Here is a 72089-nt window from a genome sequence, read left to right as displayed (position 1 = left end):
TGGTAGCTGAGGTAGACAGGGTGTCGCCTTTAAGACCCACGTACTTCAGAAGCTGAAGCCTGCTGAGCTACCTCAGAACCCGACCAACTTCTGTGTTAGGGTAACAGTGGTAGGTAAGATGGAAACCATGGTAGACCTACCATGGGATAGTGCCAGAGGGCTCAGACCTAGCAGTCACAGAACCAGGAGGCTGCAATGGTGCTTAACCTGGGTTGTCAGTCCACTTAGGGACTATAAACGGAGCTTTATCGGAAATGTCAGTTCTTGATTTTTTTGTTTTTCTGTTTCTTTAGAATGACACAGTCAGAAGCTGGTGTTTGCAAATCCACCAAGGGGGCAAAAAACAAAGACTCCTTTATTGGCAGCTAACACCTTGGCCCTACATTTTAGGAGTTTTGCTCGGAATTTAGCAGAGTCAGGACAATTAGAGACATTGTGCTGAGTTCCCAAGCATAACAGACAAAACGAGTGAAAATCTTTATGTGGTATTTGCTTCCCACACTTCAAAAAATTGACATTTTTAACATTAAATTAACAGAGGAAAATCCCCACCGGGGTACTTAAACAAAAAAAGGAAACACTGGAAACATAAAATGACTGAACTGCAAGCATTTTGAACACAAGTGAAGCTCACTGGACTAAATAGCTAGAAAGAACTTTAAATGGTGCTGGATGGCCTTCTTATACCCTGACGTCCACATGGTCTTTGGAGGTCCGTCAGCCAGGGATGATGCAATGAGTCCGGAAACTGAGCAGGTCATGGGCTTCTGCATGGCAGGAAGACCCAAGAATCAGTACTGCAGCACTGACTATGAAGTACATTCCCTATATTAACTGACAACATGCACAGAGTGCACAAGGTCTTGATTTCAGTCCCTCAAAAGTGAAAGTCTGTTTTAGGGATATTTTCAGAAGCCACCTTGCGAAGAAAGTGTGGATTAATTCTAATGGACAGGAGTGTTTTGAAGGACCAAACATGGCTCCCTGCATACGATGACCTGATGTTCAGACTATACACAGAGGTTACCTCCACCAGGAAGAGTAGTTTCATAGAAATAAATTTTAGTGCCACTGAGCTAGCAGGCTCAAACAGAACATGACCAAACTCGTCTACCCTGGAGTGCAGAGTGCACAGACAGGATATATTCTTCAAAGGAGTGTCTACAGCACTTGTTTAACAAACTGCTTGAAAAATCAGTGATGGGTCATAAATCCCCCCATAAGGTCACAATGGGCAGAAAAAGCTGGCACCTGCACCATGACTGTAGAATATCAGACCCAGATCATGCATGTGTCTGGGAGAAGTCAAGATTACCTGCAAGCTAACCAAATGAGATGGCAGCAAATATTGCTCATCCCTAAAAGAGAGCTTTTTCTGCTTTGAGGTACAGGTCAGCCTTGTGGAGACCTTCCCAGCATCTTCAATGGCCTCAAAGATCTTGGCTGGTAAATCCAGTGGGATCAGAGATGTTACCGCAGCACCTAGGCTCTGAGGTGGATGAGACTGTCACCCTCATCCAAAAAGGATGTCCTCTGTTGAAATGAGAAGACCGTATAAAGTCACATTTTTCACTGTAGGCAATGAAGAATGAAAGTGAGTTTTAGTCTTTCTTTTCTGAGCTTTGTGATAAGACATGGCATCTACACTGACTTCACTTTGAGGACCACATATTCCTCAGTGGCATGTAATCTGACCTCTGCAGTACCCCATATTTGGAGGACTCAAACCAGGAAAGGCCTCTGAATTGCAGCTGTGAGAGAGAAGAATAAGAAGAGTTGCTCAGAAAATTTGCCAGGTCATTCGCTTTCCCTTGAAATGTGGACTGCTGAGGGAGTGATGCTGCTGTCTCTGGCCCACAGATAGACTAGATGTGACTATGTACAGTAGGCACAACTGATTCTCTGACCAGATGGGGAGAGGCTTCTGAAGCAACTTCATTTCCATGGCCTTTAAGGTCAGCAGAACCACTCTCTACCTGATGTGGAGCGCCTATCCAGGAAGGAGACATATTCCCTGCACTACATGGTAGCTAAAAAGTGACCTCCCCATCGTGCAAAGCAATGCATCCATTATTAGAATGTGAGACTAGTTTAAATGCATGAAGAAAAAGGCCAACCAGAGGACTGGTGGTGATTGACCCACAATTGCAGGGCATTAGTAAGAAGCAACTGACACCAGAAGAAAGTCAATGAACTAGCAGTGGTCCTTCAGCTAGTGACACCTCATAGTCCATTACAACACTTGCTTTCTTAGGCATGCAAATGTTACTGTAAAGATCATGACAGCTATTAACAGAGAAAACAGAATCACAGACTGCAATGATCGCCACACCCAGTTAACTAAGGTCATGACTCACTGAGTTCTCTCCAAAAACAGGTATGCCCATCACTGGAAAACATCTAGCACTAACCCAATTACTGCATTCCCCTTGACAGGAATTAAATGGGACGTCTGATTTATGGTAACTTTAGGGACTGCAGTCAAGGAACTCTGCAAAAGTTCTGGCACTGGAGAGTCCCAGGACATGGCTACTAGCTGCTAGTCCAGGAAGAGGTACACAAAAATCCAAAAAATCCTAAATTGCAAATCTTTGTACTAAAAATGTGTAACCACAGCAGACCAGAGAACACTTGTGTACTGACCTCAAAGAATGAAGTATCACTGAGGATTCCCAGAGGAACAGATAAACACACTGAAAGGGGGTGCAAGAGCAAGAGTAAAAATAATGGCTAGGTTTTTGGATAGTATCATGGTATCTATGGGTACAGGGCAGGGCTGTCCCCTGTCATTTGCAATATATATATATATATATATATATATATATATATATATATATATATTTATTTATTTATTTATTTATGTATTTATAGGGCAACTTGCAGAAATTATCTAGAGATCACAGCTTAGGGGATATAAATGCGTACAATCACAGAAAAACGTTGCACAGTATGCATATGTTGTTCTGGTCACATTGAGGCACAAGGAAAACATGAGAAAGTTATGGCAAATCATACAGGAATTTCGGAAAAGGTTGTGGTGTAAAATTAATCAAGACAAAAGAAAGGCTGTAGCTGTAGGGAGGGAAAAAGTGCTTGGAGAAGAAGTGCAAGTAAAGATGTGGGTGAATGAGATAAAATACTTGGGGTAAAACTGAGAGGTACAATGGAAGAGTCATTGAAAAGCACTTATGAGCAAATATATAACAAGGTGAAAGATCAGCTTAGAAAATGGAGAATAATGAGAATGGATCTAGATTACATGGTGCAGATATGTGCACCCAGGTAAAGCTTTTTGGATATTCCAGGGGTAGATCTATTTATAAAAATAAAACAATTTACCAGGAAATTTGTATGGGATCGGGAAACACCTATGGTAGCATGGGACATGGTAACAGCAGTGCTGGAGGATCGGGGGATGGGGACAGCTGATTTACAGATGACCTTACAAGTTTTTGTGCTGGGAAATATGTTAAGAATGGTAGATATGGGCTACAGTGCAGACTGGGAAAAATGATTATTGAAGGTGAAAAGTGATGGAGGGAGGGAAGAGATATTATGGAGCTTCTCCTAAACACTACGAGGGAGCAGCTTCAGTTGCAATGAATGAAGCAAATGCAGGATGCAGTGCAGCAGCTCTAGTGAGGGAAACGGGAGAGGTGTGGATGCAGAGTGAAATCTCACTAGATAGACTTAAGGAGGGTAAGGCGGAAGCAATTTCAAGATGGGGAAGACACAGCAGCAAGTTACATTTTGGGCCCAAATATTGTCAGGAGAGAAACTAAACATGAGAAGAGGTGAAGGAGGAATTTCATGGAGTGGGAGTTTCATGGGATTAGAAGTAAGTGGCAGACATTGGCAAAGGAATGGGATAGTTATACAGGGGCTCCAGAATTGCTCCATGAGATAAAAAATGAGGGGAAAACAATGAAAGATAGAAAATGGAGATAAGGAAGATGGACAAACGGTGTGAAAAATGGGAAGAGGAGATAGCTACAACTATTATGAAGGAAGATTGGGAGGAGATTATATATACAACTACCCAGATATATAACCAAAGCTGGAAGGTTCAGAAATTTTGCTTGGAATTGTTTGCATAAAGAGTTCTACAATCCAACAAGGCTAGCTACAACATCCCTAAAAATAGACATGTGTTGGAGATGCAAGACAGACGTGAGATCTGAAGCCAAATTTCTGAGGACTGTAGAGCATTAAGGAAGTTCAGGTAGGAAATGGAAGATTTAATGAAGGGAAAACAGCAATATGTAGTTAAACTTTTGAAGAAATTGTTCTTAGGCTATGAAGAAGGGATTTCAGAGGATAAGAAAGAGTCAACAGGGACAAAAGTTGGCAAAGAAATGGAAAAGAAACTCTAAAGGTGAAGGCAGTTACAAAATATGTACATTACTAGAGAAGGAAAAAAGAGAATTAGGACTAGCAAAGATTCACAGGAAGATGGGAGGGACAGACAGAGCAGGAAGACACTTACTTCATTAAAGTTCTTGGAAGGATAGGAACAAAACAGAAAGTGCCTTGATACTACAGGAACCTAGCAGGAAGGGTCTGGAAAAGTGCAGTTATTTATTGTAAATAGATGTATACAGTTTAGTTAACAATGGGAATGAATGAAGTCATAGTTGAGATAGAATACAAAAGAACTGGTTAAATGTTGCCAAGTTTAACTGAACTGAGTAGCTGGTACCACACAAAATAATGTGACAACTTATAGAGTTGATATGTTGATAATGAAATATAATACACATAATACAAAATAATGGACTGGAACAGCTGTGTATCTTCTTGTCAAGATAATAATGTAAATCATGTTAAATTTAGATCCAGCTGCCAGGTACAGAGAAAGTTTACTATGTTTGAGGATTGATATGTTAAAGTTGGAGTTTTATTTAAACAAAAAAAGTAAAGTGCCAAAAGGCATCTATCGTGAGCACCGACACCATCCAGACATCCTGCAAGAGAAGGGGAAAGAGACCCTGAGTGTCAATCCAAACATGGATTTACAGGAGGTATTGATTTAAGTTGCTGAGGCCCAGAAGGAGATGTAAAGCGCCTGCCCCATTTCAGGACAAAGAAAAATGGAAGTAAAACTTTCATCTCTCCTCCAAAACTGTGACAGTCTCTCTTGCCCCTTTCAGTACTGCAGCATGATTATGTCTCAGGTGTCCTGCTAAGATGAATTGATGCAGCAGCTGCATTCTTTCTGATTGGCGACTTGACTCTGAACAAGGATGACCATTGCAAGAACCTACTGATCATTGTGATGGTTGTCCAAGACTGGGTGATGTTAGAGAACTGCCCCCATTAGCAGCCCTAGATTAAACTCAGAATTACTACATAACAGCCAATAGGGTCAGTCTCTTGGATGACTTAGATGGTATAGGGATAGACAAGACCATAAAGAGTCAAGCACCTTCCTTGGATAATGAGGCAGCTTCTTCCTTTATGGGTATGTCTGAAAGACCTTCCTGAGTGATGATGGTGCTTCCTCTTAAAAAGGTCAATGACTAGGTTCTAGGTGGACTGACTAAAATAAATAAATAAATAAATAAATAAATAAAAAACCTTCTTAAGGTGGCCATCTAGGATTTTAAGGGAGGACAGTCTCAGCTACATATTTTTGCAAAATTACATGCCTGCCCTTTAGCCCTAACATCTGAACAACCAAAGTTACAGCAGTCTGCAAACAGCATATGGCCTTAGATGTCTGGCACTGTGGTACAGAGGAATGAAATCCTGATCCTACATCGGCTAAAGTTTGCACAATGGGTAGTGAGGTCTGCACCAAGATCAGACCTGCCTTAAAACTGTGCCAAGGTTCCATCATTCTTGTACTGATGACTAACCAACAGACATCAAACATCTGTTTGGTGTCTAGATCCTTATCCATCGACCCTAGCACAGGGAAACTGTGTAGAACATGGTTACCCCACAACTGATCAGCCCAGCTGGTGAGGTATTAGTAGGCATGTCCATGGCACTGAGTTCTTCCAGCTCATAGTTAGATGACTCAGGGTATCAAGCCTATGTACTAATCAGGTCAGCCATCACCTCCAACCAATCAACCAGCTGTTGAGCACTGCTGGCATCCCAGGATGTACCATTCAAGATGGAAGCCATAAGTTCATCTTCCACTATCCCCTTGCCTTTTACTGAGTTAAGGATTGTAACAGGCATAAATCCTTGCTAGCCAATGATAAAATCAACAGATGCAGTTGTCAAGGAGTTAATCTAACATCAGCTTCATCTGCAGAAGGCCTGTGCCAAGGTATATCCTTCAAAGGTCTGTCACTGCAAAGATACTACACAGGCTATCTCAGAAGCTGGGAGGTAGACTTTCCTGCTGGTTTACAAATGAAGACCTCTAAATGACACCACTTTCAGAAACAAGGAAAACCTCATCAAGTTGCTTTCTCCAATGTCATCAAATAACAGGATTAAAATGATTACTAAAATGGAATAAAATAACCCAGCCACTGGGGATGCACAAGCCAGTGCATTTCTTTGTGCCGGTCCCAAGCCCGGATAAATGGGGAGGGTTGCGTCAGGAAGGGCATCCGGCGTAAAATTTCACCAAATCATTTCATGCAGACACCAGTAAATATTTCCATACTGGATCGGTCGAGGCCTGTGTTAACAACGATTGCCACCAGTACTGTTAGCCAACAGGGTGCTGGCGGAAATTGGGCTACTGTTGGCCGAAGGAGAAGACGAGGCGGAAGGCATGGCCAAAGGCAGGAAGAGAGGAGAAAGGCTAGGGACTGTGGTAGTGAGGGTCGGAAATTTGAATGTTGGCAGTATGACTGGTATAAGGAGAGAGCTAGCTGATATGATGGACAGAAGGAAGGTTGGTATATTGTGTGTGCAAGAGACCAGATGGAAGGGGAGTAAGGCTAGGTGTATCGGAGGTGGGTTCAAATTGTTTTATCATGGTGTGGATGGGAGGACAAATGGCGTAGGAGTTATTCTGAAGGAACAGTATGCTAAGAGTGTTTTGGAGGTGAAGAGAGTGTCGGATAGAGTGATGTTTATGAAGCTGGAAATTGATGGTGCAATGATGAATGTTGTTAGAGCATATGCTCCACAAGTTGGGTGTGCAATGGATGAGAAAGAAAAATTTTGGATTGAATTGGATGAAGTGGTGATGACTGTACCCAAGGGTGAGAGAGTGGTGATTGGAGCAGATTTCACTGGGCATGTTGGTGAAGGGAACAGGGGGGATGAGGAAGTGATGGGTAGGTATGGTGTTAAACAAAGGAATGCAGAAGGTCAGATGGTAGTGGATTTTGCGAAAAGGATGGACATGGCTGTGGTGAATACGTATTTTAACAAGAGGGAGGAGCATAGGGTGACATACAAGAGTGGAGGAAGATGCACACAGGTGGATTATATCTTATGTAGGAGGGCCAGATTGAAGACTGTAAAGTGGTGACCATAGAAAGTGTAGTTAGGCAGCATAGGATGGTGGTTTGTAGGATAACGATGATGATCAAGAAGAGGAGGAAGAGTGTGAGGGCAGCACCAAGGATCAAATGATGGAAATTGAAAAAGGGTAATTGTGAGGTGCTGTTCAGGGATGAGTTAAGACAGGCACTGGGTGGCAGTGAAGAGTTACCAAATAGCTGGGTAACTACAGCAGAGCTAGTAAGAGAGACGGCTAGAAAGGTGCTTGATATCACATCTGGACAGAGGAAGGATGACAAGGAGACATGGTGGTGGAATGAGGAAGTACAGGAGAGTATACAGACAAAGAGGATGGCAAAGAAGAAGTGGGATTGTCAGAGAGATGAAGAAAGTAGACAGGAGTATAAGGAGATGAGGTGCATGGCAAAAAGAGAGGTGGTGAAGGCTAAGGATAAGGCATATGAAGAGTTGTATGAAAAGTTGGACACTAAGGAGGGAGAAAAGGACCTGTACCGATTGGCTAGATAGAGGGACCGAGCTAGGAAAGATGTGCAGCAGGTAAAGGTGATAAAGGATAATGAGGGAAACATACTTACAAGCTAGGAGAGTGTGTTGAGGAGATGGAAAGAGTACTTTGAGGGGTTGATGAATGAGAGGGAGAGAAGCTTGGATGATGTAGGGATAGTGAATCATGAAGTACAATGGATTAGCAAGGAGGAAGTCAGGATAGCTATGAAGAGAATGAAGAATGGAAAGGCTATTGGCCCAGATGACATACCTGTGGAAGTTTGGAGGTGTTTAGGTGAAATGGCAGTGGAATTTTTAAACAGATTGTTTAATGAAATCTTAGAAAGTGAGAGGATGCCTGAGGAATGGAGAAAGTGTTTTGGTACCGATTTTTAAGAAGGGTGATGTGCAGAGCTGTAGTAACTACAGAGGGATTAAATTGATCAGTCACAGCATGAAGCTATGGGAAAGAGTAGCGGAAGCTAGGTTAAGAAGGGACGTGATGATTAGTGATCAGCAGTATGGTTTCATGCCAGGAAAGAGCACTACAGATGCAATGTTTGCTCTGAGAGTATTGATGGAGAAGTACAGAGAATGTCAGAAGGAGTTGCATTGTGTTTTTGTAGACTTAGAGAAAGCATATGACAGGGTGCCTAGAGAGGAATTGTGGTATTGTATGAAGAAGTCAGGAGTGTCAGAGAAGTATGTAAGAGTGGTACAGGATATGTCCGAGGGTAGCGTGACAGCGGTGAGGTCTGCGATGGGAGTGACGGATGCGTTTAAGGTGGAGGTGGGGTTGCATCAAGGATCAGCTCTGAGCCCTTTCTTATTTGCAATGGTGATGGACAGGTTGACAGACGAGATCAGACAGGAGTCCCCGTAGACTATGATGCTTGCAGATGACATTGTGATCTGTAGTGAGAGTAGGGAACAGGTGGAGGAGACCCTGTGAGATGGAGATATGCTCTAGAGAGAAGAGAAATGAAGGTCAGCAGGACTAAGACAAAATATGTGTGTGTGAATGAGAGGGAGGATAGAGGAATGGTGAGGATGCAAGGAGTACAGGTGGCGGAGGTGGATGAGTTTAAATACTTGGGGTCAATAGTTCAGAGTAACGGTGAGTGTGGAAGAGAGGTGAAGAAGAGAGTACAGGCAGGATGTAGTGGGTGGAGAAGACTGTCAGGAGTGATTTGTGACAGACGAGTACCTGTAAGAGTGAAAGGGGAGGTCTACAAGAGGGTAGTGAGACCAGCTATGTTATATGGGGTGGAGACAGTGGCATTGACAAAAAGGCAGGAGTTTGAACTGGATGTGGCAGAGTTAAAGATGTTAAGATTTGCACTGGGTGTGATAAGGATGGACAGGATTAGGAATAAGTATATTAGAGGGTCAGCCCAGGTTGGAAGGTTTGGAGACAAAGCCAGAGAGGCATGATTACGTTGGTTTGGACATGTGCTAAGGAGGGATGCTGAGTATATTGGGAAAAAGATGCTAAGGATGAAGCTACCAAGTAACAGGAAAAGAGGAAGGCCTAAGACAAGGTTTATGGATGTGATGAGAGAGGACATGCAGGTGGCTAGTGTGACAGAGCAAGATGCAGAGGACAGGAAGAAATGGAAACAGGTGATCCGCTGTGGCGACCCCTAACAGGAACAGCCGAAAGAAGATGATGATGACTAAAGTGAAATAAAATAAAAGGCTGGTATGGCAAGAAGGTGTAAAAAAATAAAATTATTTTACATTTTTTGTTTTAGAGCTATATCTGCCTAATATTAGAGGAGGGGATGTGAGAACTTGCACGGAGAATCTTGAGACAAAATTAATTTGGATACTTCAGTCCACTTGAGGTAGTGGTTTAAATGAATCTGTACCTTTAAGACCTGTACTACGATCACATGATCTAACGAGATAAGCGAGCTATTTAAATGTTCTTTTATTATTTAATTATTAGATCTGATGAAGCACTGTGGTTTGGTGTGAAAGTGCTCATCTTGTTTTTGTTATAGCACATTAAAGTTTTTTTTTTTTACACCTTCTTGTCATACCAGCCTTTTATTTTATTTAATTTAACTTATTTGTTAATATATTTGGTTGGTTGCGTGTTGCCTCCTTTAGTTTTTACACAGGATTAAAATGATGACACTTATGTCAATGTTTCATGCTACAGTTCTCTGCAAGATAGTACAGGCAATGCTGGCACAGGTCTTGGCTGGTAATTTAAAGCCCATGTGGACATTTGTTTGACTTGTAAGGTAGCAAATGCAAACAAACAACAAAACCTTTCTACAAAAATGGTAGGACTGAGATCCAAAATGTTTAACAGTCAAAAGAGAACTAGAAGTTAAAGATGATGAACACGCTTCTGTGTCGTGTGTGTGATCTCAGGACATGCATGGAATGCAACTGTATGCATCCCTACGTAGCTAGACTTCTTGAAAATTTAGCAGAAAAAATGAACTGAAAAGGGACAAAAAGTTGGAATGTTATTGATGTTATATCGTCTGCATCATATAAAGGTTATGTGTAACATTCCTTCAATTCTACAAGTAACAATCAGTGCAAAAGTAGTTCCAAAGAGAAGGAAAACAACACCCCTCATGTAATGCCACTGTATCAGACAACCACTGTATGGAAAAATAGTAATGTATAACAGGATTGGGTACCCCCATTAGCATCAAAGTTTCTGGTTTTGGTTCACATTGGAAGTTGTCATAAATTATTAACTGCTTGTAAGTGTTTGCTTAAGCCAATATAGCTGCTGAATTCCCTTTAAACATCTCATTATCAGCAGAATACCTTACATGCTTAAGTAAAATGTTCAAATGGCTATCAAATCTGACTGGAAGTGTTAAATTAACTCATCTGACTTAAATATGGCAAAATGCACTTTCCAGATGAGCTTCAAGCACAGATACGTTTCACAGAACCTCTCTTCCTGACCTCCCTTAAGGGTGACTAAAGAATTAAATGTTGATGGTCCAGTGTTGGAAAATCCTTAACTAAATATACTTAAGAAAAAGGATGTAGAAAAACAAAAGAAAAACCTGCTGCAGTTCATTCAACGTCTCAAAAACAAAGTCAGTGCCAAGAGTGCCTATTTCACAGCAGTAAATCTATTTGCCAGCATTCTAAATAAAAGATAAAGAACCAACTTAAAACTTAATCTTCATGTTACAAATATCTTCATCATTAGTATAATAAAAATAAAGTACAGTACACTAAACAATGGCTAAAATGTGCATAATTTGAAATTTAAACTAAAGGCATCCACAGAAGTAAACACTGAGGGGAAGTGAAATACTTCACTATTCACAATGTCAAATAACTGATCTGCAGATTCTTATTAAAGTGATATAAATAAACAAATAAATATGGCCAAATGTACTCTCCAGATGAGCTTCAAGCACAAATACATTTTCACAGAACCTCCTCTTCAGTTTACTACTACTCAGAATGTACACTTGCATAATCCCTTTCATATTCACCTTCAAGATGCCACTGCTTGCATCAGCAAATAGTTTGGCATTTCTAAATAAAGTGCACGTTTGTTCACCCCTTTTAAAAACAGTGTTTCTTTTGATTTTCATAGGTTCACAGGTGTGTACTAGGCTAATGGACCTGGAGCCTTTACAAGCCTAGCCCATAGGATTACCCTGGCATTGTGCCACCCAACCTTAGTTCCTAGTGCCTCTGCCGAGCAGAGCCACTGGAGTGATCCCCAGAGTGAATCTTCTGTTTCCCATCCACTCATCAAGATTTCTCTTGAAGGAGGCCGGTGAGGTGCTCTGCTTGACATGTATAGGATGTCTATTCCATAGCATGGGCAGTCTCTGGGTTATGAACCTGTCCCTCCAGCATGTTCTGTTGATTGTGGTAATGAGGTTGAGGTCTCTGGAGCATGTGGTGTGGAGGGATTGGGATTTCTTTAGATGTAGCATTTCTAACAGAGCTGGGTCAGACATGGCTTTGTAAGTCAAGCAGAGATAGCCTCTAAATAGGCGATATGAGACAGAGAATAGTTTGGAGTTTTTTGAGTCTGTCCATATAGGACAAGTGTTTAAGGCCTAGGATCCTCTTTGTGAGGTACTTTTGCGGCCTCTCCAGTTGTTGTAGGTGTCTAGTGAGGTACATGCCAAATTGGGCAATGTACATGATGATTGGCCTAATGAGGGAAGAGTAGAGGGAGACAATGACCTCTTTCTTCCTGGATGCAAAACCCTTAGTAATGAGATGTGCCACATAGAAGGACTTTCTGACCACAGTGGCAATGTGGTGGTCAAAAGAGAGGTTGCTGTCGACCTATGTTACCAGATCTCTTATAAAGTCTTCTGTGTTCAGTGGACTGCCATCAATGTGGTAATTCATAAAAAAACGGGTTTTTCCCAAAGGGGATGGACACACTTTTTTTTGGCATTGAGCTTAAGACCATGGTTCTGACACCAGTCGTCGGTCTCACTGGGGATTTTCTGTAGGATGTCAACATCCCTTGGGGAGTTAATAATAGCTCCCAACTAGTAATCATCTGCGAACTTTGTCAGCCAGAGTCCCTTTGTGTTGGCCCAGACTTCAGAGAAGTAGATACCAAACAGGAGCGGACCAAGGACCGAACCCTGTGAGACTCCAATCATGACTGGTCGGCAGTCTGACTTGGAGACAGCTACTTTCACACTGTGGATTCTATCTGTGAGTCAGTTTGCAACCCATCTAGTGATATAGGGGTTGATGCCTAGCTTAAGTTTTTCTATGATTCCTGAGTGGGGAATGGTATCAAAGGCCTTAGCCAGATCAAGGTAGGCTGTATGAACCACCTTACCTTCATCCACAGCTCTGGTGACTGACTCAAAGAAGTTGACCAAGTTGAGTAGGTATGATCTACCCTTCAAAAAACCAAACTGTGTAGGATCCAGAGTTTGGTGATTCCCGATATTCTTGTTTTATTAAGTCCATGATGATGCGTTCCATAGCTTTGCATATCAGACACATCAGGCTAATTTATTTTATTTTTATTTATTTATTTTACATTTGTTGACCGGGATAGTCCGACTGGATGCATGTCCATTTTCAGCGGAGGCCCGGGGAGAAAAGCTCCAAGGGTAAGCAGATACAGCATTACATAATACCAGCATTACATATCACAAACAGACTATTTACAGAGATTACATAAGTAAGCAAGTTAAACAAGTTCCACAGGTTACAGTTAGTCCTGAGCACAAGTCAGGATTAAATTAAATTACACAGTAAACTGGTTAACAGATTTTTACACATTCGAGTTAGCCAGGCTTGATACATTGACATAGCCAGTTAAGTGACAAATGTTGTTAGAGTCTAGTTTTAAATTGACCTAAGGTGGAAAGTAAGGTAATATCAGCTGGAAGAGAGTTCCAGGATCTACTTACAGAGTTTGCAAAGAGAGAATCACAGGCTGTGTTATTAATTTTGCTAGTCTGAATTAGTAGCTTGTTAGAGGATCGAAGCGGTCTAGGATTGTTATAGGGGGTGATAATATTTTTAAGTGCAGGAGTATTGTCCGGATTATAGAGGATTTTATAGGCCATAATCAGTTGGTTATACTGGATTAGGCTAGGTAGTTCAAGCCAACCAAGCTGATTTAGATTGATGCAATGATGTGTCCTAAAAGGCAGCCCAGTGGCAAACCTGGCAATGTGGTTGTAGCAAATTGAGAGTTTGTTAAGGACAGTCTTGTTCAAATTCGAGTAGAGGGGATGCATACAGAAGGGTTGAAAGAAGGTGAGAGCGAGCTATGGCAATTTTAGCTGGAGGGGTTAGGAAGGATTTTATTCTGTAAAGTGACCCTAGTTTTTTATTGATGGTTTTGATCGTTTGGTTAACATGTAGGTCAAATTTGAGATTATTGTCTATGATGACACCTAATAGTTTTGTAGATGGGTCAGGGGAGATTATTGTACCATCATTTGATTTTATGGTAAAGGTGAAAGCGGTAGACCTACGTGTTGGTGAAAATAACAGCATTTTAGTTTTTTTGGGATTTAGGATCAGACGATGTTCAGAAAGCCAGTTTTCTATTGTATTAAAGGTGGTTTGGGTAGATGACCATAACTCTACTGGAGATGTGGCTGAGCAAATCAGAGTAGAGTCATCAGCATATTGGATACAGCTGACTTTTGGGATGACAGTATAAAGGTCGTTAATGAAGATGGAGAACAGCAAGGGCCTTAGTATAGAGCCTTGTGGTACTCCGAGGGTGTTAGGTAGAAGGTTAGAGAGTTTGTTCTGCCAGAGGACAGCCTGCTGTCGACCATTCAGGTAGGATTGAAACCATTGGAGGGCTCCAGTATCTAGACAGAATGTTTGCAGGGAGTGGATTAAAAGTTGGTGATCAACCATATCGAATGCCTTGGAAAGATCCAAAAAGAGGGCTGAGGATATATAATTATTGTTGCAATTATGGTTTATGGTGCTAGTAAAGGCTAGGAGGGCTGAAGTAGTGCTGTGATGAGGACAGAAGCCATGCTGAGTGTCTGCCATAAGGCGATTTTGGATTAGGTGGTGCATGAGTTGTCTATGAATACATTTTTCCATAATCTTTGCAAGTGGAGAGAGTATAGCTATTGGCCTATAATTGGAGAATTCAGTAGAGTTGCCTCCTTTGTGAAGTGGGATTACATAGGATATTTTCCAGATGGTGGGAATTTTAGCTTCCACTATGGTTCGATTGATTAGTATTGAGACGGGGTAAGCAATAGCATCAGCTGATTTTTGTAGGTACTCGGCAGGGAGTTGATCAGCAGAAAGTGTAGTGGGTTTTAATTTTTTGATCAAGGTACGGATAAGTGAAGTGGCGACTGGTTGGAAGCTGAACGCAAGTAGGTTTCTAGGGGTGCTACTTTCAGGACCAGGGGAGCTAGGAGGTAGTTGGCTAGCTAGGGCTTGAATTGTCTCAGTAAAGGATTGGTTAAAATTATCAGAAACATCTTCAGGGGTTTTATCAATAGTAGCAGCAGGGATTGGGGTTGAAGTTTGTCCAGGATGTTGTAGATTATTTAAATCTGCCCAAAACTTCTGAGGGTTATTTTGATTTACTGTCTGTAAATTACAGTAGTATTGTTTTTTGTCTTGTAAAATTGATTTTTTGGTTTCGTTCCTGGATTGCCTGTATTTAATGTGATCTTGAGGGTCTTTAGAAGAACGCCATAAAGCCCATGCTTTGTTTCTAAGGGTAATTTTGAGTTTAGGCTCTATAGAAAGCCATGGTGCAGTTTTTGCCTTGGTTCTCTTTGAACGAACAGGTGCATGCAAATCAAGGATCTCAAGGAATTTGTTGTTAAAGTATGCTACTGCTTCCTCTAAGGGGAGGTGTTTTAGAATAGACCAATTACATCAGTTTAGTTCTTGTTGGAATTTGGCAGGGTCAAAGTTTTTATTGTTTCTAACCTTTCTGAGTAAGGGTTGTTGGGAATTAATGGTTTTGTGCTTAATTACATATGTGAGAAGGTGATCGCTTAGGCCATTAAGGAGGGTACCAGAGGTGTACAGTTGGGGGTGACTGTTTATGAGTACCCAGTCAAGTATACTTTCTTTTTGGTTGGGTTTACCTATCCTGGTAGGGGTGGATATGATTTGTGTAAATGCATGCAGGTTAATATGGGTGGTTGGGGATTCTAAGGAACAGGTGCCCCAGTCTATGTTAAAGTCTCCAAGTAGTAGGGTTTCTTGGGGGTAGTGACATGATAACCAGTGCAGGATATCTTCAAATGTAGATATATTGTTACCTGGGGGAATGTACATACAGATGATATTAATGCATTTATTTTTATTAAGTTGCAATTTGGTGGCAAGAATCTCAGAGTTATTAATCTGAGGAGGTTGTATTACATCTCTGGTGACATTCAACTCAGATTTATAGAGTACAGCTACCCCACCCCCCTTAGTTCCCGGGGTCTGTAGTCGCTCCTCCTTTGTGGAGAGGGATGACTGTAGCAGTGCACCATTCGGTAGGGACAAAGCCTGAGGTGAGGCTGTGATTGAACAGGGCACACAGATGAAGTGCCAGTTCACTCTAGTTCATGTAGAACACAGCCAGGGATACTGTCAGGTCCCATACAAGCTGTATTCTTGGCCTTGGATAGTGCTGTTTTAACCTGTGCAGCAGTAATACTGGGTACCTGGCAATCTACTGGTATTGTGATTGGTCCTTGGGGGGGGGGGGGGGGGAGTAAAGTTAGCAGTGAAACTGTCCGCCAGTATATTTGCAATATCTGTTGGCTCGGTATAGGAGGTACCATTGTACAGTAGCTCAGAGCAAATCTGGGTATTGCCATGGAGATTCTTTACATAACTATAGAAGTTCTTGCGGTTGTCTTTACTATCTGCTGCAATTCTGTTTTCATAGCTAGCTTTACAGGATGTGACGAGGGATCTCAACCTTTTGTTGAGGCTGACAAGGGAATTTTTCCAGTCTTGGGACGAGGAGCAACTTAGGTCAACTGGTGCCCTAGGCAAAAAGGCACCACAGTGCCCCCCACCACACCACCTGGTGCCCCCATCCTAGCCTACCTACACCAAATAAATACTGAAAAATTGCCCCTATTACAGCAGCGCCCTAGGCGGCCACCTAGTTGGACTATGCCTAAGGCTGGCTATGCTTGGGACTTCACCTTATTCCACATCAGTTTCCTCCTCCTGTTGTAGAGTTTGTTTATGGCAGGGGACCACTAGATTGGCTTCCTTTTTTTTTTTTTTTTTTTTTTTTTGAGGAGAGCATCTTAGTTCTATTGGGTATGGCGAGATCCATGCATTTGTGTATGTGTTCGTACAGTGCAGTGCAATGGTGTATGATTTAGCAGTCATGCAACTATTCTAAATTTGCATGGGTGCCGTGAAGTTACCCACCTCTGTTTTTAGGAGCCCAAAGTTAGCTTTGGAGAAGTTTTTCATGGTGGTTACCTTTTTGTTGGGGGGGATGGGAAGGATATGGATTTCCAATGGGATTAGCTTGTGATCGGATCTAACCAAGGAGGAATTGACTATTTGTGTAGAGCAGCGGTCACCCATGTTAGTAATGACCAGGTCAAGGATGTTGCTACCTCTAGTGGGGGTAAGAACGAGCTGGTCCAGGGCATTGGAATTAATGAATTCCAGAAAGCATTGGACAAGTCTATTGGTACATCAGTAGTTTTCCCAGTTAATGGACGGGTAGTTGTAGTTGCCCAGTAAGAGAGTGCTAGGTTGGACCCTAATATTCTCCAGGGTGCTTTGGAATGTGGAGTGTGAATCTTGGGACATGGTTGGGGACCTATAGCAGGCTACGACCTGAATCGCTGTCTTACCCAATGTTATCTGCACCTGAAGTATCTCAGATGCCTTATGTTAAGCTACCAGTCTGGAGGTGTGCACATCCTTTATGAATATGGAAACACCACCGCCTTTGGAGCTTTGGTCCAAGTTCTGGGGCCAAAAGATGGAATGAGTTGTAGCCTGGTAGTGCAGGGGTGCTTTCTGCTGCCTTGAAGCAGGTCTCTGTTACAGCACAAATGTCGATGTTCTCCATTTTAAGGAGTACTTCGAGCGAGTGCATTTTGAGATTTAGACTTCTAGCATTGAGCAGCATGACCCTCAAATTGCATTTGTTTGTAGCTGTTATGGTGGTAATTTGGTCTTTGGAACACTGCCTACAAAAAGGCACTATAGGGGTGGCAAGAGCCTTGGCCAGTATCTGGAAGCCCAGGAGTGACAAATGCAGGCCATCTCTGACAAAGCATCAAGGTCTGTCGATCATGTCATCCCAGGCAGACAGATGCTGGATCCCCTTAGAATGACACCAGAACTTTGCCAATTGTTGAAATCACTCAGTTTCTGCTTGTACTGTGGTATCATTCTGGGTGATGGTAGGATGCTGCTCAAGGCTAGAGTCACACCCGCCTGGGCTACATAATACGAGAGCTCCTCCATGTCTCTTTTCATATAGTCCAGGGAGGTACATCTTAGGTCATTCACACCCTCATGTACAATGACAGAGTCACATTTGTACCTGTTGTTGAGGGACCTGAGTGCATGTGTTATGTGGTGGATCCTGGTGCCTGACAGGCAGCTGACTGTTACTTTCTCCTTATTCAACCTAGTGAGTGGGACATCAGTGTGCCTCACAATCAAGTCATCTATGACTCTAGTGTATTGGGTATGCTGTTTTGCCTCACGGACTTTGGTTGGGTGGCACACTGTTTAGGAGAGTTATGTCTCTCATGATTATTGTTGCGTTGTGGTGGTCAAGTGAGTTTCTGCCTTGGAGGTCTCTGCTGTTTGGTTAGATTTTTATTGAGAGCCTCCGCGAAGGTGGGTGTGTGGTTTGTGTTTTTATCTAAAGGCAATGCTGGTGTGTGTTCTGGAGGGTTGTGTGTTCCATGAAATGTGGTGTAAGTGTTGACCTTCTCCTCTTGACCAGCTATTCCGGTCTTGGCTGGAGAGTGTGCGGCTTCCAATTTGGATATATAAGTGCATCTCTTACAAGTCTGAGTGTTGGGAGGTAAGAGGAGAGGATTGTCAGTGTACATGAGGTAGTTGCTACATTGCCTCAGGATGCCCAAGTTCACCAGGTTAATAGGAGAAAGCAGAGGGAACTGACCTTTAGACATGCCTGGAAGGGTGGCCATTAATAAGTACTGGAGCTGTTTTCTTGTATAACGTTTAGTGCTGGTAGCATTTTTGTGTACTACAATAATTGCTACAAGAAGTCTGGTAAAGTGCTAAACTAACAAGCTAGTAAAAGTGCAGGAGAGAAGAGAACTAGCAGATCTAAGGGAAAAACTGAAGAGCAGACTTTGGCACTGCCCAGAAGCATACAAACAGTCCTGGATACAGCAAATCTGTATCTGGACTAGATTAGTTACAGGAAAGGTGGGAAGCAAGCACAGATGTGGGCTTTTAGTAGTTGAAATATGGAAAAAAAACTGCCCAAATGGTCAATAAACTACAATTTCAGGGCCAAAAACCACTCCTCTTGTGGTAGATAGGCTACCTAGTACTTATCACTCCCACTGATATGCTAGAAGGCTTCCCTCCAACACAGAAAGGCTTGGGAGGCTCAGAAGCTTACAAACAGTCCTGGATACAGCAACTCTGTATCTGGACTAGACTAGTTATAGGAAAGGCGGGAAACAAGCGCAAATGCAGGCCTTTAAACCAGAAAGTTGAAAGATGTAAAAAACTTCCCAAACGGCCAATAAGATACAATTTCTGGGCCAGCAACCACTCCTCTTTTGGTCAATAGGCTTCCTATTACTTACCACTCCCACTGACAAGCTAGAAGGCTTCCCTACAACACAGAAAGGCTTGGGGGCTCAGAAGCTTACACACAGTCCTGGATACAGCAAATCTGTACCTGGACTAGACTAGTTAACATCTGGTTTTTAACACTCTGCGCTCTTTTAACAGTACTGCACCTCTTACAAACACATCTTTGATGAGTTGTTACTGATCTATCAATTATAAATTACCTCTAAATAAGAAGAAAAAAATGACAAACGAGATAAGGTCTGTGACAATGGGCCTCAAACACACCTGGATGGCCTGCGCTGTCACTGTAAATGCCCATTCAGTTAGACACTATAACTAACTTTGCACATCATTGTCTTTATGAAGCGGAATTTGACCAAAATGTGTCCTTATTTCTCCACAGTTTCTGTGATTAACTCCATATATCTTCTTTGTAAAATACTTTAGTCCATGCTTTAGTTGAGTTAAATTAATTATCTTGTAATAACCAAAAACTTAACAGTAATTAACAGGCCTCAAGTGCTGTATTTAATGGTGACAGAAAACTTACTTCAAGAGAGAGAGTATTCTTAGTCTTACATGAATAATTCCAAAAGTTTTACAAATCACATAAACAGCATTATCGTTAAAAATGCAGTACAGCCTTACAATTATTCTCAGGTCATTGTAGTATGATATTATGTGACAGTATATTCCATTTAGCAGACTTTACTGTTAACATTTGAGGGCAATTTAGAAAGAGACGTGTTGTAATTTCTCTTCCATATCTTAATGCATCTCTATAATGATCTAAAAGGATTATGAAGTATGTTTCAAACAAATGTATAAATTCTGGAATAGACCAGACTTGATATTAATGATATCTCAAGTGTTTTAGTCACACTACTCAGCAAATTAATTTAGATATGCTTAGAACTCATCAATATTTTCACAGGCTGAAGTTACAAACAGTTTGCAAACATCAGCAAACTTGTATATCCGGTATTTTTAGTCTTTAGATAAACAAAATAGTATGATGAAAACAACAGGACCCATAAATGGGTACCCATGCTGAAGAATATCCCTTAATAGTCACTCAGCGATTATTTATCCAGTTTACTACAAATGGATTGTAATCTAAGAACTCAGCCCATCTATCTTGCAAGTCAAAGGTGATGTCGTCAAGGCCTTTGCCAGATGAAAGTAAATGAGCAATTCTGGTCTCATTTACATAACCTCAGAATACAAACAAATTCCAACAAAAACAAGACTTGGCAATAACAACCATTTTCTGGAGACCCAGAGACCCAAGATCTCAAATCCATTTAAAGAGAAGTATAATGTTATGATGGAAGATAACCATATCCAGGAGATATTATACATAACACCGATACTTGTGTATAATTCTACCTCATGGACAGACTGAGGGTAATTTGAGACCATAAACTCATTAAAATGCATTTAAATGTGTACAAGTCAATGTGTCAGTACCATTTTCGTTCATTTTCCCAATTTTCTGTTTTATCCTAATTAACACTGACACTAACATAAGGCGAGAAATTAGAGAATGAACATACCCACTTAACCTGTCCCTCTTAAACAGTAACATAACATGATTAGTCAAGTTGTGTTTTATTACTCAGAGGTACTGGTAAACAATTTTTAATAATCACTGTGACTATGAAATTCATTATTGTGGTCACTATAGCATTTGTTGTGTATGGAGCATGTGCTTGTGAATGACAACAGCCAATATGAAACTGACATATCATGGTAGCCAATGAATGATATGTGAATGGTGAGTCTGTCAATTAAATGCTTGCAATTGAAATTAAAATGCCTTACAGTGGCCACTAAAGTACCGTGGTATGTGGTGGGGTGTCTCTAAGTAAAAGTAGCAAAAATGAAACTGAAATTCATAAATGTGGTCACTATAAGAATACCTGAATGGGGGAGTGTCTATACATTTAAGCAGGAAAGTGTAATCTGAAATACATTACTTTGGCTACTTAAGTTATCAGGAGATAAGGGAGTGTGTCTGTGAAGAGGAATAGCAAAAACTAACCTGAAATACATTGATACGGCTATTATAATAATCAGTGCGTGGTATGTCTGAATAACAGCAACAAAGTTAACTTGGAAACATTAGCCAATATAGTGACTAGGGTGGGGTGGCTGCAAATGACAGTAGTAAACTGAAACACATTCCCGTGTCCATTACTTCAACCACTTTCTTCACAGTCATGGAGATGAACCTCCAAAGCAACCACTGATATTTAATCTTTAAAAACAATTGTTCTAATCTTTAGGTATAGTTTTCCTGTTGCAATTATTTTTGTTGCTATTACTAAGTCACTAAATTTGTGGAATAAATGTATTTACTTGCACATGAGTATATTTTGCTAATATGACACTTTATAAACTTACGTTCATAAACAAATTAATCAAGGATTCCATCAGTTGCTGTAGTTCTATTTCACTTTCTGTCTTAGAGAAGGTCATCACTTCAGTACACTATTTATTGCCCCATACGGGACTGAAAAATAGTAGCAAACAGAGCAAGTATGTCACTAATATCTTTATAGATGACACCATAGTGGCATAAGCTCATTATTATTAAGGAAGTTCCTTTCTTATTTGCATACTTATAAAAAGATTTCAGACAATTATTTACTGACAAAGACACACATACCTACATGGCATCCTTAACATTTATTGTAGAGATGTTGAAAGTTATGAATGATATTTTTCTTGCAACTGATGGTGGAAAATCTGTATTATTAGTGTTGTTGGACTTGACAGCTGCTTTTGATACAGTTGATCATGAGGTGCTGTTGCACCGTCTTGAGCATTATGTGGGAATTACTGGTTCGGCGTTACACTGGTTTAGGTCTTACCTTTCTGATAGAATGGTGCGTGTTCAGATGGGTGGTTTTTCATCTGATTTTTCCCATCTTCCTTGGGGAGTTCCACAGGGTTCAATTTTAGGGCCTTTGTTGTTTTGTATTTATATTTTGCCTCTGGGAGATATTTTACAGAAATATGGTATTGACTTTCATTTGTATGCTGATGATTGTCAACTTTATTTACCCTTGGATGAGGCTGGTGGTCGATCAATATCAAAGGTTCTGGATTGTCTATGTGAGCTTAAGACATGGATGGTGGAAAACTTTCTAAGTCTTAATTAAGGGAAGACAGAAGTAGTGCTTTTTGGTCCAAGTCGTTATACTGATTCCTCCATGGTAGATTGTGGTGAATTGACTCCTTATTTGAAGGATTTTGTTGTCAATTTGGGAGTAAAAATGGACAAAGATTTGTGTTTTAGGGGTCATATAAATGGGGTTGTGGCATCCTCTTTTTACCAGTTAAGACGTTTGGCTAGGGTAAAACCATTTTTATCTAGGTGTGATCTTGAAACTGTGGTGCATGCATTTATAACTTCACGTCTAGACTATTGTAACTCCATTTTATTTGGAGTGAGTCATGGTGCCTTATCTCATTTACAGCTTGTTCAAAACGCTGCTGGGAGATTTTTGGAAGGCAAACGTAAGTTTGATCATGCTATGCCCATATTGGCAGCTTTACATTGATTACCTGTTTTTTACCGGATTCATTTTAAAGTTTTGTTATTGGTGTTTAAAGCTTTAAATAGTTTGACCCCAACTTATTTATCAGAGATATTGCATCCTTATGTTCCTGCTCGGGCACTTCGCTCAGAAGATTTGCCTTTGCTTGTGGTCCCGAGGTCACGATTAAAGATGAGGGGAGACGGAGCTTTTTCTGTCGCAGCTCCAAAACTTTGGAATGAGCTTCCACTTTACATTCGGTGGCAGTTTTTAAATCAAAGCTTAAGACTTATTTTTATGATTTGGCCTTTAGTAGTATGGGATGATTGATTATGTTTGAATGTTATTTTTTTGTATTTTTGTAAAGCACTTTGGTGGCATTTTATGTCTGTAAGGTGCTATATAAATAAAATTTGACTTGACTTGATTGTAGAGGATTATCTTGAGGTCTCTGAACACAATAAATTTGTTAGATGTTTAAAAAAAGGATTGCTAGAAATTCACCTAGAGAAGAAATGCCTACAGAAGCCAAAGTCTAGTAACAAACTGCTTTTTTCTGCCTTATCAATACAGTCACTATAATACCAGTATCACTATACTTGCATTCTGAAAAAATAATAGAATCTGTTGATTCACAATCTTACTGCTAGTGCATACTAATCACTACATGGAAAGCTACCAAACACTACTCACATTTTCAGACAAATACTCTGGAAGTAGTGTAAAGTGCCTCACAATGAAATACATATTTTATTAATGTCTTCCTAGAACCTGAAGTTCAAAACAGGACCCTTGAGTTGTCTGTGCTTAATTTTCTTAGCATATGGGGTACATCAGCATGTTATTTTCTATTTTAATGTTATTATTAAATACTTCAGCAATTAAGATGTTAAATAAATCAGCTCTCAATTGTTTACAGCTGAAATATCTACTTCAGGTAAGCAAAGTTGAGCAGATGGTATTTCACTGAATGCGTCTTGTTAACTGAAAAACAAACAACAAATCATAAACCGAATCCTCACGTCATGTATTGAACAATGTTTTCACAACTACTAAATAGGGTTATGACTGTGTTTTTTGTTCCTTTAGAATATTTTGATGGGTTCAAAACATCTTGTCCTTTTCAGATCTCAACACACATGGGTCTAGTTTTAGGCTATAAACATAAAACAATACTGAAAACATGGGTATGGCATAACTCACTGTACCTCTAGGCAAAAGAAAAAAAGAAGAAAGCCATTTCTATAAAAATGCAAACAACCTGAAATGAACTTGTTTCTTTGCCAGTGTGTGTTACAACAGAGACCCTGAATACCTGCCAGAGAGATTTGGCTTTAGCCAAGCAAAACCACAAGTAGAGAGACATCAAGAGCTGTAACAAAAGAAAAGGTAACCTTCTTATTTGCACAACATACAACTTCAGAAATAACATGCTCATTTCTTGGGTTTGACACCAGTGAAATACTGACAGGGCAGAGTAATGCAGAGGTGCTATCATTCATTTTGTGCCACAACTTTATTGTATTCAGGATTAAAGAAGAAATAAAGACTACCCTGAGGAGCAAAGGAAGCAATACACAGTAGTAGTCCGGGACAGGACACAGGTCCTTTGCAGGAACAAAGACACATGCACATACCCCTCTATTCAGCTTCAAAAAGCAGTAAAGCCACTGATTTGCATATCTTTGGGATGCAGTTGGATACTGTAGCTCCCAGCATAAAGAAAACTTGGTACAGAGAAGGCATGCAGACTTTCCACTGATGGCTCCTGAGCCAGCAGCTAAACTGAAGAGCCAAGTCCTGAAAGGTAGAACTACTAAACAATATACACCTCTGTGCTGCCTCATAACATAGAGTTCAGGAACTGAAGTAATCCACTGTCAGCAAGGGAAGCCCCATGCAGAAAGGCCGGAAGTACCCTCTGAACAAATGGAAGAAAACAGTCAATGTGACAGACTTTCAGTGGAAAGACTAAAGAGCAAATGCCATTCTGGGAGCAAATAAAAACATGATGGTGCCTATTCAGGTATGACATCAAAACCCTTGGAATACTGACTTGAATTCATGGTCCTATGTGTTCTGGACTGTGCTCAACATACTAGAGATTAAGAAGTTTTTCTTTGCCTTTTAAATCCTACCAGAGTATCTAGCTAATCCTTTCTGACTCACTCCACTACACATCACCTTCCTGAGACACAAACACTTATGTACTGTTGAACAGTACTCACATGACACTAGCTAGCTAGTTATGCAGGCTATATGAAAGAACTATTTGCCCAGTGGCATGCTGAAAAAAGGACACATTATGGATGCTTAGAACAGCAGTCTTGGCAAACAACAAACACTGAAGCAATATAAATTTGATAAAAATTTAACAGCACTCTGACTTAGTAAGGACTATTTTAGAAGACTAAAAATAATACTGAAAACCGCCTTGAGATCTAATAAAGTTCAAAAAACAAATCAGCTTTTCCCTCCCTGTTCTAGCCTACTAACTTTGTTGCAACTGACTGGCTACAGAAAATATTAGATCATTGTGACATGAAAACAAGAAAACTAACACTTATTAAATGACATATACAAATAGTGTATGATATGAATATATATTCTTCAATCTGAAAGAGGCATGGGCTTCCTTGAAACTGACTGCATGTTGAGATCTACAGTTTTCAGAATCATACATACTTGCTGATGACACCAGACCAAGCACAGTGAAAGTTCAAAACAATGAAGAAAACAACTCTAGGATGAGCTCCTTGTTTAAATTAGCAGAAGTAATTTGCAAAATTGATATGGAAACGAACCCAGAATGGCTGCAGCTAAATGAATTATTACTGTGGCCATTTGTCCTTTCCCATATATCCCAGTCTATCATCACAGCAGGACTGGAAAAACAAACATCTTTTCTCAACGTCAAGAGTGTCTCCTTCTCCTTAAACTAGTATCCTCACTGATGTCACTGCCTGATGCTGTTTCTATAGTTTTCTTTCATGGTGTCTTGTCTTTTTTTTTTGAGAAATCTAACAATATTTGTTTCTGATACTTGTCTCAGAATCTATGACATCATGATGACAGGGACAAGCAGCTACATCTCATTTGGAAGGTTAACAATTCTAGCTACATAGCCAATAACAAGTTTTAATGCTAAGTTACCAACTGCTGTGACTTTTTCTGTATATGTGTGTTACAAGATCCACAAAATGACCATCTTCATTCTCATAAATGGACAATGTGGCTTAAAGCTACAATTCAGAGTGGACAAAACTCTACATAAACTATTACCTCAGTACTAATATTCAAAACGCATCATACTTTTTTTGTGAGATCTGGCCCCTTCCCCCAAAAATAAATAATTGTGTGTGCACATACGTATGTGTGTGTACATATATGCAAGAACTTCACTGACAAAGATAAACTGATATTTTTACCGCAGAGAGTAAAAAAGATATCTGCAAGTTAGGGTATATATTACAACAACATACTCTTATGTCCTCACACAATTACAACAGAGACACCAAAAAAAAAAAAAAATTACAGTGACATGACAGTCATCCTTCTCATTTAGGCTACTTTGAGGTATAACAAATTTTGAATTATACAATTCCTCCCTATTAATATTCTAAAATGTGCATGCTAATTGGCCAGCCCAACCAACGTGCCCGTTGTAAATCCCACAATATACCAACAGAAAAAGGTCCAGTCGCCCGGACTTTTTTCCGTTGGTTTGAACTGCCACAAAATGTTTTTTACAATAAAAAAAAAAAAAAAAAAAAGAGAGAGAGAGAGAGAGAGAAAACAGAGCAACGGAGACTTTCTTTTCTCCGTTGCTTCCGTTTCAAAGCCTTGATGTACTGGGTATGCTTGGGAATGCAAGTCCCATACACATGCGCAGTACAAAGTAGAATCAGTATACCACAACCGGCGGAAGAACAGCAATCCGCCGTTATACAAAGTCATTTAAGAAAAGTAAGTATTTTTTTTCTTAAATAACGTCATTGTATAATAGCAATAACTCACTCCGTGGTTACGGTATACTGAAGATTTACCCACGGTTGCCTTTGTTTAATCACTCGAGCTTCGCCCTCGTGATTAAACCACACCAACCGTGGGTAAATCTTCAATATACCACACCACGTCGTCAGTTATTGCTTAAATAACAACCATTCAACACATCAGACAATATCAAGATATTAAAGAAAAAAACTTTGGAGGGCATAGTTGTCTTTTAATGAAACCTGCAGTGATAAAGGGTTACAATTAAATGGATGAGAAGTATCAGAATTGAAAAATATGTGAAGGGTAAAAAAAAGTTGACAGTGGGGAAGGGGATCAAACTGAGTTTGAGTTTACCATGTATAACACTTCTGAAAGAAACTGTTGCAGTTATTATAATAATAATAACAACAGTAATGTAATAATAATGCTGATGCAAAATTCTGGAACTTTTTAGATAGCAATGGATTGAGTGACTCAATACATGCTAAGTGTGGTGATATGAGGTATTGCCAGCTATGCCAGAAGAAGTAGGGCAGTGGATGTGTAACATATATGCCAGCATAGCTAGCTGGAGTTTTATAAAGAATTAAATGTCATTTGTATATGAAACTGACATGTAGAGGTGCTTGTGTTGAAAATGCATTTGTAAAGCTGCTTGTTTTAAAAATGTACCAACAATGGGTCCTGGTGGGCAGAAAAGAAATACACTTGTATGTCAGACTGCATTGTAACTGTTGAAATGAATATACTGTAACAGAGGATACTAGAAGAGAAGAGGTTAATCTCAGTCCAGCTAACTTTGAAAAATATGCATACAACCAAGAATCCAAACAGCAAGTAACCACCAACAGGCTGCTATTCCACGTTTAATACAAATCAAAGAACACCACAAATAAAACTCTAGCAGCTCAGCTGTATAGCCCTTCAAGGAGTATAAACTTACCAACATGAGCAATTATATATATATATATATATATATATATATATATATATACACACACACACACACACACACACACAAGAATAACAATCTAATTAAATAATTCATTAAAAGATAATTATATCAGATGCCTCTAGTTACATTCACTCTCCAAGGAATTAAAGTGCCATACTAAAGTAGGCTCTCTACATAGTGTATTTTTACATACCGTATCATAATATTTTGAGCATATTTCTTCCAGAATGCTAGCTTGCAAACTTGACAACTTAAAATGCAGAGGAACTGGACTATCACAATTAAGTTTTTTAATATCTGTTACATGTTCATGCAGTCTAAGTTTGAATACTCTCTTGGTTCTCCTACACAAAACAAGTCACATGGGTGTTGCCCAGAATTTCCAGACACAAGATATACAAAACGATTGAAAGAGAAATTACAGGAAAGCAAACCTGTGTTCATTTATACAACAGGTTTATGAAAAACAGTATGTAGATCAAGAAACCTTGATCTGTTTGGAAAAAGCATCTGAGGAAGTGCAAAATATAAACAAAACCAAGAGATACTTGAAAAATATAAAAATGAAATATGGACATGGGAAAGAAAAAGAGATTTGATATGGTGCAATATTTATGAAAAAGAGAAAGCCAAATTAATCAATGTAAAGAAGACAGTCTCAAAGATGTTCAAAGAAAAATACAGGCAAAGGCATCCGGATATGGAAAATTTTGAAATAAAAAAATAAAAGCACAAAGATGGAATGTAGAAAAGATTAGTAAAGTAGAAGTTAAAAAAACAGAAGTTGAAGTTATGGAGTGCCTGCAAAGTGAAGGATTTGGTGTAGAAGGTCTAATACAGGTTACATCACAGAAGGATGGAGTGAGTCCCCAAAGTAGGGGGAAACAGGAAGATCAGGAAACATCTGGAGAAGAAATATGGACATGGGAAAGAAAAAGATTTATTATGGTGTAATATTTATGCAAAGGAGAAAGCAAAACTAACCAATACAAAAAGCACAGCACTAAAGATATTTGGAGAGAAATACAGGCAAAGGAATCCAGACATGGAAAACTTAACAATACAGAAAATAAGACAAAAAGGAAAAGTAGAAAAGATTAGTAATGGAGAAGTTAAAGAAATAGAAATTTAAGTTATGGAGCACCTGCAAAGTGAAGGATTCAGTGTAGAAAATCTGATCCAGTTAATGTTGAGGAGTGATAGGCCAGTGAGTTCCCATATCAGAGTTTTGGATAGCACAGGATGAAACTGAAGAGAATGTGCCACAGGAAGATGCTATAGAATCTTCTATAGAATGCCCGCAGGAATAGGGAAAACAAGGGATATGCCCTCAGTTTGGAAGAAAATGAGCTACGAGAAGAGTTGCTTGATTTAAAAGATATAGACAGGTATATCAAAATCAATGAAAGAAATAGACTGCAGAAGGTTAATAAAACCCAAAAAATCAGAAGTCTGATGAAACAAATGAACTCAGTAATTAGGACTGTCCATAGAGATCCATGCAATATAACAGAAGTAAACAGGATATATTACTGTGCTGCTAAATTAATAACTAGTAAAGTTCTACCACAAGAACACAGGGTAGCGAGGGAAAGGAAGGGGAGAAATCAAATACCATCATGGAAATACTGAATAGAGAAAACTATAAAGCAGCTAAGACAATAAGTGTCACTGTTAGAATACTAGAAGAAGGAACAGATAAACAAAAATACTAAGAAAGATAGATGTGAAAAAAGCAATGCGCAGTATTAGAACAGACCAGGATCTGTCATGCACTATTGCAAATAAACTAAAATTTTCAGCACAGGTAGAAAAACTTAGAAGATACAAAGATAAATATAAAGGAAAAGTACAAAATAAGCAATTTACTGATGATCCAAAAAAGTTTTGTAGAGAACTGGGAAATAAGGTAAAAGGAATTGAAAGACTTCCAAAAAAGAAGAAATAGATACATTTTGGAGAAGTACCTATGAAGATCCCGTAGAACATAAAGATGACAGAAAAAATAAAAGAAAGAATAAGAGGGTTAAAGGTACAGGATATGAAATGGGATGAAGTAACAGCCAGAGAGATTGAAATAGTTAAAAAAGCCTCTAACTGGAAAACTCCAGGCCCAGATGCAGTACCTAATTTTTTGGCTGAAAGTATTAACATCTTTGCACAAAGATTTAGCCATGAGCAAGAACTATTTATAGGCACACCCGAACAGGCACCAACGTGGTTAACAGGAAAAACAAAACTCCTACTTAAGAGTGAACCTGCAACCTACACTAAAAATTATAGACCAATAACTTGCCTTCTGATGACATATAAACTATACACGGGGAATTGATGCCGACAACGTTTATAGTCATTTAGAAGAAAACTCAATTATGGCAGTAGAATAAAAGGGCAATAAAAGAAAGTCATATGAAACAAAGGATCATTTGTTAAAGTCATAGTGGAGAACTGTAAAAAAGGCAAGAATCTTAAGTATGTCATGCATTGACTACAAAAAAGAATTTCATAGTATCCCACATTCATGGATAAAAGAGTGCTTAAAAATGTGTAAGATACACACTACGCTGATTGACTATATTACAGTGTCCATGAAACAGTGGCAGATCACTTTGCAATTAAGCCATGATAAAGGACAAATTATTATCCCAGGGATAAAAACTCAAAGGGGGATAGTCCAGGGTGACACTGTCACGTTTGCTATTCTGCCTTGTCCTTAACCCATTAAGCCGTTTACTTAACAGCTTAGGCCATGGCTATAATTTGGCTCCTAGAAAACAACAAAGTGTAAAGACTTCCCATTTTCTCTTTGTCGATGACTTAAAACTGTACAGCTCATCAGATGAGGAAAGTACAGTTGTGTACCTACCATAAATGTAGATGTTCGAGTGTATTCACTGTTGCAGTCATTACACTTGGGTTATCCTGCTGGCAGGCTACCCGCAGTCGGCCTGAATTCCAAAGTCCTGGTCCGGCATCGGTTCCTGTCGCCTCTTCCCTGACGTCAGTGCGCCAGGGGTATATAAAAGATGCAGACGACGCCATTTTTTTAGTTTGTCTTGCCCCCAAAAGGGTAGGCTAAAAAAAATTGCTTATAAAAGCATGCACTAAAATAAACAATACCTTCATCTACAAGCAAATACACCACATAGGTTGTATAGAATAGAGAAGTACAGATAAGTCCTAGCAAAGAAAGGGGGATGGTGGGTGGGTAACCTGGACTGCAACAGTGAATACACTCGAACATCTACATTTATGGTAGGTACACAACTGTACTATGTTCATCGTGTTTCACTGTTGCAGTCATTACACTTGGATTGAATCCCAAAGCTGAGGTTGGGCAGCTGGGTCTAAATAGAATTAGGGGTGGCTATAAGGCCCTGCAGAACTGCAGTGGCAAAGCCTGCTCTGGATTTAGAGTAAAGAGGTAAGTGGTAGTGCTTAGTAAAAGTGTGCACTTAAGTCCAAATTGCGGCCTCCAAAATATCCTTGGTTGGTACTCCTCTGAAGAAGGCTGCTGAGGTGGCTGCTGCTCTGGTAGAATGTGGTCTAATGTCCTTAGGTACTGATTTGCCATGTTGTGAATAGCAGAAATGAATGCAGTGTCCTATCCATTTTGAAATAGTCTGCTTTGAGAGAGCTTTTCCTTGTGATCCTGCAGCATATGCCACTAAAAGTTGCTCAGTCTTTCTGAAAGCTTTAGTTTTGCCCAAGTAGAAGTGTAGCTGCCTGTGTATGTCCAAAGAATGCAGAAGTCTCTCCCCTTTATTCTGCGGGTTTCGGTAAAAGGTAGGCAAATGAATGGTTTGGTTAAGAGCCACACTGGACACTACCTTAGGCATAAATGTTGGGTTTGTCCTTAGAGACACCCTGTCCTGATGGAAGATAATAAAAGGTTCCACAGCCATTAATGCCTGTAACTCTGAGACTCTTCTTGCTGAAGTTATTGCTAGGAGCAGAGCTGTTTTCCATGATAAGAATTTTATCTCGGCTGTATTGGCTGGCTCAAAAAGAGGCAGTGTTTGTTTTTCCAAGACAAAATTGAGGTCCCATGCAGGTATTGGTGCTCGCCTTGGAGGTCTTATGTTTTTGGCCCCCCTGAGGTACTGCCTAAGCAATGGATGTGAAAAAATAGGTGGGTCCATATCATAATGAGCTGAAATGGCAGAGGCGTGAATCTTAATTGATGAGAAGGATAGGCCTTTGTCCAGCATCTCAGTTAGATATTGTAAAATCTGAGGAATATTTGGAACAAGCGTGTCAAATCCGTGTGCCTGGTTCCAAGCACAGAATCTCTTCGATTTTTCTGCATAAGATTTTCTGGTGCTGGGCCTCCTGGCCTCCAAAATAATATCCATAACCGCTTTAGAGAGAGGTGTATTCAGAATGGTCACAGTATCCGCCATGCAGTTAGATTTAGGGTTCTGAGTTGGCTGTGCAGGATCTGATTGTTTTGTTGGGTCAGTAAAAGAGGAATTTGAGGCAATGTCCAGGCTGGGCCTTGGGACAAGCTCCTTAGGATTGGGTACCAGTGTTGGCGTGGCCAGTCCGGGGCAATCAAAATCATTTGTGGCTTCTCTTGTCTGCCCTTTAGGAGTACCTTGGGGAGGAAAGGCATATACTGTAAGGTTGTTCCAGCTGAACGACAAAGCATCCACTTTCCATGCCTGTTTGTGATAAGTCCTTGTGCAGAATCTCTGAAGTTGGCAGTTGTAAGGGGAGGCAAAGAGATCTATGTTTGGGCATCCCCATTTCCTTGTTATCATGTTGAAGATTTGTGGATCTAGTTTCCACTCGTGAGGATCCATGAGGTTTCTGCTTAGTTTGTCTGCCAGAGCATTTGTTTTTCCTAGCAGGAATTGTGCTTGCAGGTGTACTTGGCAAGTCAATGCTGTGTTCCACAAAATCATGGCTTGTCTGCAGAGGGGGTAGGAATGTGTGTCCCCCTGCTTGTTTATGTACCACATAACTGTGGTGTTGTCCGTCTTTATCAGCAGCTGTCCTGAATGAAGTAGGTCCTTGAAGGCTGTCAGGGCATTTTGTACAGCTAGCATCTCTTTTGATTGATGTGAAGATGCCTTTGACTTGTGGGCCATGTGCCCTGAATACATTTTCCTGCCATGTGGGCCCCCCAGGCATAATCTGATGCATCTGTTGTTAGTGTTTGCCTGGCTGTGGGTAAAGTGAATGGCTGTCCCTTGTTGTGGTGACAGGCCTGCGCCCACAATCGAAACTCCTGTTGCAGGCAGGGAATGAGTGAAATGAATGATTCCAGGCTGTGGCAATGTTGAGTCCAAACACTTTTTAGATACCATTGTAGTTTCCTCATATGCAGTCTTGCATATGGAATTAGCAGAATGCAGGATGCCATGTAGCCCAGAGACTGCAGAATTTTTCTTGCAGATAACTGGGTCTTTGTTGCCATGCTTTCAAAGTAAGAAGTCAATTGCCTTTGTTTGTCTGGCGTGAGATAAGCCATCTGGGCAGTTGTACTTAAGCTTGCACTCAGGAATATTACCTCTTGGAGAGGGCACTACTTTTGATTTTTTTTCGTTTACTGTGTACCCTAGGCAAATTAGTAATCTTTTTACAAATGCCAGATGTTTTAATAGAATGTCTTTGGTCTCTGCTTGAATAAGGCAGTCGTCCAAGTAGGGATATATTTGAATTCCTCTCTGTCTGCAAAATGCAATTACTGGTGTCAGGCATTTTGTGAAAACCCTGGATGTAGTAGATAAGCCAAAGGGCAGTGCAGAGAATTGGTAATGCATTGAGCCAGCTATGAATCTGAGGCATCTTCTGCAAGATTGCCTGATTGGGACATGCAGGTATGCCTCTTTGAGGTCCAAAGTTACAAGCCAAGCCTTCTTGCCCAGCATGGGCAGAAGCTGCTGCAGAGTCAACATTTTGAATTTCGGAACGTCCAGAAAAGTATTTAGAATAGACAGGTCCAGAATTGGTCTCCATGCTTTGTCCTTTCTTGGTACTAAGAAAAGTCTTGAGTAAAATCCTTGTCCCTGCTCTTGTTGTGGCACTGGCTGAATAGCCCTCATGTCCATGAGAGATGAAACTTGTTTTTGTGCTTCTGCCCATTGATTGTGTGGCAGGTCTGGCATACCTTTTGCCTTTGGAAGGGTGTGAAAGTGGAACCTGTAGCCCTGAGAGACTACATTTAAGACCCATTTGTCCTGGGTGATCATGTGCCAATTTTGTGAAAAAAGTGCTAGCTTTCCCCCTAAGGGTGCTACCAAAAGAGAAATGCTTGGCATTGGCAGAGGGGAGTCATTGGAACTGTTTCCTAAATGGTTGTGATTTGTCTTCTCCACTTTTGGAGGTAGAAGCACCCCATTGTTTGGGCCTGTATGAGCCCTGGGGCTGTTGCCAGCCTCGAGGGCACCTGTATCTGCCTCTCTGTGGCCTGTCTGACAAGGGAAAGGACCAAATCTTAGAAGGCCAGTTCCTGATAAATCTGGGTGGCTGTACCTGTAAGAAATCCTTTACTGTCTGTATAGATTTAGCTTTATCCTCCATTTTCTTCAACACCTCTTCTGCCTTAACACCAAACAAAGTATCATGCTGTAATGGAGCATCCAATAATTTTGCTTTAACATAATCAGGCAGAGTCTGTTCCTTTAACCAAGCACGCCTTCTAATGGCAGAACCTGTTACAGTGCCCCTGCAAGAGGCCTCCAGTGAATCACATCCACATTGCAAAGTATGCTTTCCCACTTGTTCAGCTGTATGCAATATATCCTGCATTTCTTTGTTCTCAGAATATTCAGAATTTGCCAACATTTTCTGTTTTAGCAGAGACATTAAGTATTGCTGATATTTAAGCATATGAAACTGACAATTTAAAGCCCTAACAGCCAAGGTAGCAGAAGTGTAAACTTTTTCCCCCCATCTGTTCATTGCCCTTGAATCTCTATCTGAGGGGACAGGGTTTTTTGCAGTAGCAGCCTTGACCCCCTTGGGACCCTGAGAAATAGTTTCTGGGTCAGTAGCAGGGTTTTTATATAGAAGGTTATGAGAATCTGGGACCCTGTAGTATCTGTCTGGCTTAACAGGTGCAGGAGGTAGAGAGTCGGGATACAGGCCGGACTCTGAAAACACATCTACTATGTCTAGAACAGGGGGAATTGCAAGAGGTCTGTGCTGAGGTAGTAAAAGAAAGTCCCTGAGCCTTTTCTTAGAATCTGAATAATCTTGGCTCTCCCAGTGGAAATGCTCTCTCATGGTATGCAGGGTTTCCCCAAATGAGTAGTCCTCCGGAGGAGAAGCTGAAGGAATGGAATCTTCAGCATCAGAATCCTCATAGGAAGGAATAGAATATCCCTGTTCTGAAAAGGAATCAGAGGAAATGGAAACCTGATCAGAGGAATCATATTCAGTGTCTTGCCTAGGCCTCTTATCAGGAGGGGGATGGGAACCCCTGATCAAAGTATTTAGGTCTTCGGCCATTTTGAGCATCTGTTTCTTAGTCATAGAAGTCTGTCCTGGAGAATGCTGTACTTGTTTCCTTGTCTTTAAAACTGTTTTAAACTTTGTCTTTGATGCTGAAGTAGGCTTTATATAAAGTTGTGTAGCTCTGAAGACACCCTCAGAAGCCGATGCCTGCTCAGCAGATCCGGACCCATCTGAGGGATGAATTTCCGAAGGGCCAATACCTTGAGTATCCGAGGCCTAGTTGTCTCCACGTGGGAGTCAGAGGCAGCCTGTGGCTCTGAGGTAGCAGGAGTCAGGGGCTGCGAATGTGCCTCAATGAGCACCGGCAAACCGGCGACTGGCCTAGAAGAGGCTTTGTCGTCGGTTTTGGACCTCGGATGCTTTTCCTTGTCTTTATCCTTGCGTTTTGTATGAATTCTGGTCGTCGGTTGTTCCAACGGCATTATATAATTAAACCTTCTGCCAAAATAATGGAAAGCAAAATCGTACCGACGCTTAATAGTGCATTGGTTAAATCTATCACAAAACCAACAACTAGCAACTTCGTGGTAAGGGCCTAGGCAAGGAATACAGTAAGAGTGAAAATCCTTATGAGGTATTTGCTTCCCACAAGAAATACAATTGTTAACTTTTTCTGACATCAGTCTAGAGCAAGAAAAAAGTTTCCCCAATGGGGTACTTAGCTTTATTGAAGACTTCGGATCTGAAATTCAATTTTGAAAATCTCAGGAGTCGGCCGACCGGCACTTGCGAACTGCTTTTGCTTCGGGCACCACACAGCAAGAAAGACTGAAGAAAACGACATCGGCTGCATCTTTTATACCCCTGGCGCACTGATGTCAGGGAAGAGGCAACAGCAACCGACGCCGGACCAGGACTTTGGAATTCAGGCTGACTGCGGGTAGCCTGCCAGCAGGATAACCCAAGTGTAATGACTGCAACAGTGAAACACGAACATCTGAAAGCACAACTGCAAGTTGTCAAAATCTTTTCAGATGATATAAGAAATGTCATTTGGTCTTGATAAATGTGCAAAAACAACCTTTAAAGCAGGAAAACTGCAACGCCAGGAAATCAGTTTGGGACAAGAATGTGATATAAAAGAACTTGAGCAAGAGGGAGTGCATAAATTCTTGGGAATAGATAAAGGATCAACAATAAAACATGAACAAATGTGAATAAAAGTTGGTAAGGAATATTTCAGAAGACTTAAATTAATCCTGAAAACAGCATTGACATCTAGGAACAAAATCCAAGCTATAAACCAATTTGCTCTTCCTGTCCTAATTTACAGTTTTGGAGTGACTGACTGTCACCAAAACTGTGTTGGACAGATTAGATAGGAAAAGAAGGATGCTTCATGCTCACCAAATGATTTATAAAAATCAGTGTATACCAAGATTATATATTCAATGTTCCGAAAGAGGGAGGGGCCTCTTAGAAATCGATTACTTGCATATATCAGCAATTGTGGGACTGCACACATCTGCTGACTTCAAGACCCAAATGTAGTGAAAGTGTTGAAACACGAGGAGAATAAATCTAAGATAACTTCTCTGCTTAATTTAGCAGAAGCATATTGGCGTCAAGCAGGAATGCAAGTCAAACCATAAGTGGATAAAAATCAGGCAGCAACTGAATGTGCCAAAAAATAAAAGAAAGAATATAAAGAGAAGGAGAGAAAGGTGGAAAAAGCATAAATATAGTTGCAAGTACAGAAAACTTCTGGAAGAACCTCATTTTGATCAGGAACGAATGCAGGAATGGTTGAGGAGAGGTGAATTCAAATCAAAAGATGAAAGGTTAACAATGGCAGCCCAAGATAGTGGGCTACGTACACATTGGTTTACAAAGTCCATTGAACATGTGGGAGAAACAGACGAATGTAGGTTTTGTAAAACAGAACTGAAAACCGCTGCACATCTTGTTGCTGGTTGCGACATACTAATGGCAGAAGGACTGTATACTGAAAGCATAATAATGTGGCAAGATTGTTGCACTGGGGATTGTGCAAACATTATGGCACTGAAGTGGCTGAAAAACACTGGAAACATGAGCCACAAAGCATCACAGAAAATGATGAAGTTTATATCACATGGGATCATCCATTACCAACAGTTCAAAAGACAGATGCTAGAAAACCAGATATAGTGGCCCAAGAAAAGACAAGAGTAGCACTGATTACTGAAATCGCCACATCCAGTAACTACAGTGTCTTGCACACAGAGAGACACAAAGTCATAAAATATCAGGATCTGCAAGCAGAAACAAGAGCAGTGTGGAGGAAGATACTCAGTTCCAATAGTAGTAGGAGCAATGGATGTTATAAAAAAGAATCTACAATCGTACTTAGATATGTTATCAATCCATGTAACTCCGTATGAGCTGCAGAAGGAGTCATTACTGGACACATTGTGGGTGCTGTGAAGAGCACTTTTGGCTGACATAAAAGACTGAAACAATACTAATTTCATGAACTTTAATCGTACTGTAACTTAGGAATGAGGTCCATTCCCGTCATGGTATTAGAAACCCAGAAGATTTGGAGAAATTAAAAAAGAGTGTTTAAGTATGTATATCAGTCCTTCTGTATTACAAAGTACATCTATCAGTAGGTAGAAACCTAACACTACTGATCTTAAAAAAAAAAAAAAAAAAAAATTATATATATACAACTCAAACAGCCACCCACAGGGGAAGATACCTACAGTAGCAAAGGTCCTATAGGAATACTTATTCAGTACCTGCAAAATACTGTGCACTAACATATCTTTTAAATTCCTGCCTCTTTTAGAAGATATATAAGGAAGAGAACATAAATGGTTGAAAAATCACGATGCTGCAACAAAAAATTCCAATAATATTTAGCCAATTCTAGCAGTTTCACACTAAATACAGTCTAAGTAGAAAAAAGACATTGTCTAGTAAGGGAAGATATATATTACAATTTCTATTTTTTCTGTTTTTCTCATAGCATGAACTGCTAGTTTAGTAGCCACATTATTAACAGTTTCTCCGTTAACTCGAAGTAAGGCATTCTCTATAATAGACCTGTCATACCACCTAGAGAGAAACATTTCAGCAGTACACCTAATTTCTTTCCAAAAATCTAATTCACTATTATATAATCTTCTCAACTGTAAAAAATCACCATAAGGTAATGACGACAAGTGTGTGTTTGGGGGGGGTGACAGCTCGTATCATGCAAAAATTGACCATCGTCTTCAAACTTTCTATGTATGGAAGTTAGAACTTCTCCACGGTCACACCCCTTTAAGTTTTACATCCAAATATACAATATTATTCCCCCACTTTGGTTCATCAAAAGACAGACCAAATCTGTTTTCCCCAGATCTCTAACAAAATCAGAGATCTGTTCTTCATCACCTTGACAAACAAAAGTAAAATTATCAATATAGTGGAAATAATACATTACAAAATTATTTAATTATCTATTAATTTTGAAAAATAGTCAGAAATTAAATTACCTGGTTTAGGCCATAAAGATGGTATCTTAAAGGTCTGATTGCAGCCAGAGACAACATGTCTGTGAAAACCAGGACTAGGAATCTTACTGTATTGTCCTTAGGGGTGAACTAATTGCTACCTTGGAAGGGTGGAAGTTTTTGAAATAGTTTTATAGCTTCCAGATGCTGTAACACACAGGTTCATAGGTTCATACTAGGCTATCTGCCCTAGGGCATTTATAAGCCTAGCCAGAATGTGTTTGGCTTTCGCCACCCATTTTAAATTAATTTTGCTATGCCCTTTTTCGAGGTTAGTATACTGTGCCTCTGTCTAACAGTGACACAGAAGTGATACCCGGGTTAAACCTACGATCTCCCATCCACTCATCAAGATTCCTCTTGAAGAGAGTCAATGAGGGACTCTGCATAACCTAGACTGGGATTTTATTCCAGAGTGAAGGGAGCCTCTGGGTTATGAATCTGTCCCTCCAGCATGTCCTATTTATTTCAGTGCTGAGGTTCAAGTCTCTCGAGCGCGTAGCTCGATGGGATTTGGATTGTCTGAGGTTCAGCATGTCCATTAATTCCGGGTTGGACATGGCTTTATACGTCAGGCACAGATCGCCCCTGAACAGGCGGTATGCCACTGAGTAGAGCTGGAGTTTCTTTAACCGGGCAGCATATGGCATCTGTTTGAGCCCTTTGATCCTCTTGGTGAGGTACTTTTGGGGTCTTTCTAGTTGCTGCAGGTGTCTGGTAATGTACATCCCAAAAGGGGCATTGTACTCAATTATGGGCCTGATGAGGGATAAGTAAAGAGGCACGATGACCTCCCCTGATCTAGATGTGAATCCCTTCATGATTAGGTGGGCTATATAAAATGTTTTTCTAACCACTTTGGCCACGTGGTTGTCAAATGAGAGACTGCTATCAACTTGGGTCCCCAGGTCCCTAATTACTTCTTCTGTACTTAATGGATTACCACCTATGTGGTAATTTGTGGACACTTTGTTTTTGCCAAAAGGGATGACTATACACTTTTTAGCGTTTAGCTTGAGGCCATGGCTCTGGCACCAGTTGTCTGTTTCTATGAGGCCCTTTTGGAGGATGCTTGTGTTGGCTGGAGAGTCGATTATGGCGCCCAGTTTGCAGTCATCTGCGAACTTGGTCAGCCACAGTCCTTCCATGTTGGCCTGTACCTCCGAGAAATATATACCGAACAAGAGAGGTCCTAGGACTGAGCCTTGTGGGACACCACTTGTAACTGGTTTGGAGTCTGACATGGCTCCAGCAATTCTAACCATGTGGGTTCTGTCCTTGAGCCAGTTTGCAAATCATCCAGTGACATAAGGGTTTATATTTAAACTGGTGAGCTTATCTATAATGCCCGAGTGGGGTATTGTATCGAAGGCTTTTGCGAGGTCCAGGTAGGCTGTGTGGACCACCTTCCCCTCATCAATGGCCTTGGTGACTGTTTCAAAGAAATCAACCAGGTTTAAGAGGCAGGATCTGCCCTTAACAAAGCCGAACTGGGTAGGATCCAGTGTCTGTAGGTCCTCAATATCTTTATTTATGAGGTCCATGATGATCCTTTCCATAGCTTTGCAGACCAAGCTAGTCAGGCTTATGGGGCGATAGTTTCCAGGATCCGTTGAGGCACCACCTTTGTGGAGAGGGACCACTGTTGCTGTACGCCACTCTTTGGGTACATATCCTGTAGTAAGGCTGAGATTGAACAGTAGTTTTATGTTTGGGTTTAGCTCTTCTTGGAGTTCATGTAGGACGCAGCCCGGGACACCGTCTGGTCCCATTGATGCTGTGTTTTTGCTTTGGAGAGGGCGGCTCTTACCTGAGCATCTGAGATGTCAAGGGGGCAGCACTCTGCTGGGATAGATATTTGCCCTTTTGGTGGGGAGGGGTTTGCACTGAACCTGTCAGCTAGGATGTTGGCAATGTCTGTGGGTTCAGTGTATTTTTGTCATTTTGGACTAATTCTGAGCATATCTGGGAATTCCCACCCAGGTTCCTAACATAACTAAAGAAAGCCTTGTGATTATCCTTAGTGTCCTGTGCAATTCTTCTCTCGAAGCTGGCCTTAGACGATTTTATGAGTGCCCGTAGTTTTTTGCTAATACTGATCAGAGATGCCTTCCCTTTTTGGGATTTTGCTCTATCATTTAGTAGCTTCCTCCTTCTATTGTATAGTTTGTTTATGGCTGGGGTCCACCAGACAGGATGTCTGCCTTTGGAGGATTGGGTCTTTGTTTTATTTGGGATTGCATGATCCATGCATTCCTGAAGGTGTTCATAGAATGCATTTATAAAGGATTCTGCGGTCTGGGCCGTATTTTCCACAGGCCCAGGAGCTTTGAAGGATTCCACCTCAGTTTTGAGGAGTGTGAAATTTGCTTTAGAGAAGTTTTTCACTGTGGTTTTCTGGGCAGGAGGTGGGGTCGGGATGTGAATATCCAGTGAGATTAGTTTATGGTCTGATCTTACCAGTGAGGGATACACTTCTGGTCTGGAGCATATTAGCAAAGCTCTGTGTGTGTGTATTATGACACATATGTGCTAGATTCTGGTTAAGTTTCTAGTAAAGGGTGTAGTGTGGGCACCCAAAGTCAAGTGACCAGATGTATGTGATGTCATTCTGTAATCCAGCACTGAAATGATGTTTTAATATGATCACACAGAAGTCTCAGGGCAGCCTGTTTTTGAAACCTCACAAAGAAGAATCACTCACCCACTTAATTTTGTCTTGCTCTAGTAAGTAACCAGGGAATAGTAATTCTTTAGATCAGTCAGGAAAATATAGTGAGATTAGTCAAGTACTGTTTTTCTGTATCTGTGTGAATCTATCCGTCTGTGTTGTATTTAATATTTCCTCTGACTACAACTCTGGTGTTTATTGTAAATAGATACTTAGTATTTTCATGTTCTTTTATTAATTATTAAATATATTTAAACTTTTCATTGTGGTTGGTCTTTTAAAGAATATTTTAACCTTTGAGAGTACTTATATTTATTTGGTGACACTGTGGCCGCACCTGAAAGACTGCCACTTTGGTCGAACACTACCATTTGTATTGGTATTAATTTTACTCATTATAATTGGGTACCCTTGCAAAAGCCTTGGAGTAGCTGGCTTTGGAGTGTTCTGATGGCAGTATTTACCTTGTAGTCTGGGCAGAGGGGGCATTAACTGGTAAATCTGTGCCAGCCTTTCCCAGGTGTGTGTGTGTGTGTGTGTGTGTGTGTGTGTGTGTGTGTGTGTGTGTGTGTGTGTGTGTGTGTGTGTTAGCTACTTGGAGCAGGGACACACAACACTGGTTTCACAGAGAGGGTGGAGGACTTGGTTTGGTACACTCAGTTGAAGACTCAACTCTACTGCTTTGGTCAGTGTGGGGTCTTATTTGGGGCCTGGTAGAGAGAAGGAAACCCAGCCCCAGAATGGGTGTGTGTTCCCTGTGTGCTCTTAAGGGAAATTGTGCTTAGTGCAGACAGCTGCATTTGGAAATGCTGTGTGTATCCATCTTTGTTCAAAGTGAACATCCCTCACCAGTGTCCATGGTGAGGCTTGAGACCCCTTGATCACTGGCACAGAGGAGGGATGTCACACTAAGAATAAAACTTTGTTGCTTAAATCAGTTAGTCCAACTTCAAGTTTATACTGGAAAGGTTTTATGTGGAAATGTATACACAATGTTTCTTACTCCCTATAAAATCTCTAAGTTTATTAAAATGACTTCTTCAGTTTGTTGGAGATGTAGTAAAGATGTAAAACCTGACTGGACACATTTATTGATTGTGGAAAATTAAGTGTATATTGAGAAGAGGTAAGCATGTTTTTTGAGGAGTTAGGACTGATAATTGTTCTTTAACAAGATCAATAATACTAATGAATGTTCCACTTCCTTTACCTGTAAAAGCCAAACAACAAAAAATCTTCTGAAGTTTACTGGCAGTAGCTAGAAAAGGTGTTACAAAAAAAATACGAAATCAAACTCAGTTCCTACATTCAAAGAATTTTTAAACTTAACAGCAATACTACATAAAACTGAAAAAGAAGTGATCAGAATAAGATCGATAAAGTATACTAAGACTTTTAGTGGTTGGGATGGCCTTGAAATGTTACTATTGAAATATCAAGACTCAATGTGTTAACTGTATAATATTACCTTGTTGATTCAATGTATTCCTAACATTGCATAACAGTATGTGATGCTGAATTTCTTTTTTTCTGTGTATAGATTGTAAATATGTTAAATTAATAATTTTCTTAAAAAAATAAACTAATACAGTTGTAAGAGAAACATGAACCACAGAGGACAGAGTAGTATAACAGTGCTGTTAAGATGAAGGCTGAGTGAGTGTAAGGCTTTGAGTGAATAACAAGGGGGAAGTATACTTTTTAACAAATCACTTTCTTTCTTAAGCACTGCCAACAAACTGATAACATTCAGGTTGAAATAATCCTAACTTAGCCCTTTCATTGACCACAAGGGCAATGAGTAAAGGGGCAGTACAGCAAGTGTGTTACCACACTGCAAGAGTGAGACTTTTCCTGGGTAAGCTACCCATCCCAACCAAATGCTTGTGGGACTGTTTGCACTGGCTCTAACTGATGGCGTGACTTATGTAATTGTCTGAGCTTATGCCCATCACAAATGTCATACTGTTAATCTCCAAACAATGTTAAAGCTGATATTGCAGTTTTGCTTATTCTCAGAGGAAGTTTCTTCCATAGGTCCTGTGAATTTCTCCGCCAACACTGAAGAGAAGTAGGCTGGTCACTGCTCTTTATTTCCTAACAATGCCAAGAACAAACTAGGCCAGCCAAGACAGTAGCACTTTGAAGGAAAGGTGTACAGGGAAGGGTGGAAGATAATTTTCTAACTGATTCTATTCGCTAGTGTAATTGGTATATGCTATTCATGGTGGAGGCCCAGAACAAAATGTTACAGACAAGCAAGACTTCGTAACAAAACATGCAGACTTTAAGCATACTTACCAGAGAGTCAAAAATTAGTATGTACACAGAAGAAAAAAAATTGCTATGAAAATGAAGACAGGTACACGGGGCATTAGCAACTAACCACAAGCAACGGAATTCATAGGTACAACATTTACGCAGTGTCAATAGCACATTATTCTTTGGTACTTCATATCTGACACAAATAAAAATGAGAACAGCACTGGAGTGTGCAACTGGAAGAATGAACACAGATACAAGTCGACAGTACACACAATAAAAAGAATTCTAAAAACATCTGCATGTGAACGCAAAATCTTTCTACTGTGGAGAGAGATAATGCAGCCAATACAAAGACTACAAACTAGACAAAGAAAACAATACTTATTTATTGAACAAACTCAGAATGTAAGATAGGTTGCACTAAAAAGCTTCAATTGTAATGTATTTTACAATGCAAACACTTCATTTTAAAAAGCTTCACAATCAAATCATGTGGCATGGCAACAATCTCTTTTAAAGTGACTATTACCAAAACCATATACTATTTTATGAAATTAATTCATAGTACAATGAAACTAGCAGAATAAAGCACAAAGCTGTATTTATAATCAGGAAGCATAATTTAAATCTGGATAGAAAAGACCCTTCCCCAGATTCATAATACATTTAAATTCATAATTATTCACAAGTTCATGCCTTCTGTTCAGAGAACACATCTATAAAGTTTGTTGATGTTGTAAAGTGCGTTTCAACAAAGCATTGGTTAGCTTCTTATTCCTTATATTTACTTTCATTGCACACTTTCTGCTAGTTTTGTTCATTTTGGATATACAATAGTGGCTCATTGCTATTCAAAAATGAGCACGCTGATTGGACAGCCCAGCCAGCATGCCTGTTCTAAATCGAGCATATACCAACAACCGAAAATAGTCAAGCCGCTTAAGTACCACTGAGCACCCAGGATTTCTATTGGCATATGCTTAGAGGCGAGAGCAAAATACAAGAAAAATCTGGTACATTCTACAAAACTAAAGAATTAGAAACAGACCTGATTTTTGTTATATTTCTGCATCATCCTTTGTAAAATTTGGTAGTATAAAAAAAAAAAATCAAACAAAAAAACAGCAACAAAAATTCTCTTTTCTCCTTTGTTTCTCCTCCATTGCACAAGCATAGGAAAGTAAGCCCCATATGCAAGAGCAGTACATCAGTAAATGAGGAAGAACGTGAAGGAACATACAGAGTCCTTATCCAAAGAAGTTATTTAAAAAAGTTAAGCAATTTCTTTCCTAAATAATATCATTGTATAATAGTAACAATCCACTCCTGTTTGTGGGTATATGAGGATTTACCCAAGGGTGGCTTTGTTTAATCACTTGGGCTTTGCCCTCATGATCAAGCCACAACCACCATGGGTAAATCCTGATATACCGATGCACAGTTGTGGATTACCACTTAAATAGCACATGCAACAAATACAAACTTAACACATGCATGAGGACACCATAAGCAAACTGAACAAGTATTGGAGTAAGAGACAACAGTTAGAACTAGTGAATAGCTAGTCTTAATGGAGACCTGACACAACAAAAACAACATTAAATTAGTATGGGGTCAAATAATATCACTTTCAATGGACTTTATGGAAAGAAAAGGTAGATGAATGAGGTGAGTATGAGTTAAAGTGTGACCAGTGCAGAAAATAAAGGAGGTGGACAAGATTGGTGTGTAGGACTTAGGAATTACAAATTACCTAGAAAATGGCCAGTAAGGATATTCAAAATGACGAGATGGGAGGTGAGCAAATATAGGAAAAGGGCCAGTAAAATAAGAAGATATCAATGTGACCAGAGTTGATATGATAAAGATGGAAGGAGGAAGGCTGGGCACCACAGACGCTGGCTCTGAGAATGTAATGAACAAGTAACTTGTAACTATAACATATAGCATAGCAAACACAGGAAAACAATTAAAAAAAGAAAGAAAAAATGGGAAATGAAAAAAAGACCCTGATTCTGAGAAGGGGTCAAAAGTAATGGCATGAAACTGAGGCACAATCCCTTATGCATAGACCCGCTGCTACAAGATGAGCAAGTGCACCTGAAAGTAGATGATATCCTGGATAGCAGTATCTGCAGTCATTTTAGAGACATCAGTTATTAAATTAGTGTGACAGTTTAGTTATCATATATACTCATTAACTCATATTAAGATCTAGTATTTCCCCAGCCAAAATAATTCTGCAGATTATATGATACATGTATTACATTAAACATGGGTCATCTGTGAAAACTTGAGATCACAGGCAAAAGTTGCACACACTAGCAACCAAGCAAATCTTCCAAAAGATGGGAAAATATTTTCTGTGATATCATGATCTCTCATAAAACACAGGACTCGCAAACTGGAAGAAAAATGGATTACTTACATTTTCTTCCTTCCTTTCCACATACAACAATTTCCAGTACAGAGAGTCACGGGAAACTGTGAAAGACATGATGCAGTTTTTAAAAAGACAGCTGAGGTCCTTGAAGCTCCAAGATACTGCAAGCAAAAATGATGGCTATCAGGAGCAGCGTTTCTAGAAACTAATGTCAGTCAGTGACCTCAAGTGGATGGGAAAGCCTGTCCATTGTGACGCCCAGAGCACACAGTGGGAAAGGTTCTTCAGAGATCAAAGGAGCAGCACCCTTTTAAGGAATAACTCTGCAGCTAACACTGGGCTATATTTCTATTTCTGTCCTCGATAAGGTAATGATGGGACAGAAATGGCTGTCATGCACCATAATCATGGAGTAGCTGATAGCTAACTCAGGAAGTTGTACGATTAGGATTAAGAATTACATGTACACTAACTAACAAGGGAGGTACAGTATACGTCTCCACTCAGTTTGAAAAAAACTGTTTTCACATAGAGGCTAAGGCCTGTTAAGTGGAAAGCTTCCTAGCAGCTGTAATAAGCTCTGAGACCTTGTCTAGAAAAACCCAGGAAATCAAAGGGTTTGCATCATAAGGCAGGCCCTTGGGTAGGCCTGGCTTGTCTCCTCAACTGTAGAAGTATTCTTACCTAAGTTGGAAGAGTTTCCTGTAGAAAGCATGCCCTTCACTACTTTGGGGAGAGGGTCTTGCTGATAAGAATGAGTTTTAGCCTTCCTTTACTAACCTTGCTATGAGGCATTGACATCAGATGAGGAACAGTAAGAAAGCATACAGAATATCCCCCATGTAATGGAGGAGAGAATGCACCCACTATTACCTCCACCTTGTCATGCTGCACTGAGCAGAATAAGGAGAGAACCTTGTTGTCACAAATGGCAAACAGGCTGATCTCCAGAGCGCATCCACTTCTGGTTTTCTTGGATCAGAATCCACAAGTTCCACCCTTACATTCTGTGGTATACAAACATTCAGATATTTATCTCTTTTCTTAACAGGATACAAGACCATGCTTCCTCCTGCTTGTCACTTGAACAATTTCTTTGAAAATGGTGAGAAGGGGCCCCAGAAACAGCTCTGTCTCCATGGTACTCATCACCAGGAAGACTGCCCATAGTGCCATTTAGATGATGTGGAGTACCTAACCAGAAAGCAAAGAACCATTACTACTGCAAGTGATAACTTTGTCTGCAGGGATGGGAGGATCACCAGGAGTTCTGTGGGAATTGTTCCCACTCTAGATCCTAGTAATCATGGACTCAGATACCATGAAAATATCTGTAAGCATATAAATACACCCTGCAGCCTCTGACGCCTCCCAGATCACTGCAATAAATTATATTCTCAAGACTACATACAATTCTACACAAATCATGGCATACAATAGGCTCACAAGGTGTAGAAAAGTCTGAGCCTCAACTATGCATGTTGTCCTCACACACCTCAAGGACATATCTTTTAGGGTCCTTTCCAACTGCAAAAATGAGTGACATTAAGTAGCATCCAGTGCTGCATCTATCAAGGATGTTTTCTAAGAATTTGCCTGAAACTACAGTTTGCTGCCAGAGACCACAGCCATGGAAGCACACACTCAAAGGACAATTCTATTGAGACTTTGGATTGGGCTGTTAGACATTAGTTATCCAACCAGGGGAGCATATGGAGGTCCTTCTCCTGCAAAGACCTCAGCCATCAAGAAAAAAAACAGCGTTCTGTGTGGACCAATGTGCCAGTCAGGCAAAAGGCATAAATAATTTTCAGTGATACCAGCAGCAGATGAATGACTTCACCATAATCTGTCATTTTGAATGGGATCTACTACATGTGACACCTGAAGTCACTAAGGTTCAGTCTGGAACAGAAACTGACTTGTCTGCCTCTTCAGGACAAGGAAGATGCAAGAGAAAAACTTCAGCACCTGTACAAGGCAGAATCTGCAGCGTCATTCAACAGTAGAGTTGAGACTTGATCACAGAGCTCTGGTAAGACAGAACAGTCATTTATCAGAGTGTTTTCTGGGACGAGGCCCATGTTTGAAAGTGATCATGTCTAAGACACTGTGGTCCCTGCAGCTGGTTGTCCAGAATATCCCAAATGGTCTCTCATCAGGTTCTTCCAAGATGAAGTTCGAATGAAATCTAAAATGTGGCTGATAGTGACCAACTCTAGAATCCTCTGGTCCTTTGAAATGTTTTCTCCAAGTGGGATGAACATAGAGATAACCTCCCCTGCTGATGAACCTAGACCACTACATGAACTGCTGTGGTAGGAATAGTGGGCTATCTTCTTCCAAGCATAATTGGCCTGGAAAGGACAGGATGTATGATGCTTAACAGCCTTCCACAAACGATGAGGAGATTTCTTCCTTTTGTAGGAAAGGCAAGGTCAGGAAGATTTAAAGGCAGAAGGAACAGAAGGTACCATAAAGGTGTCTCACAGTAATAAAGGCCTGTTTCTGCTTGAAGAAATAATCAACAGGTGTTGACAAGGTTGTTTAATAAACAAAGAACAGTGTTCTGAATTCTTCCTAAATGAAGGATAACCTCATCTTCATATTCTTGTATAGGCAGGTGCTAAAAACTGTAACTCTGGCCAAAGCATAGCACAGACAATTGTCAAGAAGGCTCATGGAAGCCCAGTGTAGAAACTGTATTACAAAATCTGAATAAGATCTTCAAGTCCACATGCACGGAGGTCTTCAAGCTTCCCCAATGCCCAATCCATAAATAAGAAACCTGGATAGCCGAGATGAACATCTGAGATCTAAGTATCAAAAGACAGGAATATAATCTCTTGCCACTTCTGTCTAAAGCTTTCAACTCTGCTGGTGGAAGAGTGGCAAACTGCTGAGGTATCTAGGACTTGCACTGGACTGTTAAGATCAAATGCAAGATGAGTCAAGAATGCTTGGTGAGGGGACTCCCTCTATTTGGCTGGTGACCTGTAAAGAGCACCCACCTTTTGGGGACTGCTGGAACAACGTTAGGATGCCTGCATGCTTCCAAGATAGCATGCTTAACAACTGGCTCCAGAGCAAGACAACTCAGGGCTTCACATTCTTCTTCCCCTGATTCATGGCTAGGCATTTCAGGTGTTTATAGGTGAAGTAATAGGAGCACAAGACCATACCATTATTTTACATTATTATTAATTTTACATTTGTTGATGGGGCTAGTCCAGCTGGATGTATGTCTATTTTCAGCAGAGACCCAGGGAGAAAAGCTCCTCAAAAACACAGTCAAATTTATATAAAAATAACAATATTTAACAGATACAGGTACAATACAAAATTGAGCAATTTTATACAGGACAGATTTTACAGATGTCGGTACATTAAATATATAAGCAAATATTTTCACTTCAAAACATGTCTGCTTACAGAATCATATGACTTATAACATTTGTTAGTTATAGATAGGTAATGTTGAAGACATTTTAGGGGTATTGATGAAAACATTTTAATAATATATAAGGCCAGTTATCTTTATGGTTTTCAATAGGCAATTAGTATATACAGTTAATGAGATGGGTGTCTTTGTGAAAAAAGAATGTGTAGTTAGTCTACAGTTAATGAGACGGGTGTCTTTGTGAAAAAAGAATGTGTAGTTAGTCTGGGTTCACACAGGGACATAACCAATGGGATTTAAGGTTTTCAGCTTGCTTTTAAATTGTGTTAGTGAGGAAAGGGAGGTCAGGTCACTGGGGAGAGAGTTCCAGGTTTGACCCACGGTATTAGAGAACAAAGAGTCACCAGCCATATTGTTGGTTTTACCTATTTGTACTAATATTTTATTAGATGTGCGTAGGGTCTTAAGGTTGTTGTAGGGGGTGATAAGGTTGGTAAGGATTGGAGTGTTAGTAGGCTGATTACAGGATTTTGTAGACAACTGTTAATTGTTTAAATAGAAGTAAATGTGGCAACTCTAGCCATCCTAGTTGTTCATAATTAGTACAGTGATGGGTTCTGAATGTACAGCCTGTTGCAAATCTAGCAATATTATTTGTAGGAGACAGGCAGTTTTGCTGGCCCTTATAAGTCTTGAGCTCTATCCAAAGCAGGGGTCATTAAGACAAACTGGGGGGGGGGGGGTTACTGTTCTTGCATGTCTTAAATATGCTGTCCCTTGGCTCTTGTAACTTTTCAAAGGAATCTGACAGGAAGGCAGCGCCACCTTGCCTATAATCTCCAGATGAGAATACAGCTACTACACAACTGGTCTCAAGTGATATGGATGAGACATGCAAAGCAAAGAGGTCTGGATATAACTAAGTGCTGACCTCTGACAGTGTTGTCTAAGGCTGTGGTTTTGCACCTATGACTTAAGATCTCCCTTCCTATCACACAACTTCACCAATAAAAATAGTGTACAACTTTGCAGACCGGATACTCACTGGCACTTTAGTTACCTTCACATTCTTTCAGTTTTATACAAACTCCACTTGTTACCATTTCAGTCTGTAATCACTTTTAAAACTCCAGTGTGGATGCATTCAGGCCCCATGACTTCAGTCCTCTCTGAAGAATTCCTGGTCCTAAATATCCCTGTTAAGCCCCCTGTGTTTCTCAGTCTTGGGTCTGTTTGAAGATACCTAAATTATTTTTAGACATCTGGTGGTGGTGGTGGTTCTTTTCGTCATGTACCCCACATCTGAAGTTTTTTTTCCCCAATAGATGGGGGAGTACCACATCTTATGTAGTTACAAGAGTTTCTCAAAGGCCTCCTTTTCTCAGTGGCCTATGACCTTTATTACCACACTGTACCTATTATTTTGCTTAATATTTATTTTCATACCATGAAGAGGGAATCCTTAGCATGCATGTATATTTACTTGTTTTTTTATAATGAAGCTTAAGCTGAAGTGCCTTAAACGTGAATTTGAACTCATTAGCAAATACCTAGCTCAGACAAACGACCACCACCATAACCACAGAAGAAATTGTGAAACACCAAGTTGCCAACATTGTTCCATCCACCACAACTAATTGTGGCAGCATATTAGTGTGGGGTACCCAATACCTAAACGATACCAGTAGGTGAATTAAAGTCTTCTTAAGAAACTACTGAAAACAGAGCACCATGCTCTTGAGGACACTTACTTTCATATTTAGTGTAATTTAAATACAACTTAAATTCTGACTTTTATCAGCAGAATGTCTCTCCTGGTCTGAAGAGTTTTTCTAGCTTGTGCGTTTAACATTTAGAATAGAACTCAGGAACTTTTGATAAGCACTTGGAAAGGCTGCTTATTGTGCTGCTGGAGTATAAAAGACTGTGAGCCTTGTTTGTAAACAGAGGTCAGACTCGGATCCTGGCAGTCACTGACTTTGTGCTCTGAGCCCAAGCAGAAGACATACCTCTAATTTACTGAAGGGCTTTATTTATCAGCTGCAGTTAAAGAGAATACTTTTCTGGTAATTTCATCATAAAGACAATTACATATGAAGACATAGAAAAGGGCAGAAAGACCGATAGACTGACTTTATAAAAACAAATTATCAAGGAGGAAGAGGTCTCCATTTTATGTTAACACACTAGGGTGATGACAGTCAGAATTAGAATGTTGAGACAGAGAGCGCTCCAAGAGCCATGACTGTGACAATGGTAGCAGAAGATGCAGAAAATGTAGCTGCTTGTGATCTGTTCTCTCTTCCAAGGGGAGGGATTATGCAGCCACCACATTCATGCAGGTGAGGGACAGTAATCATGACTTAACAGAGCCTTAGGCTGGGACTGGCTGCACTTAATGCAGACAGCATAACTGGATGAAAATGCCAACCTCTAGATACTGTTCTCACTGTGAACTATGAACGCCTGTCAAGATGGTCATTGCGGGAAACTCTCAGAGATGTTTTTTCAAACTGACTTTCCAAAAAAATGTGTACCATATGAGATGCAGACAAGTGTAGCTTAATTAGCATTTAATCAACATACCCCACGTCTCCTTTACATATACTTATATAAAAAAGATATGTGACAACATGCGTTGTCAGACTAACCATTTTAAATATACATTAACTCTACATTAGGCATGCTATGGCATTTTTTCAGCAAATAAAATCCTCTCAATTATTTAATAAGCATTTGTTTTACTTTAGTAAATACAACTTTTCAGACTCTAATTTTAACTGCCCTTGTATCTGTGTGGTTTCTTTTTCATAGCTGGAAATATTTACCAGGACTATCAGTATGAACACCATATCTCCCATTTAAGATAGTTTTTGCTGCAATGTTTTTTTTCTTGGAAATGACTTTAGAACAATGTCTGTGCATCTCCCTTGGACCACAAAGGTAATACACAAACAGATATATGGTTTACAGTCCTTTGGCTGAAAGTTTATTTTGTCAAATGGGAAAAATAGCCAGTATATGTGATTGAAAATCAACTGATCACACATACTGGCTGTTTTATGTATGTAAGACTGCAGTACAGTGGAGACCATGAAATTTGCCCTTTCTCCACTGTAGTACGATTGCAAAATTGGTATATATATTTAGCAAGGGGGCTTGCCCACAGCAAAAAAAAAAGTTTGTTAGTTTTGGTTTTGAGCATTTGTTCACAATCAGTTGCGGTTCGAGTTTTGCTTGGTCAACAGAACAACAAACAGTCTCTCACAGACACACACGTACACTGTAGACAATCTTTAGACAATCAACCAGCACTCAGCCAAATGTTTGGACAGGTGAGAAGAAACAAAGGTAGCAGGAAAAAAAATCTATGGTGACACAGGGAGAGAATGCATAACTTCACACAGTGGCAGAAGGTCAGGACTGAACCTCATATCCTGAGTTGCCATCATGCTCCACTTTACTATAAATGTTCTGAGGGACATCATTTTCGTGTCATGGTATTGGTTGTGACACTTTTCACTGCTCATCTTCCTTATACTTGCCTAAAGAAATGTCTATGAATGCACAGCTTTTCACTGCCCCATGAACAATAAAGAATCTTGAACTAGTTGAGCTTCAGGCTGCAGACTTCCCCATGGCCTTGCAGGAGTGGCCTTAGGTCAACTGGTACCCTAGGCAAAAGGGCTTCACAGCGCCCCTCACCAAACCACCTGGTGCCCCCATCCTGGTCTATCTACACCAAATAAATACTGGAAAAGTGCCCCTACTAAAGCGGTGCCCTAGGCGGCCGCCTAGTTGGCCTATGCCTAAGGCCGGCTATGGGCCTTGGTATGTTTACTGTCTCCAGGATGCTGATCTGGTAGCACTCTCTACAGCTTCTATCAGAACAGCATTTTTACCTCTGCTGATTTCTCTCCAGAATTTTCTTGACTTAATCTCGATTTTCATGCAGTAGTAATATAGCTGAAGTTAAGCTACATTTCAAACTTCTGCTCATTAACAGCCGAGCTGGTGAAAGACCAAATCCCAGCAATAGAATATCTCTATATTCTAAAACTAAGATAACGCTACTGCTTTCTCATAAGATATTTTGTTTCATTGTTTTTGGTGGGTAGATCTGTCCACATCTCCATCAAACTACAAATTGTGAGAACAAGACATTTTATCAATTTTCATTGAGGCACCCATCATCTGAATTTGTGAGTTTTGTACTGAAAACTACTATTGCACATGACAGCAGCTATTTCCCAATTATCCCTTTTGCACTTGAATTTATCAGTCTGATTTTAATTTTAAGAAACTTAGAAAAATAGCTCATATAAGAGATACATGGCTTTTTGGAAGTGGAAGAAATCTATCCCCTCACAACTTTAGGAACATCTTGGAAAACAGCAGGGCACCATCTCTTCCTTTAGAACGCAATGCATATGGCACATCTCTGCACTACTTGTTCTATCCGAGTCAACATTCCTGGCCAGTACATCTCTTACTTTTTGCATTTTATTACTCCAAGATGTGATTCATACATCTGCATTTTTTGTCAATTGACTTGGAACTATTATTCTGCCATTTCAGTGTGTCAAGACCCAGGCACAGCTTATTTTCCATTAAAAAAAAAATGAAGGCTGAGATTCCTGTTTTTGATAAGATCATCCTCTCATTCTAACTTACTGTCCTACAGCTGTAGTTATGGAAGTAACAGTACCTAGAACTGTCTTACTTTTCATTCTGTTACTGGTCACTCCGATATTACTCAAACAATCTTTAGTTGTTCTTATTGCTTTCTCAGGTACATACTCTACTCAACATATATGTACTGAATATTTCCTTGTGTGGTCTAGATTTCATTTCTACAGCATACTTCTGAAGTCTAAGTAACATCACCTGCACTCTTAAAAGTGCCTTGCAAAAAGGCCAACAAGCTTTACAAGGTTTGTGGTCTAACATTCACCTGCACCTATATGTTCATAGGTAAGAAACAGACTAGCTGCTCTTGCGGCCTATTTTAAGTCTAGGTTTCCTTTTTGGTGCTTGAATTAATCTACCCCATTTGGTTTTAGACTGGCCTTACTCATCCTATGGTCAATAATTATTTATTACCCCTAGCAAGTACAACTAGGATCATAACATAGGTAACTTGAGACCCATGCATACGATAAGGCATTTAGGTGCTGTCACTGTTCATTAATAGTACAGGGAGCAGTTCAGGGGTAACATTCTCTGTGAGATATACCCGTCTCTTCAAACTGTTCTACGGATGTTACAGAAAAGGTTTTGATCCCTAGATCGAGTATTTCTGATAACATCTGACTTGCTAATGTGCAGTAAATCCATCAGTATTGGATCAGAGGATGCCTTGTATACCAGGCACAGGTCATCTCTTAGCAGTTTGTAGGAAACAGTACACTGACAGGGCTTTAAGTCTGTCCACGTAGGACTCTTCTTTACCACATATTTGTTCTGAGACACTCTCACATTCATGCACTATTGTTAACAGCTTCTTTTCCACACAAAAATCTCTTTAAGAATCTGTATATGTGCTTGGCCCTCAGATGCAATTAGTCTTACAGAATCAAAGCTCATACACCACTATGACTGGCATTTGCCTGAAACACAATTGGCTTATTCATATCTTAGTATTTTACAACTGGTGCATGTGCAACTAATTTCTTAAGCACTTTAATATGCTTCTTTTTCATGGCCCCAGTCACGTTCACAGTTGTACTGTTTTTTTTTTTTTTCTGTGTCAGGCTTTACCTCAATCTGACGTACTTTTGATTTTACATTTCATAGCATCATAGTAGAATACTAACACAATGGACCATTTCAAGCCTAGCCAAACACCTAAAATAAAATTTGATGGGTAATGCTCCCAAATGTTTTGTACAGGGTGTATATTCTTAGGTAGGTAAACAATTAAGAGCTTCCTGTCTCTAGTAGAGACATAGATGGCAAATCAGAGCATATTTGCAGCTCCCCATCCTCCAGTCCAAGATCTGTTTGAACAAATGTAGGGAAGAACTTTGTCACATGGATGGGAAACCTGTTCCAGAAAACAGAGAGCCTCTGAGAAACATACTTGTCCCTCCAGCATGTTGTATGTTGATTGCAAGGTTTAGGTCCCTAGATCAGATATTTTTGATGCTTGCTGTTTTCCAAATGTGTAGCAAGTCCATTAGTGCTGGATTTGAGAAAACTTTGTGGGTAGGCAAAGGATTCCTCTTAGCAGTCTGTAGGAAACTCAGTATAGGGACAATGATGTGAGAAGGTCTGCACAGGATGTGTTTTCTATCTTGTGTATTCTTTTTCAGAGAAATCTCTATGAACGTGCCAACTGGTGCATATACTTGGTAAGTTGCATACCAAAGTGGGTGTTGAACTCAATAATAGGTCTTATGAGGGCAGACTACAATGGGATGATTACTTGTTTAGACCTACATGCCATACCTTTACTTATAAGTTTTTGAACATTGAATGATTTCCTCACTACAAAAGAAACATGTTGGTCAATTGCCAAATTTCTGTCTACACATTTTCCTGAGTCCCTGACTACAGGATCTATTCTTAGGGGTATTCTAAGAAATAGCCAGGGAATTGTTATGGCTAGGCTTGTATAGGCCCTAGGGCTGATAGCCTAGTACCAACCTATGAATTAACAATGCGGTACGTAGCATGCGTGGCCTTCTTGCTGAAAGAAATTATGATTCACTTCTTAACAGTGAGTTTTAGACCATGACTCTGGTGCCAGTTATAAGTGTATGTCAAGCCCTCTTGGAGGGAAATCAATGACTGCTCCCAATTTGCAATCTTCTGCAAACTTGGTGAACCAGAGGCCCTTGAAGTTAGCCTGGACTTCAGAGAAGTAGATGCAAAACAGTAGGAGCCTCAGCACTGAGCTCTGGGGGACCCCACTAGTAATCAGCCTCTTTGTGAAGGTAGATTCCTGTGTTCTAACTTCTTGGGTCCGGTCAGTGAGTTAGCTGGCTATCCAGTGGGTGATGCATGGGTTAATATGTAATTTAGTGAGCTTGTTAATGCCCAAGTGGGATTTTGTGTCAAATGCTTTGGCCAGGTTGAAGTAGGCAGTATGAACTGATTTGCCTTCATCCATCATTTTGGTAAACTTCTCAAAGTCCTCCTCCAGGTTTAGCAGGCAAGACCTACTCCTGACAAATCCAAACAGACTGGGATCCAGTGTTTGTAGGTTACCTGTTTCATAGTTTATGATATCCGTGATTATCCTCTCCACAGCCCTGCACAGCAGGTGTGTCAGACTAATGGGTAAGTAGTATGCCATTTCTGTGGATGGCTGCCCTTGTGCAGCAGTATAAGCATTGCAGTCCTCCATTCATTAGTTATGAAGCCTGTTTGGACACTATGGTTAAAAAGAGATTCTAGCATGACCAATAATACATCTGTCATGCCATTAAGGAGGCATCCTGGGATATTACCAGGATACAGCAATGCAATGTTCTCAGCCTTAGGCAGCACATTGAGGACCTGCTCTCTACTGATGATTGTGTGTGAGATGGATGTTGGAATTTCCTGAGCAATTTCAGGGGGGGGGGGGTAGCTTTATAAAGTACAGTTGTGTACACTTACCATAAATGTAGATGTTCGAGTGTATTCATTGTTGCAGTCATCACACTTGGGTTATCTGCCTGCAGGTGGCCCTCAGTTGGCCCGAATACCAGAGACTTAGTATTTCTGCGTCGGTTGCTGTCGCTCCAGGACTGATGTCAGGTCATCAGGGGTATAAAAACAGGCAGTCGACACCATTACGTCAGTTTTTCTTGCCCCAAATGTCAGCAGCCCCCAAACAGGGAGCTAAGTTATGGTGGAAAAATCATCACCAACAAAATGCTGTAAGGGGGTGAGTAATACATTTAGAGAAGTAGAGAGAGATGGGGGCTGGAGGGTTGGAAACCAGGACTGCAACAGTGAATACACTCGAACATCTACATTTACGGTAAGTGTACATAACTGTACTATGTTCTTCGTGCTTCACTGTTGCAGTCATCTCACTTGGGTTGATTCCCAAAGCTGAAGAATGGATGGAGGCAGTCAAGAAGAGATGGGGCTGGCTCGTATACCCTGCAGGACTGCTGTAGCAAAACCTGCCCTTGATTTGGAAAAGATATGCAGGTGGCAATGCTTGGTGAAGGTATGAACAGAACTACAGGTAGCAGTTTCCAGAATGTCCATGATAGGGACTCCCCTGAGGAATGCTGTAGAGGAAGAGGTTGCCCTGGTGGAATGTGTTCTGACCCCCTGAGGGGTTGGTTTCCCATGGTGTTTGTAACAGAAGTGGTTACAGTGTGCTATCCATTTGGAAATAGTTTTGATATGGCCTTGCCCTCTTGCCCCAGGTGCAAAGCTGAGTAGTAGCTGGTCATATTTTCTGAAGGGCTTAATCCTGTCAAGGTAGAATCTGAGCTGTCTGGGCACATCTAAAAAGTGCAGGATCCTTTCCCCTTTATTTTGAGGATTGAAAAAGAAGCTTGGCAAATGGATAGATTGGTTGAGAGCTACTCTGGACACCACTTTAGGCATACATGCAGGGTTAGTTATGAGGGAGCCCCTGTCAGCATGAAAAATAATGAAGGGTTCCACAGCCATAAGAGCTTGTAGCTCAAACACTCTTCTAGCTGAATTGATGGCCTGAAGCAAGGCTGTTTTCCAAGAGAAGAATTTTAACTCTGCTGATACTGCGGGTTCAAAGGGGAGAAGCGTGAGCTTTTCCAGTACAAAGTTAAGGTCCCAAGCCGGGGTGGATGCTCTCCTTGGTGCCCTTAAATTGTTGGCCTCGCTCAGGAACTGCTTGATGAGAGGGTGGGAGAAGAGAGGTGGCTCAGTGTTGTAATGAGCTGAGATGGCAGAGGCATGGATCTTAATGGAAGAGAAGGATAGGCCTCTGTGGAGTAAATCTGCTAGGTAATCCAGGATTAGAGGTAAGGAGGGAAGAGCAGTGCCTGTTCCTTTAGATTCCAGGAACAATACCTTTTCCACTTATCAGCACAGGATTTCCTTGTACTGGGTCTTCTGGCTTCCAGAATGATGTCCAGTACCTGCTTACTTAGGCTGGTCACTGGGGGAGAACTCAAGGAATAAGCCAGGCTGCAAGGTTCAGGGTTTGCAGATGCGGCTGCAGGATCTGTCCCACCAGCTGAGTGAGGAGGGTTGGGATCTGAGGTAGATGCCATAGTTGCACAGTAGTGGGCACCCAGTGCTGGCGTGGCCAGTCTGGAGCAATCAGGATTGTCCTTGGTCTGTCCTGTCTTATCTTGAGTAGTATTTTTGAAAGAAAAGGCAGAGGGGGAAACGGCATACATTGAGAGGTTTACCCAATGGAAGGATAGGGCACCCACTTTCCATGCTCTGCAGTGTGGGGTCCTGGTGCAGAATTTGCTGATATGGTGATTGTAGGGGAAGGCAATACCTCTGGTATCCCCCATTTCTGGATTAACAGGCTGAAAGTGCTGGGATTTAATTGCCACTCATGTGGATCTAGGAGATTTCTGCTTAAGTTGTCTGCCAGAGAGTTTTGTTTCCTGGCAGGAATTGAGCTTGCAAATGGATCTGCATGTCCAATGCAGTGTTCCACAGTGTCATGGATAGCTTGCAGAGTGGATAAGAGGGAGTTCTCTTCTACTTGTTGATGTACCACATAACTGTGGTGTTGTCTGTTTTTATTAGCAAGGATCCAGGTGACAGAAGGGATCTGAAAGCTGTCAGTGTGTGCTGAACAGCTGGCATCTCTTTTTGGTTGATATGCAGATGAATTTGACTTGGGCTCCAGTGGCCCTGAATGCACGTGTCTCCCAGAGGTGCCCCTCCAGGCATAGTCTGATGTGTCTGTGGTTAGGGTCTGGGTGGCATAGGGTTGTGTAAAGGGAAGCCCCTTGTTGTGGTTGAATGCTGCTGCCCACCAAAGAAACTCCGTCCTTACACAAGGTATGCTAGGTATGGTGGTTTCCAGGTCCTGAGAATGTTGGCACCAAAGACTTTTAAGTACCACTGAAGTTTCCTCATATACAGTCTGGCATATGGAATTAGGAGAATGCAAGAGACCAGGAATCCTAGAGCCTGCAGGATTTTACTTGCGGATGGCTGGGTTCTGGTGGCCATTTGAGTGAAGTAGCCTGTTAGATAGGCTTGTTTTCCTGGAGTAAGAAATGCCATCTGGGAGGCTGTGTCCAAGCTTGCTCCCAGAAATACAATCTTTTGACTGGGTACTAGTTTTGATTTCTTTTCATTGATAGTGTACCCCAGGGAGGTTAGAAGGTTCTTTAGAAATGTCAGGTGCTGCATCAGCTTTTCCTGACTGTCTGCCCGAATCAGGCAATCATCCAAGTAACGGTATATTTAAATGTTTCTCTGTTTGCAATAGGCAATGGTTGGAGCCAGGCATTTTGTGAAGCCTCTGGGAGCAGTGGATAAGCCAAAGGGAAGTTCAGAGAACTGATAATGCATAGAGATTCTGCCCTGAAACGTAGACATTTCCTGCATGATTCCCTGATAGAAATGTGCAGATAGGCTTCTTTTAGGTCTAGGATGACTAGCCAGGCCTCTTTGGACAGCAAAGGAAGAAGCTGCTGAAGGGTGAGCATTTTGAATTTTGGTACCACCAGGAAGGTGTTTAGAATGTAAAGATCTAGGATTGGGCACCAAGTGCCCTCTCTTCTGGGTACCAGGAAAAGTCTGGAATAAAACCTTTGACCTATCTGTTCTGCAGGAACAGGTTGAATTGCCCTTATGGAGAGCAGGGATTGAACTTGGTTTTGTGCCTCTGCCCACTGGCTTGGAGGAAGGTTTGGGAACGCTATCGGGGTTGGCAGTGTGTGGAAGAAAAATTTGTACCCCTGGGATACAATGTTGAGGACCCATCGGTCTTTGGTGATGGAAGTTCAGATTTTTGCATGGTGGGCAGGTCTTCCTCCTAGGGGAATGAGCAATTGGGCAGAGGTGAGGAGTGGGGTTGAGAAGTCATTGTGAATTATTTCCGTAAGGGGGTGGCTTAGCACTCCCTGTTTTAGAAGTGGAGGTACTCCATTGCTTAGATCTCTGCATACCCTGAGACTGTAATCTGGGAGGTCTGTTTCCCCTGGGTCTAGTTTGAGATGGCCTTGAGGGGGGTGGAAAGGACCAATGTTTCGAGCGGCAATGCTTACTGAATCTTGGAGGCTGCATCCGCAAAAAATCTTTGACTGTCTGCATAGACTTAGCTTTGTCTTCCATCTTTTTTAGAACCTCTTCTGCTTTGGGTGACAAACAAACTGTCTTTATTCAAAGGGGCGTCTAGTAATTTTTATTTGATATGGTCTGGCAAGGTCTGTTCCTTAAGCCAAGCATGCCTTCTCAGTACAGAACCAGTGACTGCTGCCCTGCAAGATGCTTCCAGGGCGTCAAACCCACATTGCAAGGTATGCTTCGGGTTCCTTGGCAAGAAAGACTGATGTAATGGCGTCAGCTGCCTGTTTTCATATCCCCGATGACCTAATGTCAGTCCTGGAGTGACAGCAACCGACACAGAAATACTAAGTCTCTGGTATTCGGGCCGACTGAGGGCTACCTGCAGGCAGATAACCCAAGTGTGATGACTGCAACAGTGAAACACGAAGAAAATCTTCTGGTTCTGTGTAGGTGGCACCATTTACAATGACTTCAGTGCATTGCTCTATATTGTCTTTAAGGTTTCAGACATAGTCGAAGAAAGCCTTGTGGTTGCCCTATTTTTACCATAAATTTGTTTTTTGCGGACTTCATTAATCCCCAGAGCTGCTTGTTAATGCTTATGAAAGAGCTGTTACCTTGCTGGGTAATACCCGTCTTAGTTTTTCCCATGAGTTTCTTCCTTTTGTTGTATAGCCTATTAATATTGGAATTCTACTAAGACAGATTTTTTTTTGTGCCAGCCATGTGCTTACTTTGAGTAGGTACAGCAGTTTCTATACAGCTGTCGATATGGTAACACAGTGTTTCTGTGAATGTTTCTACATAGGCAGCAGTATTCCCAGGGATAGGGGGCTTGAAATTTATTTACAGTGTCTGTGGTGGGAAGCCTACCTTAGAGTAATTCTTAAAAGTTCTAGGGTGCCATGTGTCCCTGGGTTTTACATTTACATCAAAGGAGACAGCTTTATGGTCTGCCCAACTTGGCATGGACATTACACTGGGGGGAGGTGAAGCATTCTGTCATGTTTGTGAGGAACAGATCAAGGATGTTTGAGTACCTAGTGGGTGTATGAAATAGCTGTTTCAGGAATTGACATTTACAAAATCCAGGAATCTCTGGGTCTGTATGCTGTTATACTGGTGCATTTGAAGTCAATCCATGAATATGGTGTTGGGCTGAATAGGGAGTGTGTTGATTACCTTTAAGTGTTGTGGTTTCTCTGGGTCATTTGAGGGGGACCTACAGATTGCAAGGAAATGGTATGGGACATTATTTATGGTGATTTCGATGTGGAGAAGCTCATGTACGTCATGTTGCTGGACCAGCCTTGAGGTGCATTTATTTTTAATGTATACAGAGGTGCCTCCACCTTTTGTCCCTTCCTATGTAGTAGCTGGTCTAAACATGTAGAATGCATTGTAGCCCTACATTACTGGAATGCTTCCCGTGGCTTTAAACCATGTCTCAGTGACTGCACAGATGTCTGACCTCTACAAAGTGAGGTGAGCTTACACGGAGTGGAGTTTCTTCTTCAGACTCCTAGCACTGAGCAAGTAATACCTTGGTACATCTACATCAGAAAGCTAATCTGGTTGGCAATTCCTGAAAAAAAGGAAGTATAGTGATGGTAAAGGTTTTATCCAACATTTGAAATCCCAGGGGGAATAGGTGCAGATCATCCTTGGAAAAGCAGCATGTTCTATCGTTTATGCTCTTCCCAGGCAGACAAATATTGCACCTATTGCACCTTCTTCGAATGACACCATACTCTAAGCCAATTGTTGAAGTCAATAATTTTCTGCTTATATTATGGCACCATCCTCAGAGAAGTCAGGAAGTTGCTTGATGCTAGCTTCATACTAGCTTAGAGCACACAGTCCAAGAGCTCAGTCAGGTAGGAAGTTGTTCAATGTTAAGTTCATACCAGCCTAGAACATATAGTCCAACACCGCAGTCATGTCTCTACTTATACAGTCCAGGGAGGTACATCTAAGACCATTAACACTCACATGGACTATGACCAAGTCATACTTGTACTTGGGGTTAAGAGACCTGTGTTCATGAATGATATAACACATCCTGGCCCCTGACAGAGAGTGGATTGTGACTCTCTCTCTCTTTGCTTGGCCTGGTGAGTGGGGCATGTCTGTGTCCTATTACGGAGTATTCTATGACCAGAATACTGGGTGGTGTAGTTGTATGCATTATGGGCCTAGTGGTTGAGACACCATGGATTGGGACAGTATGCGCCTTGCTGGGTATTATTTTTGTGGAGTGCTCTTGAGGTTGCTGAGAATTTGTGTGTGTGTGAGGTCTGTGTGAACTGGACAGATTACATTAAAAAGCCTCAGCATATGTAGATCTGTGAGACTGGTCTGTACTATGATAGGTTAGTGTCATGTGTGCTACCTACAACCTGTTTGGTAGTATAGATGCTTGTAGGCAAGAGCTTTGCATCCAGTGACATTATATAACTACATCTCTCACATACCTTATTCATATGTTTGAGGATTAGGTTTTCTCAGTGTATACTGCATTGTCTCAGGAAGCCCATATCCACAAGGCTAGCTGCAGAGATAGCAGAAAATTGTGTTTCCATGGCTTTGGAGCTTAGTTGCTTAATTTACAAGGGGATAGTAAAAGTTAGGTTCAAAGCTGGCTAGCTTGGTTGCTATAGGAGTGTAGATTACTAACAAGGCTGCCTAAAATTGCCTAGGTTCAAGCTTGTGGGGCGAGTGCTTCTCAGCATGAAAACTAGCCACTCAGTGAACAAACTTGCTGCTTAGTGTACAGCTAGGGATTTAGGAGATTGGAGAGGCAACTGCATATGACAATTTTTAATTCTAGGTGTTTCTGTCCACACAGGGCACTGCCAGCAACCGCTGTGCAATGAGCAGCATTAGGAAAACGTGATGACCGTACAGGCAGAAAAAAGTTCAAACAAATTAGCCCTCTGGCCAATAACAAGCAGGTCTCTCTACTGCCATGAAGGTGCAGATCAAAGCCTTCTTAACGGAAAAACACTGCCTGGGGCCACCCACAGTGCATAAACAAAAGATTAAGGTTAGAAGAAAAACATAAAATGCAGGAAATCAAAGAAAATGGCCATGACAAGAGTCCAGAGCACTGATAATTTCAAACCAAGAAGAAGGTTGCAGTAGTTAATAGAAAGATGAGCAATGCAGAACCAACAGGTTGTCAGATAAAGTACAGGTCAGAACTGAGCAGTAAGTACACAGTAAATATACAGTTCTGGTTGGGTCAGGATACAGCCCAACACACACTTGTAATGTTTCAGTAATAGCAGCTAAAAAGCAGGTTTTAATGTACCCATCCTATATTATCCCAAGTGAAATTACCCATTAATTGCTATGTTCTGAAAAATGACTTTATAACTATGTTTCGTACATCTATACGTACCTTTAAAAAATGACTATTTGGACACTAACAAAATTCTCTATTCAGTGCCTTTGAACCCAAAATCTTCAAAAGTATCGTCAGGCAAAATATTACAGACCGCATCCATGTATAATGTAAATTCAGCATTTTACGTATTCATTATCAACACTTTCTTGCCAAAAGTCTTGATTTGTCCTCAACTTCTGATGCATTTGTAGGATTTCAGCATGCCAATTGCTTGTACTTTAGTGGACAACGCAAACAGCTTACTTTTTCATTTTTGTAAAGCAATCTGCAAATTCCTGAAAAAATATATGAATTCTGTTGAATGTGTGTTTTTTCTTTAACATAGCTTTGAAAAAGAGCTGTCTAGCACAGATTTTTGCCAGATATACTACATGAGATGAAATTAACTGCATACAAGTTCTATGGACCTTGATGCTACTTGTATTGTTACTGTTTGCTGTTAGAGTGCATTCTCAAAGGCTTTCAATATATATTACTTTTGTAACATTCTCACTATTTCTCAGTTTTTGTTTTTCAGCTGACTCGCATTTTATCTCGCATCCATTTCCTAATTTTTAACTACATATTAGTAAATGAACTCATTCTGCATACATGCAGAGTTTATGTTTGGAACGGTTTCTCTTAATAGCCTTTAATTGTTTTACACCACAACTTCTCACTCTTACGAGTGAATCATGCAACTCACCAAATTCTGTCTTTAGCTCAGTTTATTTTATTTTCAAGTTGTTAACTGTGTGGATGAGTTGATCAAATTGACTACTTTCAGCCATGACCCAGGCTCTGAAAGATCAACACACACAGAAGGTCTAAAAAGGTATATAAAACATTTGCAGATGGTTTACAGAAGTATCAGTTCTTCAAATCAGTAACATACAGTAAGCATTTATAACCTTCATATTGTACCCTTGTAGAAGATAAAATAGCAAGTTCAGGTTAGGCTTAAAATGATTTCTGAATTTTTCTTTTATTTCTTTTTTCGTCTTTATCCTCTTCAAGGGAAGTAAATACATAAAATACCTTTAAAGTTTCTACACACTGTAGGAATGTAGCACATGGTATCTTTTTAGGATGCTTATGCACAGTAAAGAAAATGTCAGATCTGGATCTAAAACTTCTGGTTTTCTTTTAAGTTTCCTTGTAACGAAAGAATTCCTGGTGGTTATAGTTAAAGCATATTTCCAATATGAACATATCTGTTACTTTGAACATATAAACTCTCAAAAGGACATCTTCAGGTATATTACATCCACTCTGACACAATTTGACATATCAGTGTTTTTCAGAATAATGATTAAACAGACACACTGTGGATCAGTGTATAGCCTCTATGAGCGGAGTCCTCAGACTGCTTTTCTAGGAACAATGTGCACTTCACGCAATGCATATCACTGCTGCTTAGTCATCAGCACCTATAGTTGCACATTCTATACACAGTACCCATTGTGTGCGTCACTGCAAAAAATAACTGATCCTCCATGTTTGCTGATAAGGTATACGACTGGTGGATAGAGCATTTCCTCATTTTTCTGTTAACTTTGTTACTAGACTGATCCTTGAAAGTATTTCCCAGACAGAATTAAATGTGGGCCATAGCAGCAAGATTACACATATCCATGGAATAATTTGAACAGCCAGTTCAACTAGAAAGTCTTTGAGAAGACATAAATGACTGGTGTTAACCCCAACACAGTTACATGCATATACACCACCACAGAATTCATGACTTCCTGCGCTTGGTGGTTATTGTTAAAAGATGAATTGACATATGCCGTGGATCTAGATGAATGAAATATAGCTACAGCAATGCATTTTATAAAAGAAACATTTAGAAAGCATTAATCTGAGACAAAAAAAAAAGAGTAAAATTGTAGAGCTAGATTACTAAATTGACATTGCTGCATTTGCTTTAGCAGCACAAGGAAAGGTTCTGTAGTCCAACTTCTGAAAACCAGTCTTAAGAAAGCATCTGGCCTGAGGTTTCTCAATGCTTATGAAAGAATGCTTTACGTCCAGAACTAATCAGTGCCAGCAGGAGTACATCCAGAACTAAATCATCCAACTAGTTTAAAATAAAAAATGTCTAAAAAGTTTTATGTCTGCAGATGGTTGGGTAATGAGAGACAGATAAAACAGTGAACAGAAAGCCCATCATTTGCCACATCCAAGTTTTCCAGGAACTGAAAGAAAAAATATATCCATATATGAATGTTGTGTAAAACAGCAGCTGTTTGTTGATCTAGTTCTTTTCCTGCTCTGCTGACCCAATGATGACCAGACGCTTTCTAAATCTAGTGCAACAAAGCTGCAGGTAAAATACCATGGATTTTCAAGAAGGTTAGTAACATTAAAATGCACTTTGCATTTACTATACAAGAACCCCTTTCCTGAAGGAACTGGTATTCCTGATTTCCTCCATTAGGTATGTCTTGCTGGGAATTAAGGAGACCACATCAGCTATAGATCTGCAATTTAACTGGACGTTTGAAATGGTATCAGGGTTACAGAACCATTCACAATGTTGCAATTCTGTAACATATCAAACTGATTAATGGTGGAATAGCTCTTCAAGGTACACTTGCAGCAAATCTGAAATACAAAACATCTGGTATAACCTCACTTTTCAAGCCATATGCCTTTTACTAAATGATTTTAGCAGTTACTTTGCCTTGAAGAATACTGCTTAAGCAAACAGAAGTATCACCTCCTGACTGTAGAAATGGAAGATCAGATTTTTTTTAAATCATTTATTTTATCATTACACAGTACAGATACACACACACGTCATTCCATTCATACATTTAATTAGTAGACTAAACAATCCAAAAATTAAATAAGAGCATAACCCTGAATATAATTTTAACATTACTTTACCATTCACTTGTTACATTTAGCGGTCTGTCAGTTGACACAGAGGATTAAGGCTATGATCTGTTTTTGAGCTATTTCATGTGGTAAAGGGTTTGATTCCCTCAGCTTTCATCTGCTTACTGTGTGGTCTTGAGCAAGTCACTTAACCTGACAATGCTCTAGGGCAACTGAGAATTTGAGCTATGCTCATTAAAAGTCTCCTGGACTGCATGTCTAGTAATTACCTATGAACTATGAACATTATAGTACATCAACTTTTAATCACAATGCTTGCTTAAACTTACCCTAACTTACACTGGCTATATAGATACTGAAGAACTATGACACTTTCACAAAATATTAGCCTTGTTTCAAAATTTCAATCAAATGTTCACACCTTTCTGGTGCAATACTATACTACTGCAGTACCACAGCTTATTTAAAACAAAAACCAAGAATACTCAGCTTACTAATCATCCTTATTCCACTAATAAATTTCTCACAAGTTCATATAACTAGTATTATTCACTTTTATACTCAAAGTAGCTTAGCTAATAAATGTATTAGCTCAATGACAATAAATGCTCTATCTTAACTGTCATCACCATTTTCCCATTAGGTAGTAATAAGAATAAAGATCTGTTTTACAGTCCCACTTCAACAAAATATACAACAATATGTTCAAGTGACATCATAAACATGGCTGCTTGATAAATCAAACCAATTTAAAACATTTAAACCTATCATTAAGGAGGAGGATCAAAGAATTTGATCATAAGTCATGTCATAAGAATCAAAGAATCTCCAATACCCATCTTCTGGGCAAAGCTTTACCTGTTGTATGACAACTCCAATGTTGGACACCTATCTCATCTTTCCAGCCATCCACCTAATCCTCCAACCCACCACCTAATAGTCGGTTAAAATTATATACAGCTTCACAGAAGCTTAAAAATGATCCCATTGTTTCTAAAATGAATGGTCCAACAGTAAACACATGTAAAGTAAACATCAAATAAAATTCCTGAGCTACATAATACAAAGTGTTCCATTACATCCTATGCGAGGCCCCTACAATTCCTACTCAAGTAGAACTGCACACTGCATAATACTGCCATCACAAACATTATGCATCTCTTTAGAAAAATTCTTTAGGGTGCAACATTTGTCAGAAAAACATAGATAAGTAAATCCTGATGAATGCTCCAAGACTACTAAAAGAACTCCAAGATCTATCCTGCTCTTTGAATGGACAGACAGGACTACAGTCACTCTACCCCACAGAACAAGTTAGCCATCCATTAATGGAGGTTCTTCGGCATGAAGTAGGACCCAATATCCCTAATACATAGACCTTCACCTAGTGATTATCGGCTTCATGATGTTGCATACAGCTTATGTTCAACCACAGACTCCAGCAAAGCTTCTACAAGAGACACAAAGTCAAAGAGGCATCTGTACTTGGAAGAGAACACTGTTTGCTTGCTAAGAGTAACTATAATGAAAATCCTCCTCCGAATCTACTACTCTTATATAATTCCTTACTAAATGGGCATGATTCTATTGGCCAAGGAATAACAGTCTTCCTATTTTAGTCAAGATGCTAATACTCTAAACCAGTAGTTCTCAAACTTTTATGGGCTAAGACCCACTTTTGAAAATGGTACTTTTTCGCAACGCACTACTTGCTACTAGCTACCATGCTACTTCCCATCGGTCTGCTCATTGCAGAACTAGACATGCAGTCTAAACTACTGTGTCCCTGTCACTGGCTTGCAAGTTGGCGCTAACTGCTTATAATATTCTTTAATTCTATAACTCATAATGAAATTAACAACACCAAATAAATGTATTATAATAAAAGAACACAAAACTGTCTCTGCAGAATGACAGCTTTCCCTGCAAAAGAGTGCATGCACCCAGATCAAGCTCGCTTAAAGTAAATAAGCTCATTACACTGATACCCAAAAGTGAGTAAACACAGTTCAAAGTGCTCAAGTCAAACACCAAGAATAGATCAGCACTTCATGTCTTAAACTGTATGAGGGAGCCAAGCGGTTCTTTTACATTCTGTCCCACAGGTCAGTAATAAACAAATTTTCCATTACTTACCTGCGACACCTTTTGGCCATGATGGGGCTTGCAGATCACAATCAGCTGTTCTTTGACAATCAAATGCACTATGGCAACTTCTACCATCACATCATCAGCCAAGTTTGAATGGGTATTTAGAATTCTTCCATTATAAGTTCCCAAACAGCATTAATTTCAGAGCACAGGTTAACATTTCCATTAACTGGATTTAGTTTCATAGGTAGGTACTAGGCTATCTGCCCGAAGACATTTATAAGCCTAGCCAGAATGTGTTGGCTTTCGCCGCCCCCTTAGATTAGTTCCCTGTGACTGTCCAGCAGAGCCACTGAAGTCATCCCCGGGGTAAACTTTCGGTTGCCCATCCACTCGTCAAGGTTTCTCTTGAAGAGTGCTAGAGAGGAGCTCTGCCTAATGTAGATTGGAATCTTGCTCCAAAGCATGGGAAGTCTCTGGGACAGGAATCTATCCCTCCAGCACGTCCTATTTATTGTTGTGGTGAGGTTTAGATCTCTAGAGCATGTGGCTCGAGGGGATAAGGTTTTCTTTAGGTGGAGCATATCCATCAATTTTGGGTTGGACATGGCCTTGTATGTCAGGTAGAGATCACCTCTGAGCAAGCGGTATGCAACAGAGTACAGCTAGAATTTCTTCAGTCGTGCTGCATAGGGCATCTGTTTGAGGCCAGTGATCCTCTTGGTGAGATACGTCTGTGGTCTTTCCAGCTGTTGCAGGTGTCTTGTAAGGTACATCCCAAATGGGGCGGTGTACTCGATGATGGGTCTGATGAGTGATGAGTAGAGGGGCACAAAGACCTCTTCTGATCTGGATGCAAACCCTTTTATGATTCGGTGGGCCACATAGAAGGATTTGCTAACCACTTTGGCAATGTGATTATCAAAGGAGAGATTATTATCTACTTGGGTCCCCAGATCCCTTATTACGTTTTCCGTATTTAAGGGACTACCACCTATGTGGTAGTTTGTAGGTACTTTGTTATTTCCAAAGGGAATAACTATGCACTTTTTGGCATTTAGCTTGAGGCCATGATTTTGACACCAGGTATCTGTCTCAGTGAGACCCTTTTGGAGATATCTGTGTCAGCCGGTGAAGTCAATTATAACCCCTAGTTTGCAGTCATCTGCGAACTTGGTCAGCCATAGTCCTCCTGTGCTTGTCTGTACCTCTAAGAAGTATATGCCGAACAGGAGGGGTCCTAGGACTGAGCCCTGGGGAACGCCACTTGTAACCGGTTTAGATTCAGACCTAGCTCCCACAACTCTCACCATGTGGGTTCTGTCCATGAGCCAGCTGGCAACCCATCTTGTGATATAGGGGTTTATTTTCAGGCTGGTGAGCGTGACTATAATACCAGAATGGGGAATGGTGTTGAAGGCCTTTGTGAGGTCTAGGTAGGCTGTGTGTACCACCTTTCCCTCAGCTACAGCCTCGGTAACTGTCTCAAAGAAGTCCACCAGGTTTAGGAGGCATGATCTGCCCTTAAACAAAGCTGAACTGGGTAGGGTCCAGTGTTTGCAGGTTCCCAATGTCTCTGTTAATTTCTGCAGTAGTATTCACACATACACACACCTCTGAACTACCTACCTCCCCCTCCCTCTTACACAGACAAGCACACACACCTCCCTTCCTCTTAAACACACAAACACACACCTCCCTCTTAAACATACAAACACACACTCCTACCTCCCTCCCTCAAACACACACTCCTACTTCCCTCCTTTTTACACACACACACACACACACACACACACACACACACACACACACACACACACACACACACAAAATACCTGTCAACCTCTTAGCACAAAACATCTGGGAAAAGCCAAAAATAATGGTGGCACAAACTTTAAATATTGCTCTCACAAACTTACAAATTTGCTAGAATAAAAGGTATTGTGTTATCATGAACTTTTCTGAAGGATATAAAGTCTGAAACTCAAATACCTGTTATTATTTAGTGAATTCTGTCCTCAATGATTTTGTCACAATAAATCCAAAAAGACACCAGTTTTATGAGGAACAGACTAAAAACATAAGGCAAAAATACATACATTCTGTGAAAATCTGGGCAGTTGAGAGACACCTCCCTCCCTAATTTACACACACACACCTACTTACATACACACATGCCCATCTACCTACCACTTAAACACACAAACACCTACCTCTCACTTTTCCGTTCGTGGTCCACATTTCAAACTTCTTCTGGTATTCAAATTCTGTGCGTGTGGAAGATGAAGACAAACACAACAAACACAACAGGTCGTATAGATGTAGAAGACTAAAACAGTTTGCACACACTTGTCGCGTCTGTGCAACAGGACACAAACGGCATTCTTCTTAAAGAACACCACCCTTAAAAATATTTTTTTTAATTAAAAAATAAATCTCTTGGTCAGCACCCCCACCCCAACCTCAGACGGAGGGGGCCCTCTCCTAGCCAACATGATCCACACTTTGGCAACCTCTGCTATAAACAATATATATATAGCCCAATGGGTTAAATGCAAGCAGTGCTCCAATGATCTGTTTGGCAAAGGACACAAAAAAAGTGGACATAAGCCTGCAGCAGATCACACTCTGAGATTGTCAATGTCTAATAGTCCTAATGGCTGTCTTGTGTGGAAAGGCTGAACCACAAAAGACATTAAATTATTCCTAGATCAAAAGGTTACCAACTTTAAAAGGGAGGGATTCAAGCATGTTACATAGAAGACATGCAGTCTTCAGGCACTGCAAATGAATGAGCACAGAATTATCTGGTATGTGAAAACAAGCAACATGATCATCATTACCGTCATAAGTTATGAGACTATGATTAGACACATCCTTTTCCCAGCTCCTGTCAAAGACAAGCAATCATAAAGCAGCGGGAATAATAATGCCTAGTCTAATCTAGAACTACAAATCAAAAGCATGTATGACGCCTTCAATAATACACAGGCAGCTAGACCTGGCCAAAGCAACAGTAACGGTAATGAAGGTAATGACACAACAGGCAAAAGGGCATTATGTATGGGGGGTTGTAAGGCTCCTTTCTGTGCTAAAGGCAATATAAATATAGTAATGGCAGAAATGCCAGAACCAAGCTACAAATACCCTGAACTCAAAATACTTATGTGAAGCAGTGAAGTTCCAAGATCAGGTCATCTGACGACAGACATACAGCTCACAGTTCAAAGATA

This window comes from Protopterus annectens, chromosome 14.part0 (assembly GCF_019279795.1).
Source record: "Protopterus annectens isolate FY-2018-M chromosome 14.part0, PAN1.0, whole genome shotgun sequence".
NCBI classification, from domain to species: domain Eukaryota; kingdom Metazoa; phylum Chordata; order Ceratodontiformes; family Protopteridae; genus Protopterus; species Protopterus annectens.
This window is presented reverse-complemented; position numbering follows the sequence as displayed.